At 35.3% G+C, this 70,048-nt stretch overlaps 8 protein-coding genes and 1 long non-coding RNA gene across 10 annotated transcripts; 5 read left to right on the top strand and 4 right to left on the bottom strand.

The window, feature by feature from the left end:
- The first annotated feature begins 2,304 nt into the window (after positions 1-2,304).
- LOC133669451 (uncharacterized) lies at positions 2,305-5,318 on the top strand. Of its 2 annotated transcripts, XM_062089593.1 has the most exons (5): positions 2,305-2,747; positions 3,473-3,583; positions 3,676-4,588; positions 4,674-4,904; positions 4,991-5,318. In XM_062089593.1, the coding sequence occupies exons 1-5, from the start codon at positions 2,493-2,495 to the stop codon at positions 4,996-4,998; spliced, it is 1,518 nt and encodes a 505-aa protein (XP_061945577.1). In that variant the 5' UTR covers positions 2,305-2,492; the 3' UTR covers positions 4,999-5,318. The 2 variants fall into 2 exon arrangements, with proteins under 2 accessions (XP_061945577.1, XP_061945576.1); XM_062089592.1 differs by having other exon boundaries at positions 4,674-5,318.
- Positions 5,319-7,078: 1,760 nt separating this feature from the next.
- Positions 7,079-11,901, bottom strand: LOC133669819 (light-inducible protein CPRF2). Its single transcript, XM_062090130.1, has 6 exons — positions 11,357-11,901; positions 9,978-10,074; positions 8,770-8,980; positions 8,121-8,196; positions 7,919-8,044; positions 7,079-7,685 (listed from the first exon to the last, which is right to left on the bottom strand). Exons 1-6 carry the CDS (start codon positions 11,732-11,734, stop codon positions 7,275-7,277), a joined length of 1,299 nt encoding a protein of 432 aa, XP_061946114.1. The 5' UTR covers positions 11,735-11,901; the 3' UTR covers positions 7,079-7,274.
- A 7,705-nt stretch (positions 11,902-19,606) lies between these two features.
- On the top strand, positions 19,607-20,663 carry LOC133669888 (uncharacterized). Its single transcript, XM_062090218.1, has 2 exons — positions 19,607-20,519; positions 20,584-20,663. Exons 1-2 carry the CDS (start codon positions 19,607-19,609, stop codon positions 20,661-20,663), a joined length of 993 nt encoding a protein of 330 aa, XP_061946202.1.
- Positions 20,664-40,259: 19,596 nt separating this feature from the next.
- Positions 40,260-43,496, top strand: LOC133669184 (GDP-mannose 3,5-epimerase 2). Its single transcript, XM_062089235.1, has 7 exons — positions 40,260-40,418; positions 41,474-41,881; positions 41,965-42,058; positions 42,161-42,290; positions 42,404-42,536; positions 42,703-42,910; positions 43,007-43,496. The coding sequence occupies exons 2-7, from the start codon at positions 41,475-41,477 to the stop codon at positions 43,160-43,162; spliced, it is 1,128 nt and encodes a 375-aa protein (XP_061945219.1). The 5' UTR covers positions 40,260-40,418; position 41,474; the 3' UTR covers positions 43,163-43,496.
- Positions 43,497-45,189: 1,693 nt separating this feature from the next.
- On the bottom strand, positions 45,190-49,197 carry LOC133669186 (uncharacterized). The gene is made up of 4 exons (XM_062089236.1): positions 48,787-49,197; positions 48,489-48,683; positions 46,560-46,741; positions 45,190-45,710 (listed from the first exon to the last, which is right to left on the bottom strand). Exons 1-4 carry the CDS (start codon positions 49,082-49,084, stop codon positions 45,396-45,398), a joined length of 990 nt encoding a protein of 329 aa, XP_061945220.1. The 5' UTR covers positions 49,085-49,197; the 3' UTR covers positions 45,190-45,395.
- A 594-nt stretch (positions 49,198-49,791) lies between these two features.
- Positions 49,792-51,705, bottom strand: LOC133668986 (ammonium transporter 2 member 4-like). Its single transcript, XM_062089003.1, has 3 exons — positions 51,118-51,705; positions 50,607-50,892; positions 49,792-50,500 (listed from the first exon to the last, which is right to left on the bottom strand). Exons 1-3 carry the CDS (start codon positions 51,703-51,705, stop codon positions 49,944-49,946), a joined length of 1,431 nt encoding a protein of 476 aa, XP_061944987.1. The 3' UTR covers positions 49,792-49,943.
- Positions 51,706-53,723: 2,018 nt separating this feature from the next.
- Positions 53,724-59,927, top strand: LOC133669886 (calmodulin-2/4-like). Its single transcript, XM_062090215.1, has 4 exons — positions 53,724-53,790; positions 55,103-55,260; positions 56,680-56,760; positions 59,793-59,927. Exons 1-4 carry the CDS (start codon positions 53,724-53,726, stop codon positions 59,925-59,927), a joined length of 441 nt encoding a protein of 146 aa, XP_061946199.1.
- Positions 59,928-65,024: 5,097 nt separating this feature from the next.
- Positions 65,025-69,101, top strand: LOC133669442 (calcium-transporting ATPase 12, plasma membrane-type-like). The gene is made up of 2 exons (XM_062089585.1): positions 65,025-68,246; positions 68,762-69,101. Exon 1 carries the CDS (start codon positions 65,202-65,204, stop codon positions 68,241-68,243), a length of 3,042 nt encoding a protein of 1,013 aa, XP_061945569.1. The 5' UTR covers positions 65,025-65,201; the 3' UTR covers positions 68,244-68,246; positions 68,762-69,101.
- Positions 65,479-68,768, bottom strand: LOC133669444 (uncharacterized). The gene is made up of 3 exons (XR_009833895.1): positions 68,075-68,768; positions 67,330-67,972; positions 65,479-66,538 (listed from the first exon to the last, which is right to left on the bottom strand). It is a non-coding gene; the product is annotated as an uncharacterized LOC133669444 (long non-coding RNA).
- Positions 69,102-70,048: the final 947 nt, after the last annotated feature.

Raw genomic sequence — 70,048 nt, 5'->3', positions numbered from 1 at the left:
GGTGTGACCCGGCTGACCTTGCGGGTAGACGCAGTTAAAAAATCCAGTTTTAACCCGTTGACTTTTGTTTTTTTACTGAAACAACGTCGTTTTGATTATTTTTTTAAAAATTCGATCCGGTGACCTGATCAAAACTCGGAACCCGAGCCTTTGAATGGTTCTAAAAACTATAGTTATATGTATGATACTTGGCTACCTCTATCAAAGCTTTCCTCAACAATTTTTATTTTTTATTTTTAAAATAATAGTTGATCCGATCAAAACTTGAACCGAGTATAAAACTTATGGTTACATATATGATACTTGGCTACCTCTATCAAAGCTTTCCTCAACAATTTTTATTTTTTATTTCTAAAATGATAATTAATGATGCTTAAAATATAAAAATATTCACAGTAATAATGGTCATGGGATGGTATAAATGCAATGGACATCTTAGTGGGAGTCTCCTTTTTTTCATCTATAAGCTTCTTTCTTCTTATTTCATTATAATATCTCAAAAATACTTAATTTTTTTTTATTTTAAAAAAAGGTATTTTAGAATACCTGTGTTGATCAACATAATTAATTAGTGTACATCCATGATCATCATCATCATCATCTACCAGCCTTTGAACCCTTGATGTGTGGGATGTGAATGACAGACACAAGCCACTGAGCTACGAGGGCGGCTGGTGCCTGTTCTCGCATTTCAAATTATATAAACAACATAGTAAAATTGTTGAATTGGGTTTTGATAAATCATATTTTGTTCCAGCAAAGAAATTGTTCAAAATCAAGAAGAATGAATTAATTCATATAATGTGAAAACAAATGTATACTCCCATTAAATCTTCATTTTCAAATCTTTATTTTCATTTTCTCTATATAATTTTCAGTTCATTGCTATGGAAGAAGTACTCAAGTAAATTTAACTAAATTGAAAGATCTAAAACTACCCCTAAAAATTTCCAAAACAAATTTGGGTCAGGCTCTTTCAGTCTGTATATAACACCAAACTCACTTTACATGTTTTTTTGACCCAAGCATTGCACCTAGGCTCAACACTAAGCACGCGACTTGGTGCCCATTGGGCATAGCCAAGAGGTTTGGCACCTTAGAGGTTGCATTTGTTTACTTTGAGTTTCTGCGTTTGCGGTGCAAAAAATATAGTATTTAATAACATATTAAATTGTGTTTTTCCTATTATAGAATCCATTAAAAAATTAAATTTGAAACACAGTTTTTAAAAAACATTTTTTACTTTTTACATGCTTTTATAACTGAATTTCATAAAACTCTATTTGTTTTTACATTTCAAAAGCGTTTTTAAAAAAATATTTTTTTTTACTTTAAATTAATATTTTTTTGTATTTTCATATCATTTTGATGCACTGATATCAAAAATAATTTTTTTAAAATAAAAAAAATTATTTTAATGCATTTTCAGGTAAAAAAACATTTTGAAAAGCAACCGCAACCACACAACTACCAAATATTTTATACATGATTTTTGCTGCACATAAATCCTAACCACGATTTTTACCAAACACGTGTAAATCCAACTAACCACACCTAACTATACTTTTTAAAAACTTATTTTTTTTCAAATCACAACCACAAAAACTACCTTAAAAACAAACACACTAATCTCCAAGTGTTGACCTTATAACTATTACATCTAGCCTAGAATCTAATCTGGTTTAGAATTGAGTTATCAGGATGTCTATTCAATTCATAATTCATCAAGTCAACCTGAGTTATTATTTTTGTTAAAAAATAAAAAACACCATTTCAATTTTTTTAATATCTTGATTTCAACTCGGTTAATTTTAGATTGATTTGTTTAAGTCACAGGCCAACATACCAAGTCATTCAAGTTTAGATGAATTAATGTAAAAAATGATTTGAAATAAAACCTGGTAGAGGTCAGGCTCCAAATCACTGAGAGATTTTAGTGTTTTAAAAATGCTTCTGAAAAAATTTAAAATTTTTTTATTTTATTTTTTTACTTTAAATTAATATATTTTTTATATTTTCGGATCATTTTAATGTGATAATGTTAAAAATAATTTTTTTAAAATAAAAAAATATTATTTTAATATGTTTTGGAATGAAAAACACTTTGAAAAGTAATCGTTAACACATTTCCAAACACCCAACTTGATGTGACCGGGTCACTAAAAACCCAATCAACTTAACCGGGTCACTGTTTTTCGTGAGCAATTAAAAATCCATCCTGGATGATGCCGAGTGTTTTCCGCATAACTCATCAAGTCAAGCCGGTTTAAGAACCAAGTTGGAAATTGTAATTTATAAATAAACCATTTATTGATGATGGTGTTTATTCCTCTGTTACCGTTGAGATTTGAATTTCAAAACTCTCCACACCAAACGCCATCTCAGTCTCCATCCTTAAAAAAAAAAAAAAAACATCTATTCTAAGAACCCTAATTTGACGTTGGCTTATTGAATAGCGATTTCTTTGTTTGTTTATCAGAATCAATAAAGAGATGAAGCAGTCTCATCAGGTCTCAATAGCATCAAAATCATCGGTGAGGAAGCCACTGAAAGACTTATCAAATAACAATGGAAGATTCTTGAAATCTGTGAACCCCAAGAAAATATCAATGCCAGCCAAGGAAATCGGTGATAAACAAAGTGTTGTTACGGTTCAAGAACAAGAACAACAACAACAACAACAAGACGATGACTGTCTCGATCGCCTCTTGCTTGTCCATTCTGATCTCTCGTCTCTCACTCGCCAGGTACTTACTTACTTCTCCATTTAAGACCAAATCTTCCATTTACTACATTTTGTTTATGGAGAAAGTTTTGGTTTTTAATTGTATCTGATGAAACTCAGAGAGAATTCAAATTTCTTGATTAATTGGATGATTTTGATCTGTCTAGTGTTTTCTTTATTTTGTCAAGTATATATGTAACCTCGAAAGAGGAGGATTGGAGCATGTGTTTTCTATTATCTTGTACGTTTCAGCGAGCTCCAAGCAAATCTTTACGCATCACCAAGAAGGGTTTAGTTAAATCTTATTGGTAATTTAATTAATTCGGTTACACACTGTAGTGAGATATGTTTTGGTTACACTTAGTTTGCTGATTTCAATTGCTAGCTTCTTCACTTTTGAGATGTGTCAAAGTTTATTTTCAGCAGGTATTATTGAACATGTTCAATGTGGTACTGTATCTGTATGCTGCAATGCTGAAGGAATTCGACAGGATTGTTTAGTGGCGGGTTGTTTTAGATTCTTTAGTGATTGATTGCCAATTGTTACTGACATGATGTCATCCTTCGAGAATTGAGATAGAGTTCTTATTCTCATTTTGTTTCATAATTTTAAGATTTACTCTGTGTTTGTGTGTAATTTGTTTTGCATTTTGGCTTAGGATATATAACATCCTCTTTTGTTAACTTATTTTAGTTTCATGTTTAATTTGTAGCTGTCTCATGCATTATTAATCTATCAAATTACAGATAGATGAACTTGTTGCGCAAGCATTTAAATTGAAGGCCACAAGCAAAGAGGGAAGACAAGAAATTGAATCTTTTATGCATGTCTTGTCCAATATGCTTTCTTCTTTAAAGGTTACTACTCTACCATTTTCTTTCTCCGTATTTTACATCCCTTGCATACACTGTTGTGCAAATGATATAGGTATCATGTTCAATTATTGCAGCCATGGGTCCCTAGGTTTCAGAAGGTTCTTTCCAGTCATTTTGTGGAGCCTGAAAATCAATTACCGCATAAAACTGTTTCTGAAATAAATGAAGATGGAAGCTTTGATGTTGACAGCCCAGAAAAAACCAACATGGATTCGCTTATCTCTCCTTCTCCCCTTGTATCCTGGCGAGCTGGCTGCAATGTTGAGAGAGGTAGGCAACTATTTCTGCTAACACCCCTTCCTATGCCAAAAACACTATCTTCTAGATGTCAAGACTTGCCTAAATCAGTATTTGAAAAGATTTCCTTAAATCCTGCTGTTGAACCACCATCAACTTCTACTATTTTTGGAGATGGAAATGAAGATTTGCTTGAAGACATGGCAACAAAACCGATCACAAGTAAGCCTTCTGATCCCGTTGCAACTGAAGGAAAACTTGAGTGTCTTTCTTCCCCGATGTTTTCAAAACAAAACCACTTTGTTGCTATGACCCCATGTTTAAACATGTCTCCTCCAAAATCTTGTGTGTTGCTCGAAGCCATCTCTCAGTCCTCTCATAAAGGCAATTATAGGTTGCGGAAGTCCACGCCATTTCCTGTTGGAATTCATTCACACATTTCTGAATCCTCTGGCAGTGAAGGTTCTGAGGATCTGACTTTGAAGTACCCAGAGCTCTTAGGGATACAACGAGCTTATAAATCTAGAATGGGAATTAAAGATCTAGAGTCATCTCCAAACTGGTCCTTTTCACCTCCTAAAACTTGTGTTGTTTTGGAGCCACCAGTTGAGAAATCATTGGACATCCATGTTGCTGATCACCACTTGAAAGTCCATGCTCCTGTTTTGAATCAGCAAACGAATTCTACTCTTACAAAAGAATGTGATGTTCAAGGAGGTTGTCATCAAATCAAGAAACCTTGCAATGGAGGTATCCATTCATTTTCATAATGTTCTTTGTCAACTCTGATTGTATGTTGAACACTATCATAATCAAAGTTCCTCTTTTCCAACAGGACCTGTATGTGGCGTCTCAAAGCTAATAATAGAAAGCACTCCTTTATGGAAGGAGCCTGAAAGCACAATAAGGACAAGGAAGCGTCCTGGTGAGAATACGCTGAAGAAGGAACTTTGGACAAAATTTGAAGCAGCATCTACATATGGGTTCCGTTTGGATGCTTCTGCATTCCAAGGGACTGCACAAAAAGGATTTCTTGACATGCTTGATGAAGCTTCCTGTGACGAGGGTAAGTCTAACTGCTGATAGTTTTGAGAAAACAAATATTTTATATGATGGAAAGTTTTGACGAGGGAATCTTGTTGTATGGTATAGTTGTTTAGATTGCCAAAATCTTTTGTAAACTTCCCAAAAACATCTACTTCGAAGCATTCCTTTGAGTATCTTTGCAATATGAATGGAGTTCTTCCAGTGAAGAACGTTGCAAGTGCAAGTGCTGGGTGAAGGCGATATGTGCTTTTGGAATACAAAGCCTAAGGAGTAGCTGGTTGGTTTCCTTTTACTGTACTATCTAAAATGTAGAGAATAAGCCCTTGGGAGATTATAAAACTTACTTCCATTAAACTAAAGACTTGGTCATTACTGTAATTGCTGATTCATATGAGTTTGCACTGAAAAGTCTAAACCTTTTTCTTCTCTTTTATTTTTGGCTAGTTAGTGGCTAACTGTATTATTTTTTGCATAGAATTAAAATTATATAGATGAGTCATGACAATGTCCTCACATTAGGCAGATCGGAGAGCTTTATGCGGTCCACTTGGTGGTAGTTTTAACATATGACGAGTAGGAAAATTATTTTGGTGGTAATGATTGTTTTTTAAAGTATTTTTTAAAATGTATTTAAATAAATTTTTATTTATTTTTTAAAAATTATTTTTAGTATTGGCACATCAAAATGATCTGAAAATACTAAATAAATATTAATTTGCAGTAAAGAAAAAATAAATAATTAATTAATTTTTTTCAAAAACACTTTTAAAACGCAAAAACAAATATTCTCTTAATAATATCAAATGTGTTGTTGAGTCTTATTTGAGATTGAAAGTCTATTTGTTTTTGTGTTTAAAAGTATTTGTGAAACAATTTTAAATTTTAAATTTTAAATTTTTTTGCTTTAAATTAAAAAAATTTAATGCTTTCAAATCATTTTAATGTATTGATGTTAAAAATAATTTTAAAAAAATAAAAAAATATTTTAATGTAAAATTAAGCAAAAAAACACTTTGAAAAGATTACATTTTCAAATAATCCCCCGCAGTCTCTAGTACAAGAAGTTAGGATTGTGTCTTCATCATGAAACTATAAATCTAGCTAGATTATTTTTTTTATTAAAAATATATTAAAATAATATTTTTTATTTTTTTAACATTAATATATTAAAATGATTGCAAAATAAAAAAATAAAAAAATGTTTTTAAAAACAAACAAGTTTTAACTAAATACGATAGCTTTATTTTTGCATAAAGATATTTGAAAATATTGCAACCAGTAATAATTAACATATTTCATATTTAAACAAATGTTTTTTTTAATTGAAATAAGAAGGGTAAAAAAGGTATTTTAGAATACCTCCTTTTAGTTATCAATTTCTTCTGTTTCTTCTTCCCTCTCTCTACCAGCCCTCGAACTCATGACCTGAGCAATAATCTACATACGCCACCAGGTCACAAGTGAGGCCAGTGATACTTGTTTCCTTTAAAATTATTTTAACTTAAGACGACAGCTGTTAACATTGATGAGGTGTCAGTGACATTGTGACTGCCTTTTTTATATTTTGGAAATGTTATTCGGAAAAGAGGGCGGGAAAAAAAAAAAAAAAAAACAAGAGTTCCACTTACTTTGGAATTGTATAGGTTTGTTTGGAAGTGAGTAAAAGTAGTTTTTATTTATTTATAAATAGTATTAAAATATTTTTTATTTTTAATATTAATATATTAATCTAAAACTAAAAAAACTTAAAATATGTCAAGAACACAATTGGATAACAATGAAAAGTTGTTGAGATGGATTGCTGCCTCAATCCAGATTAGACCAAACTCGTCATGTCTGACTTCCCGAACCCTAACCCTTGTTTGAAGTTACCTCAAATGTTCCGTATCGAAATTCATTTGCTTTGTCTTTGCAAAGACTAATAACTAATATGGCTTATTCATTTGGACAAAACACGTGATGAGAAAAGGATGTTTTTGTAAACGTGTCTTGCTCTCAGAATAAAATTTGACGTGGTAGAAGTGGACAGGCCGAGACGAACAAAGCTCGTTCACCTCGCCGGAGAGCATGGATGCCATTCATGGTATCCTAGCTATTGATTAATCTGTGGCAACTCTATAGCTTATGCTCCTATTCATGGAGAGGAACAAACCATTCACAGAGGTGCAAGAAAGCCTCTGACAAACAACAGCATTGTAAAAAGTCGACAACTAAATTGATAAGATTGTTCTATACAGCAAGAATTCGCATTGTAAGTTGCGGTCAAAAATAGCTGTTTGGTTCAACATGTAGTTCAGGAATAGAACCTTTACATGCAGTTAAACAAAAAATCATACTGGAATGCAAACGTCTTCTCCAAATCTGTCAATAAAATCTTCACACTCGGGGATCATTTTGCCTGCTCCCCATTGGACTGGGGCCCGCAAGGACTTGGACCCCCACGAATCCGTTTCTGCAAATGCTCCAAGCTAGCTACTCGCTGCAAGGAAGGTGTTCGCCCCATCTTGTTCCCTGATACTCCTGTTGCCGGTACAGGATTTGGCTGCACATTTTCAACTGAAGATATATCTGCCAACACATTATTGCCTCTGGGCCTGGAGTCATGAGTTGTTATAGGATTGTTTGGAGGTTTATAAAAGTGATGCTTTGGGTCATCCTTTACAGGAACAGCAGCATCTGCTGCTGTGTCAGAGGGGCTTCCATCAAATGATGACATACTCATTGTGGAAATATCAGGCATGGCATGGAACAAAGTGTTCAACCCAGTAAATCTTTTGACTGTCTCTTCAGCCATCTTCACCTGGATATACATGCAATCACCAAATGAAAAAAAAACAAAAACGAGTCAGTTTTCTGCCTCCCATTGTCGCTAGAATCACTAGATTTTGTTCTCTTGATATAGTGATTGTAGTTTCACTACACATGCACTGACATGTATTTAGCTGGGTAGTGGAGGTGAAAGCCTTGCCATTGCTATGTAGATATCTTGTTGTATAATCTTAAGTTTAAAGACAAAACAGTTAAATGAGTTACCTTCGCTCTCAGTGTTTCAACATCAGCTTTTAAAACTCTGTTGTCAACAGCTGACTCATTGTACTTCTGACTTATGTCAGTGAGGCGCTTCAGTAGAGATGAATTTTCAACCCTCAATTGAGCAACCTGAAAAGAAAAATGTTTAGGATTTCTGTAGAAGAGGAAAAACAAAAAGGCAAGCAGGCAGTTAAAAGAACCAGACCTGTGTCTCAAGCTCAGTCAAATGGGCCTGCTTTCTACTTCTTGATCGTCGAGCTGACTCTCTATTTGAAAGCATTCTGGAAAAAAAAAACCCGCATGATTCCATGGAAGGGAATGGAACCAATAGCTGAAAAATCAGAAGAATATAAACTGATCCACCAGTGTCCACAAATTAGAACAAAAAAAAAATGTGCTCAAGTTTCTGGTGCCATCATCAAATATGCTACCAGCTGTTTTCCATTAAGCAATTTGTTCTTGCACACATGCCTGTGTTTCAGTTGGCTGTCTCTTTGATGAATCTTAACCTAAATGCATGAGACAGAGTTCAAAAACTTACAGTAAACTGATGTTTTATAAACTGTTATCTGAAATTTAAATGGAAAATGCTTGTTCCGCATAAACTGACTGAACACTCTTGATCTCTCTCTGGCATACCAATCACACATTGCTGGACCAGTTTGGTAACAAAACAAAACAATTGCTATCCACTAAAAGTTGCATCTGGAACATGTGGTCTTGCGGTGAAAGTGTTTATTACATATCAGATGTTAGAAACATGAATTTCCCAATTTATGAAGAATAATTTATATTTCAATCTGCAAGCAGCAAACCTATAATACTAACAATCAGAAAAGCACAGAAGTAGTTACCTCCTCACACGCTTTGCATCAGTAGGGTGCATATTCTCAGTTAATTCAGTTTCTGCTTCATTTTCATCATCCTCTGAAAGTTCTCTGGATGATACACTAGTTGTTGGCTTCACAGTAACTGCAGATTTCCTTTGCATGGAAGGTAAGGAGGGAGTTCCAAGAGGCTCATTAGCATCTTTATCTTGGGATCTCAGTAAATCATATCCAGCTCCTGCATAGGTAATTAAAAAGGGAAGTAACTAAAAGAGCAACAGTACAAGTGCTTTATGAGAGTATGCAAAACCTTACACCAACTCGGTGGAGAGGTCCGCTGCGGGTGAAAGAGAAAAGAACATGTTTAGGATTAGGCAACATATGCTGATCATAGCATCAAAATGCAAACATATCAATTATGGCTAGATGATTCAAGTTTTGCCATATTTTTAGCCAGGGAACAATGCAAGACTATTCAGAACACCTTTTCAAATTTCCTACTTGGAGCTACTAACATTTTTGTCAAATGAACTGATAACATTAATTTTTTCATCAAAGAAGCCTTGGTTAGGGATATGGGGAAATGACCTTCTAATTTCCTTCACTTCATGATACCTCTCTTTCTCGTTCACTTTCCCATCAGCCAGATTTCTCTTATGTGTAAGTTCATCATATCACTTGGATTTCAGGTTCCTGAAGCCAGATTCCCTTATATGCTGGTAGCCTGTCACTACCTTCTTCCAAGAAGCAAAGGCTTAACACTGGTTTTTAAAGCATTCTCATCTAGTTTGAGACCAGATAAGGGAATGACAAGACAGTGGATCATCGAGCAAAAGCCCCTTCCAAGGAAATACTAGATTACAGTAACCCTTTCCTACATAAGATTCTTTAAAATTTCTTTCTGAGGTTATTTAACAACTCCTTTTTCTACGGTGCACAGGAATCCCATTTCCCTTGTTAACATGGGCTGCATCACTAGACTTCTGTGATTGATTTACATGCTAAATGAATCTGGTAGTCCAGAAAAATAAGTTGGCATGCTAAGTTTGTTTATCCATTCTGAGTTGTTTATCCCTATCAAAATGACTCGGCTCTTGTAGCTTTTAAACCCCTATGTCTAATCTCTCTGTAATAATTTCTTGTTATATTGAAAGCGGACATTTCCCAGAAAGGTATAGGTATATGTACATTTGAACAACAACATGCATAGAAATGGCAAATAAAGGAAGTTGAACCTTTAGAAGGAGCATGAGATCCCAAATGTGAAGTATTTGAAGCCTGTGATCCACTTTCAGCTGTGGCAGGAGAATCTAGAGGCTTTACAAAAGATGCCTATTGACAAGAGCAACATATTCAATTAACCATGATAAACCTTTTTAAATATTTACAGTAACCAAAAATAACTAAAGAAAAAAGAACGCAAAATTGTATGGATTTTTTGCATTTGCTTTATCCAAACATAGCGCTACTTTACAAATTAACATAAGCTAACTAGCACTTAACCCTTGTTGTTCACAAAACACCGTTTAGGTTCTGTTGCTTCAAAAATCTTTAGTTTCACCATTCCAAATTAGTTTCCAAGCTAAAGTTCTTAACTTGGGACCTCCATCATTCTGAAAAAAAAGTGGCTTTAACAATCCCTTTGCAATCAATAATTCAGGCAATGATTCTGACAATTCAATTGGTTAAAATGATCTGTGGACTTCCTGTCTTCCTCTCGCTGAAGCATAAAATAGACCTTACTACCTAGCTTCAACAATAACTTTTGTTCTAATGTTTCATACCCAGTGAATTCCTTGCTTCAGTTTTAGTCAAGCATCAAGCAGCATTTCCCTAGTACAGCTGATGCCTACTTTGGCCCTGGCCATTCTTTCATCTCTATGGACAATTTCCTTTTATGGAAAAAGTTGCTTTCCTTAACAGACTCCACAAAGGCACAAACCTTATAGCCAACTCCATGTGGAATCTCCACATCCAACTTGACAAAGTGACAAGTTAAAAGCAAATAAAGTTATTGGGCGCTTGGAACACCACCACCCACCCGATAAAAAAGAACTGATAAATCATGTTTGGTTGACACCAAAAGCCGGCAAAGTAGGGGGGGAATAGACCTAACTGCCAACCATGAGGCACCCATGTAAACCAAATTCTTCACTCAATCTGAAACCAAAACAGCTATTGAACTCCTCTAAGAAAAAAAAGAACTAAATCCAGCGAACTTTTCCATTTCCAATGAACTAAGAACAAAAGCACCCATAAATGTACTTCCTTTTAGCTTTCTTCAATTTTCTCAGAAATAAAAGGAAAAAGAAATCTATCAGCTAGTTAACTAATTAAACTAATGTTTCCATTACCAAGAAACTAAAACAACATGGTAAGAACTTTAAAACACGCCAAAAAAAATCCATACTTTACTCCCTTTCCCAATTTTTTCTCATTAATCAAACAAAACAACCAAGGAAAAAAAGAATAACTACAAGATCCAAACTTTTTTCTTTTCTTTAACTTGCTAAGCAACAAACTAAACATCCCACATGAAAAATCACACAAAAAAACATATAAATACATAAATATACACGTATATTCTCAATTTAAATTAAAAAAAAAAGTTTACCCGAGTCAAAGCAACAGCTGCGCAAGCTAAATTGAGTTTACTCTTCAAAAACGCATGATAATCGTCAGATTCCACCGGAATAATCGCCGGAGCACCATAGGAGGAAGCAGCAGTGGCACAGGTCCCATTGCTAAAGGAACACTTACTTGTAGCGTTGTTATTACTATTACCATGATCTTTGATTTGAACAACGTCAGTTTTATCAGCAGAAGAATTAGAAGAAGTGTTGTCATCAAGGGTTACAGCAGAGGCTTCTTGAAGGAATCTTTCGAAAGCCCATTCAGACTCAGACCGGTTCATTTTGGACAAGTCTTCAGGTGGTGGTGGTGACCAAAAATGCTCAGTAATGTTATCCTCCACTGAAAATACCCTCTCCATGTATGTTGAAGTTTAAACTAGCCTGTAGATGTTTATAATGCTGTCTTGAATACTGAATAGAATAAGATTAGGTGGAGGTGATGCGGGTCTGAGGTGGTAATGGATAAAATGGAGTTTTACTAATGATTTTCCCACCTTTCTTTTCGTTTGTCGCTGGCTTCATTTTTGGGGAAGGGGGTCCCTCTTATATTTTATTATTATTTGTGGCCATGTGGAGGAGCCATCCATGTCTTTCTATTAGGCAAGTGGGGAGAAATATCCACTACTTGCACGATGCAGAAAATCAATCATGTTTATGGTCCCTACTCCCTCCTACTACTAGGAGGAGGAGAAGATGTATGTATGATCAACATTTGTGCATATCCACTTTGATGAGGGTTTTTTTTTTTATATATATATATATATAATTTGGATGGTGGGGATTTTGATCTTTTGTGCTCTATTCAATTTGATCTAGTGATATATTTCTCTAGTTGATTTGTGTTTTTTGATCGAGTATGATTCTAGTGATATTCCTGGCTTTCTCCTACCAAGAACTAAAATTTCAAAGCTTGGATAATTTATTTGTTTTTATCTTTTATCAAATCTAAATTTGAAAAATCATAAATATGACAATCGCTTGATTTTAGTCATTTCCATTAAAAATAAAATTATTTTCTAAATGGGTATACTTTTAAGATATTAGCTCCAAATGGTAAGTGGATTTATTATTTGATTACAATCCAAAAAAATGTTAGAAAAAATCTTGGTAATGCACCATTTTTAGAAAAAATATATGGTGCTCAAACTATGAATACTTATCCTATAGAAAAAGGATAAACACAAAAAAAAAATCATATCTAAGTCTCCCACAAAATGATAAGAATTTTTTTCCTATTAAATTTTTTTTAATTTTATTTCTTTTTTTCTCTTTATGTGTATAAGCAGCATGAAATTTCTCCTACTTTTCATCCAACAACAATTAATACTAGGATGAGACAAAACACTTTATATTATTACCTTTGAAAAATAAACATAGAAATATTCTTGGGAAAAAATCATTGATCTTTCAACCATTGAATCTAGAAATTCTTCTTCTTCTTCTTCTTCTTCTTCTTTAAATATCTTATAAATATCTATTTTATTCCTTTGAAAACTTCTTGAATGGATATAACAAGTCCACCTTGGAAAAAGAGGAAATTATGGAAAAGATTGGAATAAAAAAACCTTCCATGGAAATCAAACAAGGATAATCAAAACCCTTTTTTGGTAACTTTTTTCTCCTATTATTTGACATTCCCACAAAAAAAAAAAATTCTCTGACGAAAATAATCATTTTTTAATATAATAAAACCTTTCATATAATAGTTGTTTATTGCAATAATCTTGGAGTGAAAAAAATATAGAAGAGCATACATACATAAAAAACTCACTCCTGATCACCGGCTAGGAGTAATTTGACTAGCAAAAGAAAAGGGCCTTGCCTACTCCTCAGACACACACTAGAATCTCCTACTTGCTAGGTCTTTGTTGAAGATGCATAGGATCATAGGAGAGACGACTTTTTCTCCCAAATTCCGGTGGCTTCCATTGGACGGCTCTTCTTGGGGGATGCGGCGGCTCCATTTCTGGATAAATACTGAATCTGAAATATGGCGGGCCATGGTATCTCTTGGGCCCGCAACCTTTTTGATTTATTTTCCTTCCAAGGCAATGCAAGGATGTGTTTGGCTACAACACCGTTGAACCTGGAATTGCTGTTGCCATCAATGTTCATGCCATTAACAAAACTTGTAGAAAGGCCAAAAATGGGCTTGGATTCGCCCCACTGAGAAGCTGCTTTTGATTACAAAAACAATAAAAAAGGAGCAATATGGAGCTCTAACTGCTAACTAAGCTTTCAGACAATATCTTTGTTTTTGTTTTTGTCTTTGCTTCTCCACGTTGGAAGCAGTTAGGATAATGATAAATTTATCGAAAGAATGATGTTAAATTAGTTTTCTGAGCTTTGTTATCCACAAGAGAAATGAACCCCAGATGCAGGATGACCCGATCATCCAACCAATGCAGTTATTTGAGAAACTCATTTGAATAAGATATTAGAATAAATTAGCATATGATTTAGGCACTAATCATAGCATAATCTAGACGTTATAAGCTTAGCGAATCACTAAAAGGGCATGAAAATAGGACTTTGGAATTACAACAAAAGCTAGGGAGGCATGAAAATGTGGATTACAATGTAATCCACTGTGTTTTATGTTTCTTTTTTTTTTCATCTTGTTTTTTTTTGTGTTTTGGTTATTGATTTTTATTTTATTTTTAATTTAATCCTTGTATTATGTGTTTATTAGGATTTAGAGTTAATAATTTATTGTAATTTATCTTTTATATGGTTATCGTGGAATCAAAAAAATATTTCGACATCACGATATGATCTATTTTTAAAAAAATTAGTTAAATAAAAAATAATTTAAAAAAACTAAGTTATTAAATTTTATAGAGTCAATGACTTAGTTTGTGAGTTTGGCAGAGTAACACTGGTTGCCCCAGTTCACAAGTTTAGCAAGGTACTTTTTTTATCTTTTATTTTTCTAATTGAACTCGATTATGTAATTATTTATTTTTCTTTTTATCATATAGTTAAAAAATAATTTTGAAAAAAAAATCTATGTTATTAAATTTTAGAAGTTCGTGGGCCTGTTCGTGAGTTTAGCTTTTTTTATTTTATCCCTTGATATTAGATTGATTGTGAATTAAGTTTCATAATTTGTTTTGTTTCGTTTTCTATGAGGTTATCATAGTTTTTTAAAAAATCTTAGTATTGGGTTAACACTCTATTTTATGATAGTTTATTTTGTTATCATATAGCTAAATAATCAATAGAAAAAAAAAACAAGCTATTAATTCCAATGAAGTCCATTACTCGGCTTGCAGATTTAATATGTTGACCCGAGTTATCCAATTCACAGGTTTACCCATCAAACCTGATGTTTCTTTTAGTTTTCGGTCATTTAATTTTTTAATTGTTTTTTCTTTTATTTCACTCTTCTTCAATATTGGATTAGTTGAGAAATAAACTTCATGGTTTATTTTTATTTGTTTTTTATAGAGTTCTCACGATTTTAAATAAACATAATTTTTAATGTTGATGCTCGATTCTACAAGCATCTATTTTTATCATAAAATCAAACAAAAATAACTTACAAAAATAACAAAGTTATTAAACTCATTAAAGTACATGACTCAGGTTACAAGGTGACTGGGGTCGATTCAATCGGTATAAACTCATTAAAGTCCATAACTTAGGTTACAAGGTGATCGAGGTCGATTCAATCAGTATCGTCGCAATATTTTTTTTAAAAATTATCATCTTAAAGTGTTTTTAAAAGTTATGCCGTATTTTTACCAGTCATCAAAATTATTTTTGGACCCATAAAATTGATTGATTCACTTTGAGTCAGTTCTCATGCGGTTTAATAGGAAAATTAAGCTAGATAAGAAACTAAGCTGACAGGTTTCAAGATCAAATCACTTGATTAAATTTAATGATTTAATGATATTATCAAAAAATTTGTTGATATTCTTTTTAAAGTTTAAGAAAAAAAAAATTTGACTCGTAGAGAAGCGCAAGTGAACTCGTATATTTTATGGTTGGAGACGATCCTTGCTAATTTTGGCATCTTTATATTATAGGGTTTCTTAGTTTATTATTATTTGAAAAAAATATTAGTCAAATAATATAGATATAAAACTTTTGATAAAATAACACAATACAGTATATGTTACAACTAGAAAAAAAAGTGATATTTTAAGATGCCGCAAATAGAAAAAAAAACATTATTTCAAAGAAATTGTTTTCAAATCATGACATATACCAAATTAAACTATTTTGCCAAAACTTTTTCAAACAGTATTATTAATTTTTTTTTTAAATCATATTTAAAGCTACAAATGAGCTTTCTAGACTAGGTTCACAACTTTATGCGAACACCTAAATCAAAGGGTATAATGTATCAAAACTGAATATAGGTTTTTCCTTTCTAGTTGATTTCTTTTATTTCTATCTGTCAAAATGATGCATCTATCTTTATTAGAAGTTTTGTATCATTTAACATTAGTGTACCTTTTTTATTTCATAAGTTTAGAAGAAACTAAATATTTGTCTCCTGCTAGGTCATATTAAGTTTTTTTTTTAAAAGTAAAAAATATATAATGGCATTGCTGACATGTTTTTTTAGAAAAAGAATTCAATTATGAACAAAAAATATAATGCATATTGTTCGACATTTTCTGTTTTTAATATTAAGACGATGACATATTGGATTGACCCGGTTATACCTAGTTACCCGCAAAACCCTTGACGTAGGTCAAGAGATTGTGATAACTCCATAGAAAAGAAAAAAAATAAACAAACTAGGAAGTCTAATTCTCAATCAACCAAATATTGAAGAATGATAATAAAAAAAATATTCAATATAAAAAAATAACTCAAGTCAACCTAAGTAAACTCACGCCCCTAAGTCATGAGTATAGGATTTGCCCTATAGAAAAAAAATCACAAAGCTCATTTCTGAACAAACTCATTATTGAATGGGAAAATTAAAAAAAAACAATGAAAAAAACAACTCGAGTAAACCCGAGTTAACTCACCAAACTCGTGCCCTAGGTCATGAGATTAGAATAACTTCATAGAAGGCAAATCAATAAAAAATAATGAAGGTCAATTCCAACAAACTACATGTTGAAGTCTGAAATTGAAAACAAAATAATTTTTTTTTTAAAAACAACCTTAGTCAAGCGGGGCTAAGCTCTTAAATCCGGGATCTAAGATATGAGATCGAGATTACCTCATAAAAAGCAAATAAAAAAATTTACAGACATCAACCTCCGCCCAATTCAATATTGAAGGATGAAATTAAAAAAAAAACTCAAAATAATTGCAAACAACAATAAAAAGAAAGAAGACCAGAATTAATATAAGAGAAAATTGACAAGCAAAGCAAGAAAATCGAGGTGATGAGAGAAAAAGATAGAGGAGGAAAATAAAAGAAGAGTGAGTCATTGGAGACACACAAACCCCTTCTACTTGATCACATGCCACTATAAATTGAAAAGCTTACTAAAATGATTCAAGAGACACCATAAAAGACCTTTTTCAGAGGGAAAAGGAGGTTACACATACCTCCACAATGCAACAACTTTCCTCACATGCTAGTGTATAAATTGCATGGGCCACATTTTCATTTTCTTGTTCAATTTTATCCATGTTCTTATTTCAGTTTCAGATTTGGTTTCTCAAGTCTTAATTATTTCAAATCAATAAAATTGAATTTTATCTTGCAAAATCAAGCATTAACTATGAGTCAAAATTTTTTCTTAACATCACGAGATCCTTATATGTAGAAACCATAACAAACCATTAAATCAAATCACATATGAACTTAATATGAAATGATAAAATTGAAAGATAAAAAGGAGGGTTGGATATTTTTTCAACCCCTCGTCAATTCAGTCCTCGGTGCTAGCAAAACAAAATTTATAAATATTTTTTTAATATTCAAATTCAATCCTCAAAGTTCTAATTGTTTCATTTAATTTTATCAACCCAAGTATTAACTGAGCAACAACATGTTTTCTCGGCAATGTGAGATCCCCATGTGCCCATATAGCTAAAACAAACCATCTAACCTAATCCCAAATAAATGTATTGTTAAAAGAAAAAATCAAGAACAATAAGTCAAGGGACCAAAAAAAGAGAGAGTTAAATGACCAAAACAAATTAAAAAAAAGAAGAAGAGAAAACACTGCGGAACACTAATATAATCCACATTGTTTTCTCTTACTGCTACAGTATTTCTCCCACAAGTGTTTTTTCTTAATCTTAATTTATTAATATTATTAGAGAATCCCATATGAATATCAGAAGACAGAACACTCAATTGAATCGCATTGAACAAACTGTTAGGAGTGTCGCGTTGCTAAGTGTCGTCGGTGCAAAATGGAACAAGGGTCTTGCAGTTTATGACCTTTCGATGGCCTATGCTGGGATTAATTTATTTGCTTGTCTCTGATCCTGTCATCTTGATGATCTTTAAATAAATAGCAGCTCGGCTATCTATGTCTATAATCTTTGCTTTGATAAGGTTGCTTGATCCAGTTTTGACTTATCATTTGAATTTAGATTCAGCTTTGGCGTGTGACATTCTGCTAGGGCGAAGATGATTTACTAAAGGGATGATAAAATGGGGTCCAGGGTGTCAAAGTATGAATTTCAATCTACCAAGAACATCTTGATTTGTGCATGCTATCTATAAATTTGAAAGCATTTAGAAATTAACCTTATGAACATTTCAAGACTATGAAATCCCAACAGCTGACAGCTTCACATCCCACTAGGTCATCAAAATCAGTATGAAGATAGATGCTACCTGGTGGACAAAATCCCTAGTCTCCCACTGATAGAAAAAAGCTTGGCAATATCCAAACAATACATCATGTTAGATGAAGCGAAGACAACAAGCAAATTCACTGATCAAATCATTTCAGCTTGGATTGACAGAAGAACTCATAGGATGGGGTGCTCATTGTTTATGCATGACTGTCAAATAATTTCTCCCCTCACTAAAACATTTTGTACACAGGAGTCATAAGTTTTCCAAAGAAAAGACAGTGTAGATCAGAAAAGGCTAGATCCCAATGATACTACAGGCGAGGGAGGGGTTCACAGAAAGTTATTGACAAAAAAACTGAACCAACGTTTAAAGGCGATTTATTCGTAGATTTCACGTTGATTAATCACAAAAAGAAAAAGCAAACAATTAAATAAGGTGGCCTTTCCCAATTATGATCCCACCAGGACAAATCAATGAATATGATAATGGATGGGGTGGCTATGTTATACTTAGAGAAACACACGTAGCTATGTTATACTTAAACACTCTGCACTTTGGAAATCTAAGCTACATGGTTAAATTTGGTGTCTTTGGTCTTCAATAGTTCATTCCAGTTTAGTTTATTTCCTAGCCAAGTAAGGATTAGTTACCCTAGTCTTTCAGGGAGTCTTAATTATCTCTATATATGAAATAGGGATGCTATTGTATGTTTTGATTTTCAGGAGATTTGAGTTGTGAAATAAGTCCAGAGTTATTCTGAAGGGTTAGTGCCTCAGCTTTCTTCTCTGTCCTCCTGTTCTTCTGTTAGACAACCTCGAGGACCCATCACCATTGCCTGACAACGTCAGTTATATTCCCGCCTCAGTGCCCGACGTAGTAATATCAAGTTGTATGAGCAACAACTTACATATTGGCTGATCAAGACCATTGCAATGTCCTCCTCCTTTGTGGCGAACTCCTTGAATGCATCTTCAATTGCTTTTACAGTTGTTTCTGAGCATAAACATGTGTTGGTAATTAAGTTGCTGAGCTGGATTTACAAATAAGCAAATGCAGAAGATTGAAGGGAAAAGTTGACAGTAAAGAAGGAGGAAAAGAAGAAGCTGAAGAAAGTTGTTATGTAATGTTTAGTTAGTTGCATTTCAGTTATTTGTAACTAACTAAGAAAAGAAAAAAGTAATTAAATGCTTTTCTGTAGGCCTAGCTGTTAAAGGCTGTAAAAGATCACACAATACGTGTGTTCTCCCCAAATCAGTTTATAAGGGGCATTTTGTCAAGCATGTTGTGTGTGGAAAATATATACAAGAATTACCTTTTTCTGCAACTCTCTCCATTCTTCAACCTTCTGTGCAAACCTTTTTTCTCCTACTACCCAAATCAACAATCAACCTACAAATCATCAAATAAACACAATCAAACACAAGATTAAAAACTTCAACATGGTATCAGAGCAGTAACTTGATCAACAAGGGACTGAAAACACAAAATTCCAGAAAAGATGGTGTCCAGTGGAGATTTACGAACACCTCAGTTCAACGGTGTGAACTATGACTTTTGGGCAGTAAAGATGGAGACAATCCTCATAGCATTTGATCTATGGGATGTAGTTGAGTTTGGCATGAAATCAGGTTCAAGTGTGAAAGAAGAAGAATATGAGAAAGAAGATAAGAAGAATGATGAAACCGAGAGCAAAGATGGTGAAACTAAGAGCAGCATAGTTGAAGAAGTTGTTTTCAGAGAAAACAAAATAAGAAATGCCAAGGCATTGAGCCTCATCCAAGGAGCCTTGACTGATGAACTTTTTCCTAGAATAAGGAATGAGAATACTGCACAAGGAGCATGGAATGTGCTGAAAAGAGAGTATAGAGGTGATAAGAAAGTGAGGTCTGTGAAATTGCAAGCTGTGAGGGCAGAGTTTGAATACATGAGAATGTCAGAAGGAGAAGGCTTAGAACACTATCTTTCTAAGTTTTTTGAAGCTATAAACAGTCTGAAATCTCTAGGAGAAGATGTACCTGAGATTAGGATTGTGCAGAAGCTCCTAATGAGTTTAAATAGGAGATACAAGTCCATTGTCTCTATCATTGAAGAGACAAGGGACCTTGATGTGCTGAAGGTGGAAGAAGTTATAGCCTCTGTCAAAGTATTTGACAAGAGGGAAGACCTGCATGATGAACAAGATAAGGTTACAAGGACTGAAAAGGCATTTAGTAGTCTCAAAATGGGCTATAATCATGCTGCAAACAAGGCTATGCAGGGGAGATCTAGTCCAAGATGGCAGGGACATGATCAAAGGCATGTGGGCTGGTCTCAAGGAAGAAATGTGAATAATCATCACAATTTCAGTCACAACACAAACTGGAATAACAGAACTGTAAGTAGCAGCAGCAGTTCACAGCACAGAGGTGGAGGTAATCAAACAAACATAAAGCCTCAATGTTCTGTATGTCAAAAATTTCATTTCGGAATATGTAGATATAAGGGGAAGCCTAAGTGTGGGAAATGCAGTCGGTTTGGACATTATTCCAAAGACTGTGACAACAACAAGCAGCTAGCTAATAGTGCAAAGGAGGAAGATGTGTGCACAAGCACTATGTTTTATGCATGTCATGCTGCCAGCATAAAGAATGAAGATGTGTGGTTCATTGATAGTGCATGTAGTAATCATATGACCTCTCAAGAGGAGAATTTAATTGATGTTGATAGAAGTGTCATCACCCAATTTTGGGTGATTCCCCAAAATTCGTTTTTTTTCCAAAAAAAAATATAAAAAAATAAAAAAATAAAAAAAAATAAATAAAATAAAGGCTGCAAAAATAGGCGAAAATCAAGCTGCAATTTTCGGAAGAATTTCAAGGCCCAATTGTACGCTGTTATGCCCAAAAATAGAAAAATGCAAATTCAAAGGTCAAATTAAATGATTATTGGACGAATTTGCATAAAAATTAAGTCCAATGACATAATTAAATTTTTAATGGGCCAATTTGATTTAATCATGGGCCAAATCGAATTTTAATTATGTTCAAGAATTAATTTGGGTCCAATTGAAGGATTTAATTAAGTGCAAGGACTTAATTATACTTTAAGCGGGTCAAAATTAATTGGAGGGCTTAATTGGTGAAAATTAAGTTTGGGAGCTTAATTTGGACTTAATTGAAAAATCAGAATTTTAAGAGACCCAATTTAATTTTTACCAAGTGAATTGATTGAAATTAGGGGCCAAACACAAAACTTGAGGGACCAATTTTGAAGCCCGAAAAAATACTCTGCCTATAAATAGCAGCCTACAACTCAGAACAAAGGGGGGGCATTTTTGAAAAAAAAAAAGAACAAACCCTAAAAACCTAACCCTACAAAACTTGTTCTTCTTCTTCTCCAAGAGCAGCCGCCGCCCCCCCTGCTCCCCTTTGTTTTTCTGCAAATTTTTCCTCTCCAGCCGGTTGCTTCCTCCTCTCCACACAGCCACTGCAGCTCTTCCACATCATCTTCTCCCTTTCCTCCACGCCATTTCACCATTTTCCTTCCTCTCTCGGCTGCTCCTACTCCATCTTCCTTCTCTTCCCCACCGAACCAGCACCCACAGCTATCATTTCCCAGCTCCTCCTCCTGCTGTCCAAACCGGCCTCCAACCGTTTCTCCCATTTCCCCAAGTTTTCCCTTCGGTTTCTTCTTCCCTCTCTACCTCTCCTGCACCCAGGAAACACTTCCTTCTCCTCCTCTCAGCGGCAGTTCGTCTCCATCAACAGCCGCCGGCCACACCTGGAGAAACCCACACCGAACGACAGCTTCTCTTCTCTTTCAGCCAGCCACTTCCCTCTCTCAGCTGCACACAGACCGGCTTCTCCATCAACGCCGGCCTCCACCAAACCACACAGCAGAACAGCCCCATCTCCTCAGACCCACGGCTTCCACTTCAACCAGCGGGTCTTTCCTTCCTCAGCCACCGAACAGCCTCCAGCGGCAGCAACCAACCCAGCAGACTCAGCTCTCGCCGGCCAGCCTTCCACTGCAGCGGAGACACTGCAACACCGCCTGCAGACCGGACAGAAACCCAAAGGCCAGCAGCCCCTCCTTGCAGCTAGCGACCTGAAGCAGAGGAGAAGAAGGCAGAAATAAAAAATCTGCAGTGAAACAGATCTGAAAGAAGGAAGTGGACCGAGAGCAGATCATTGTTTGTTGCGTTCTTGTTTTTTTCCTTGTTTGCAGGTAGCAGTGGTTATGACAGCCAGTAGAGAAGGGCAGAGAAGAAGAAGCTGAACCAGATCTGCCCGTTTCTGTTTTGCCGGCGGCGCGTGGGGTCCACGCGCCGCCAGTGGCGGTGGCGCGTTGGGACACGCGCCGCCAGCTGTTCCTGCACACCATTCCTGCATTTTTAGTGGTTCCCTTGCAATTTCTGGAGTTTTAGGGACTATTTTGTAAATTTGAAATTATTTGATGTAATTTTTATTTATTTTTGAATATTGTAATTTGTATCGCGGATGTAAAAAAAAAGGAAAAAGAAGAAAAAGAAAAAGAAAAAGAAAAAGAAAAAAAATATAATATAATAAAAAAATGTGTGTTTGTGTTTGTATTTTTTATTATGTCATTGAATTATAAAAACAAAAAAATAAAAAATGCATGTTTGTATTTATTTCAGGAATCTTTTTACAATGAGACGACAAAAGAATAAAGAAGGATTTAATATTTTGATTGGATCACGGTGTAGAGGTACAAACTTGTACGGAAGTTGTATTTCTAAAATCCGATGAAAAGATAATTTTTAAAACTTCTTTAACACATCAAGCCACGAAGCAGCTTACCTCAGGTAGGGTGCGTTAGGGGTGCTAATACCTTCCCTAACCACAATCAGTCCCTTACCCGCGAATCTCTAACAAGACCAGTCAACCCGGGTTTCCTAGTAACCCTCAATTAAATACTAGGTGGCGACTCCAAACAAAATCAATTCCAAATAACAGAGAGCAAAAAACCGCCATCGCCAGGACGGGACGACGCCGCGCGCGCGGGGTGTTTTCCGACGTGCGACAGAATGGCGACTCCACTGGGGAAAGGTATTGTTTCTGACAATATTGGACTAAGCTTTGTGTAATTGATGTGTTTAAATTTTTCCATTCTTGTCTTGTTTTATTTCATCCATGCATTTTAGAATTGTTTCATGCATCACATGTATTTATTTTTGATAGCACACACAAGCCTCTAAGTTAGGAGGGGAGTAGCGGTCTGCCTCATGACTTTCAGTCGGGGTTCAGATTTGTGAAACATCCAACTATGAGCTGAGTGTTTACTCGGTAATGGCGGTCACAGGGTGCCCCAACCATTCCTTGTAAACCCCTATACTGCCTTCACGAGAGGTGGTCACTGGGCGGTTCATAGACCCTTTTGAGACCAGGTAGAAAACCTACCCATGTTCACATAATGAATAGAACCTGTCTTTAGGTTGTATGTGCTATCATTTATCTGCATTGGGGCGAACCCTTCTTGTAGCATCTTGAATTCAAGACTTGTGGGTGACAGAATGATCGTCACTCCAAAAATTTTCATTGTAGAGTTTGAGCAAGAGTCAATATTCTTGTTTCATCATACAAAAGTGACGATCATATGTCACCCCTCGAAGGGCAAGTTCATCATATAGATTGCATGTTCATACATTTTTTCATGCATGCACCAGAATAAAAGGTGGGTCCCCTCCGAGTCTACAACACCCAATTTTGAGCAAAACATTGGAGATACAGAGTGTGCTCGCTGTAGCACCCATTTTCAAAAAAAAGTTGGAGTCTCTGAACAAAAGCTTGACTCGCCTCTGGCTTACTCGAGCAAATATTGAGAAATGACCATAGGGAAGGTCCTTCCAACTAACCTATCATCTTTGTTCAAACCCTAACAACGACTCAACCCAAAGAAACTGGGGGGCAAAAATGGTCAAAAGCCTCAACACAATCCGAAGGGGAATTGCACCGCAGAATGGCGAGCTAGTTCTTGTCCTGCTAAAAAAAAAAGAGAAAGCTACCCCTGCTTGATCATGCCTGCAAAAGTTTCTTGATTTTTTCAACCTATTCCAGTTTTTGTCGGTAATTTGGCTCAAAATTCCACAAGATTTTCCTTGTCCAATGAGTCTTTCCTGTTAATAAAATCATGTGTTTTCTTTTTTATGTGTTCATGCAAATAACATACTGGGCACACCTTTGTACTTACAAAATCACTGCACCAAGAATCCTTTGGTGTTTTTCCCTTTTTCCCAAAACCAAGCATGACCCCATGTTTTCACAAGGATTTTTGGGAAATCAAAGTTTAGTACAAAAACTGAATTCATATTGGTGTTTGTTCAAACAAACAAGTTTTGAAAATTCGAGTGATTCCTTAGAGAGGTAACCATACACCAAGAAAACCCAAAAAAAAACAACACAATGAAGTGACTCTAAAGCTTAGTTTTGGTTGCATGAATAATGAGAAATCACTTTGCATATTCGCATGAAAGCAAGGCTTACCGATCCTAAATGCATGCATTTGAGATGAAGAAAGGCCATCTTTGATAATCCTTTCACAAGGCTAAAATATATCATTTGAAGTCCCCTTTTGAGCCTAATACATTTTCCTTGAAAAATAACCTTGACTAGGATCACACCCCACACTGGGGGGCAAATGCAAAAATCCTTAATGACTAAAAGTGCCCAAATAACTCTTGGGGGGCATGAAAAACCTCAACGATTGAAAGTGCCCAAACAATACTGGGGGGCATAAAAGCAAATTCTCAATCAATTGAAGGTGCCCGTACAAAGCTGGGGGGCATAAAAAAATACAAAGGATTCAAAATTCTGAACATAAAAAAGTCAAGCCAATGCAATGATGCTCAAAATCAAATGAAAAGAGAAAGAGCTCAAGTCCAACACTGGGGGGCACCGTGGACCATTTTACAAATCAATTCCAAGGTCCAGAAATCTATGAACAAAAGAGTTTGGGATATAAGCACTTGTGATCCTTAGTCTTAAAGTCCCTTAAACACCTTTTGAGCCTATGAATATCCTTTTCTTCATAGCCAATAGCCCAAGCCTACATTACGTGCTTAATCAAGCCCTTTCTGATCAAAGGCAAGCAATCTGGATCGGTAGGCAGTGCTTTCTCATGTGAAACAAAATCATTATTCATGCAAATAAAATGAATGCTTTGAAAGACGGTTCTCAATAACCCTTAGATTGAAATTTCAACCTTTTGTGACCAACCAGATGTCACCCTGTGTTCTTCATATTTTCGTCGAAAGACGGTTCTCAATAACCCCCAAATTGAAATTTCAACCTTTTGTGACCAACCAAATGTCACTTCATATTTTTCATCAAAACAAAAACCAAAAGTTTTCATCACTTCTGAAAACCTCTCCATAGGAATCACTTGAATTTCTTCAGAATGAGTTTGCTTTGAACAAATATCAAAATGATTTCTGTATCTGGAATAGCTTTGAAATTCCAAAATTTCATCATGGAAACAACTCCTTGTCAAAAATCAAACCTTCTTTCACATAGCCTCATCCTCAAACCTGATTTGAATACTTGGGGGCATGATCAAGCTGGAGGGCAATCAAAAACATCTGATAGAGTTGGCTTCATGATCCCCTTTCTAAGAAACTATTGGGCAAAATTGGCAACCCTCGAGATAAAGGGGCGGTGGACAAAGAAGTATAATGACATCAAGTCTTTTTTAGGGGTCAAGATCACAAGATATGACTCGAGTAAGCAAGAGCGAGAGGAGCCATCAAAGCTTACTATCAGAGACTCAAACTCTTGAGATGAAGAAAGGAGGACACCATGAAGAAAAGGGGACCTACATTTCTCAGGTAAGTATACATGCATATTGATCATGATGCATAACCTTCATCTTGACAGATTAGTGTCTCACAATCACCTCTTTTTGAGTGGGCTTTCGAGCCCTCACCTCTTAGGTAGTGTGTTCTCTAACCCTACCTCCTCTTTTGAGTGGGCTTTCGAGCCCTACTTCCTTTTTCGAATGGGCTTTCGAGCCCTCACATCTTAGGTAGTGTGCCTTCTAGCCCTATCCACCTCTTTCTGAGTGGGCTTTCGAGCCCTCACCTCTTAGGTAGTGTGTTTTCCAACCATACCTCCTTTTTAGTGGGCTTTCGAGCCCTCACCTCTTAGGTAGTGTGTTTTCTAACCTTGCCTCCATTTTTAAGTGGGCCTCCGTGCCCCCACATATTAGGTAGCGTGTCCTCTAACCCTACCTCCTCTTTCGAGTGGGCTTTCGAGCCCTACTTCCTTTTGAGTGCGCCTTAGAGCCTTCAAACACCTTAGGTAGCGTGTCTTCCAACCGTACCTCCCTTTTAATGTGCCTTCGAGCCATCACACCTGAGGTAGCGTGTTTTCCAACCATACCTCCTTTTGAGTGCGCCTTAGAGCCTTCAAACACCTTAGGTAGCGTGTTTTACAAACCTGCCTCCTTTTTAGTGCGCCTTAGAGCCATTAACCACCTTAGGTAGTGTGTTTCCCAACCATACCTCCTTTTAGTGCGCCTTAGAGCCCTTACCTCTTAGGTAGTGTGTTTTCCAACCATGCCTCCTTTTTAGTGCGCCTTAAAGCCATTAACCACCTTAGGTAGTGTGTTTCCCAACCATACCTCCTTTTAGTGCGCCTTAGAGCCCTTACCTCTTAGGTAGTGTGTTTTCCAACCCTGCCTCTTCTTTAATGGGCTTTCGAGCCCTCACATCTTAGGTAGTGTGTTTCCCAACCATACCTCCTTTTAGTGCGCCTTAGAGCCCTTACCTCTTAGGTAGTGTGTTTTCCAACCATGCCTCCTTTTTAGTGCGCCTTAGAGCCATTAACCACCTTAGGTAGTGTGTTTTTCCAACCCTGCCTCCTTCTTTAGTGCGCCTTAGGGCCAACAACCATCTTAGGTAGTGTGTTTTCTAACCATACCTCCTTTTAGTGCGCCTTAGAGCCACCAACCACTTTAGGTAGTGTGTTTTCGAACCATGCCTCCCTTTTAATGTGCCTTAGAGCCATTAACCAGCTTAGGTAGTGTGTTTCCCAACCATACCTCTTTTAGTGCGCCTTAGAGCCATCAACCACCTTAGGTAGTGTGTTCTCTAACCCTGCCTCCTCTTTTTAATGTGCCTCCGAGCCATCACACCTTAGGTAGCGTGTTTCCCAACCATACCTCCTTTTAGTGCGTCTTAGAACCCTTACCTCTTAGGTAGTGTGTTTTCCAACCCTGCCTCTTCTTTAATGTGCCTTCGAGCCACCACACCTTAGGTAGCGTGTTTTCTAACCATACCTCATTTTTAGTGCGCCTTAGAGCCCTTACCTCTTAGGTAGTGTGTTTTTCTAACCCTGCCTCCTCTTTTGAATGTGCCTTCGAGCCCTCAACTCTTAGGTAGTGCGTTGTCCAACCCTGCCTCTTTTTAAGAGCTCCTTCGAGTCCTAACCTTTTAGGTAGTGTGTTTTTTCTAACCCTACCTCCCTTCGAGTGTGCTCTCTAACCCTCAAGAGGATTCATCATTCCTCAACAAGATGAGTCAACCATATCTCATCATTTTTTTCTTCTTTACAACGCTTATTATCTAAAGTCTCTTACGAGACTTTCTACCATAAGCATTGTAAAGAGGGGGGCAACTGTCATCACCCAATTTTGGGTGATTCCCCAAAATTCGTTTTTTTTCCAAAAAAAAATATAAAAAAATAAAAAAATAAAAAAAAATAAATAAAATAAAGGCTGCAAAAATAGGCGAAAATCAAGCTGCAATTTTCGGAAGAATTTCAAGGCCCAATTGTACGCTGTTATGCCCAAAAATAGAAAAATGCAAATTCAAAGGTCAAATTAAATGATTATTGGACGAATTTGCATAAAAATTAAGTCCAATGACATAATTAAATTTTTAATGGGCCAATTTGATTTAATCATGGGCCAAATCGAATTTTAATTATGTTCAAGAATTAATTTGGGTCCAATTGAAGGATTTAATTAAGTGCAAGGACTTAATTATACTTTAAGCGGGTCAAAATTAATTGGAGGGCTTAATTGGTGAAAATTAAGTTTGGGAGCTTAATTTGGACTTAATTGAAAAATCAGAATTTTAAGAGACCCAATTTAATTTTTACCAAGTGAATTGATTGAAATTAGGGGCCAAACACAAAACTTGAGGGACCAATTTTGAAGCCCGAAAAAATACTCTGCCTATAAATAGCAGCCTACAACTCAGAACAAAGGGGGGGCATTTTTGAAAAAAAAAAAGAACAAACCCTAAAAACCTAACCCTACAAAACTTGTTCTTCTTCTTCTCCAAGAGCAGCCGCCGCCCCCCCTGCTCCCCTTTGTTTTTCTGCAAATTTTTCCTCTCCAGCCGGTTGCTTCCTCCTCTCCACACAGCCACTGCAGCTCTTCCACATCATCTTCTCCCTTTCCTCCACGCCATTTCACCATTTTCCTTCCTCTCTCGGCTGCTCCTACTCCATCTTCCTTCTCTTCCCCACCGAACCAGCACCCACAGCTATCATTTCCCAGCTCCTCCTCCTGCTGTCCAAACCGGCCTCCAGCCGTTTCTCCCATTTCCCCAAGTTTTCCCTTCGGTTTCTTCTTCCCTCTCTACCTCTCCTGCACCCAGGAAACACTTCCTTCTCCTCCTCTCAGCGGCAGTTCGTCTCCATCAACAGCCGCCGACCACACCTGGAGAAACCCACACCGAACGACAGCTTCTCTTCTCTTTCAGCCAGCCACTTCCCTCTCTCAGCTGCACACAGACCGGCTTCTCCATCAACGCCGGCCTCCACCAAACCACACAGCAGAACAGCCCCATCTCCTCAGACCCACGGCTTCCACTTCAACCAGCGGGTCTTTCCTTCCTCAGCCACCGAACAGCCTCCAGCGGCAGCAACCAACCCAGCAGACTCAGCTCTCGCCGGCCAGCCTTCCACTGCAGCGGAGACACTGCAACACCGCCTGCAGACCGGACAGAAACCCAAAGGCCAGCAGCCCCTCCTTGCAGCTAGCGACCTGAAGCAGAGGAGAAGAAGGCAGAAATAAAAAATCTGCAGTGAAACAGATCTGAAAGAAGGAAGTGGACCGAGAGCAGATCATTGTTTGTTGCGTTCTTGTTTTTTTCCTTGTTTGCAGGTAGCAGTGGTTATGACAGCCAGTAGAGAAGGGCAGAGAAGAAGAAGCTGAACCAGATCTGCCCGTTTCTGTTTTGCCGGCGGCGCGTGGGGTCCACGCGCCGCCAGTGGCGGTGGCGCGTTGGGACACGCGCCGCCAGCTGTTCCTGCACACCATTCCTGCATTTTTAGTGGTTCCCTTGCAATTTCTGGAGTTTTAGGGACTATTTTGTAAATTTGAAATTATTTGATGTAATTTTTATTTATTTTTGAATATTGTAATTTGTATCGCGGATGTAAAAAAAAAGGAAAAAGAAAAAAGAAGAAAAAGAAAAAGAAAAAGAAAAAAAATATAATATAATAAAAAAATGTGTGTTTGTGTTTGTATTTTTTATTATGTCATTGAATTATAAAAACAAAAAAATAAAAAATGCATGTTTGTATTTATTTCAGGAATCTTTTTACAATGAGACGACAAAAGAATAAAGAAGGATTTAATATTTTGATTGGATCACGGTGTAGAGGTACAAACTTGTACGGAAGTTGTATTTCTAAAATCCGATGAAAAGATAATTTTTAAAACTTCTTTAACACATCAAGCCACGAAGCAGCTTACCTCAGGTAGGGTGCGTTAGGGGTGCTAATACCTTCCCTAACCACAATCAGTCCCTTACCCGCGAATCTCTAACAAGACCAGTCAACCCGGGTTTCCTAGTAACCCTCAATTAAATACTAGGTGGCGACTCCAAACAAAATCAATTCCAAATAACAGAGAGCAAAAAACCGCCATCGCCAGGACGGGACGACGCCGCGCGCGCGGGGTGTTTTCCGACGTGCGACAAGAAGTATCACTTGCAAGGTGAAAATGGGTTCAGGAGATTTGGTTCAATCCACTGGAAAAGGAACATTAGTTGTTGAAACCAAAAAGGGCAGAAGATACATAAATGAGGTGCTGCTAGTCCCAGGTTTGGATGAGAATCTACTTAGTGTAGGTCAAATGATGGAACATGGTTACTACATCTTGTTTGGGGGCAACAAGGCAGTAATATTTGATGATGAGAAACTAGAGAATGTGCTTGCAAAAGTAATAATGAAGGGGAATAGATGTTTTCCCCTTGCACTGGAATCTTTAACTCCTGCAGCTATGAAAGCATCAGTTAATGAAGATTCTTGGACATGGCATAGAAGGTTTGGCCATTTAAATTTTGCAAGTATGAAGAAGATGAAACAGGAAGAGATTGTGTATGGCTTACCTGTGATAGCAGATTCAAGGAATGTGTGTGAAGGCTGTGTAAAAGGGAAGCATCACCGAGAGAAATTTGATCAAGGGGAAGCATGGAGAGCCAAACATCCACTGGAACTTGTGCATACTGACCTCTGTGGACCAATGCAGGCAGAATCAATTGATGGGAATAGGTACTTTCTTACCTTTATTGATGACTACTCTAGAATGTGTTGGGTATATTTCCTCCGAAATAAATCTGACACATTAAGTGTTTTCAAGAAATTTAAAATACTTGTTGAGACACAAAGTGGCTACTCTCTAAAAAAATTGAGAAGTGATAGAGGAGGAGAATATACCTCCTATGAATTTCAGAATTATTGTGCAAGTCTGGGTGTGGAGAGGCAGCTCACAGTAGCCTATTCTCCTCAGCAGAATGGAGTGGCTGAGAGGAGAAATAGGACCATAGGAGAAATGGCAAGATCAATGTTGATTGAGAAAGGAATACCCACTGAATTCTGGGGAGAGGCAGTGAATACTGCTGTGTATCTTCAAAATAGGTGTGTTACATCAGCTGTGGAGGGTAAGACACCATTTGAAGCCTTCACGGGAAGGAAGCCTGGAATTAAACACTTAAGGGTGTTTGGGTGTGTATGTTACACACTCATTCCAGCAGTACTAAGACAGAAACTGGACAGTAAGGCAGAGAAGGGAGTGCTTATGGGTTATGGAAGTTGTGAGAAAGGATATCGGGTGTATATTCTGGATTCAAAGAAGATAGTGCTGTCAAGAAGTGTTGTTTTTGATGAGAGCAGGTTCTGGAATTGGACTGAAAATCACATGGAATCAGTCACACAGCAACTAAGGTTTGAATGCAACAAAGAAGAGAGTGAAGTAGAAGAAACAAATGTAGATGCTGCACAGAATTATGATGGCATTGATCAGTTAAGCTCACCTGCAAATGGTTCAGTGACAGAATCAGTTGAGAATATCAGTCAAGGATCATCACCTAGTTCAACTCCAGTGAAGTTAAGGAGCATTGAAGACATTTATAATAGATGTCACATGAGCTTCATTGAACCAGAAAATTATCAAGAAGCAGCAAAGAGTAAAGACTGGCAGGATGCAATGAGAACTGAATTAGAGATGATAGAGAAGAATCATACCTGGGAGCTGATTGACAGACCTTCTGATGCGCCTGTGATAGGTGTGAAATGGGTCTTCAAGACAAAGCTCAATCTTGATGGGTCCATACACAAGCATAAGGCTAGACTTGTAGCCAAGGGATATGCTCAAAAACCAGGGGTGGATTACAATGAGACTTTTGCTCCAGTAGCAAGGTTGGATACTATAAGGACTCTCATTGCGTTGGCAGCTCAAAAGGGTTGGAAATTATTCCAACTAGATGTTAAGTCAGCATTTCTAAATGGAATGCTTGACGAGGAGGTGTATGTGGAGCAACCCGAGGGGTTTGAAGTGAAGGGGTCCAGCCACAAGGTGTATAAACTATACAAGGCTCTATATGGACTTAAACAAGCCCCTAGAGCCTGGTATAGTGAAATCGATGCTTATCTTACAAGTTGCAAATTTGAAAGGAGTGCAAGTGAAGCAACTTTGTACACCAGAAGTGATAGTGAAGGAGGCCAGATCATTATCTCAATATATGTTGATGATATAGTGTATACTGGAAGTAGTGAAAGGATGATGACTGAGTTTAAGAGGGAGATGATGCAGAGGTATGAAATGTCAGACCTAGGGCTTCTTCATCACTTTCTAGGGATTGGTGTATTGCAGACCAATCAAGGAGTTTTTATTCACCAAAGTAAGTATGCTAAGTCTCTACTTACTAAGTTCGGACTTGAGGACTGCAATCCAGTTGCAATTCCTCTAACCGTGGGTGAAAAATTAAAGAAGCAAGATGGCAGTGAACCTGCAGATGAAGGGTTGTATAGAAGGATAGTGGGAAGCTTGCTGTATTTGACAGCAACAAGGCCAAACCTAATGTATTCAGCAAGCTTACTATCAAGATTCATGAGTTGCCCTACAAAGAAACATATGGGGATTGCTAGAAGGGTATTGAGATATGTTCAAGGTACCCTAGACTATGGGATTGAGTACACAAGAGGCAAATCAGCTACTCTAATCGGTTATTGTGATGCTGATTGGGGGGGCAGTGAGGATGATAGCAGGAGTACCTCAGGCTATGCTTTTAGCTTTGGAAGTGGTGTGTTCTCTTGGGCTTCTGTAAAACAGAGCACAGTGGCTCTGTCAACAGCAGAAGCTGAGTATGTCTCAGCTTCTGAAGCCACGGCACAAGCCATTTGGCTTAGGTTTGTGCTTGAAGATTTTGGAGAGATGCAGGCTGAGGCAACTCCATTGTATTGTGACAACATGTCAGCAATATCGATGGCCAAAAATCTTGTTTTCCATCAGAAAACAAGACACATAAACAGGAGATATCACTTTATCAGGGAATCTTTGAAAGAAGGGTTGATCAACATGCAATTCTGTAGGGGTGAGGACCAGTTGGCTGATATATTCACCAAGGCTCTACCTAAAGACAGATTCAACTATCTAAGACTGACTCTTGGGGTTAAACCAGTCAGCAACTTAGGAGAGGCTGTTGGTAATTAAGTTGCTGAGCTGGATTTACAAATAAGCAAATGCAGAAGATTGAAGGGAAAAGTTGACAGTAAAGAAGGAGGAAAAGAAGAAGCTGAAGAAAGTTGTTATGTAATATTTAGTTAGTTGCATTTCAGTTATTTGTAACTAACTAAGAAAAGAAAAAAGTAATTAAATGCTTTTCTGTAGGCCTAGCTGTTAAAGGCTGTAAAAGATCACACAATACGTGTGTTCTCCCCAAATCAGTTTATAAGGGGCATTTTGTCAAGCATGTTGTGTGTGGAAAATATATACAAGAATTACTTTTTTCTGCAACTCTCTCCATTCTTCAACCTTCTGTGCAAACCTTTTTTCTCCTACTACCCAAATCAACAATCAACCTACAAATCATCAAATAAACACAATCAAATACAAGATTAAAAACTTCAACAACATGAATATTACAAGTCAAGACGAACATCAACTTCCCTCAGAAATTATGCCATTGTCACATGTCCAAGCTCTTTTTTGTCTCCAAACAATCCTGAGCCTTTCCATTGATCAGAAATTGCACAGAATTATAGACACATCAGTAATTAAACATGTTTGAATCAACTATTAGATAGATGGTATTTCTCTGCACGTCCACTGCTGCCGACAAAAAATAGATGGGCTTTGTAACCTGTTCATCAAAAAGAAATTGACAAAACACTTATAAGAGTGATGAATGATCTTCTACGCAGTAATTAATCTCTTCAAGAACGTTACCAAAAATTAAAAGAAATCTTTTGATGTGAATTGTCTTAGATGGGATTTATTTTTTGCACATCACCCGCGCATATTCAAGCATAATACCTTCACATATCAATGAGAGAGCGAACTGTGCTGTCAGATTTCATTGATGTAAGATTTTAGCCATTCAAAGCTATAAAAAAATGTCAATCTTTTTCAATTAACAAGAGCACAGAACCTTTATTTGAAAAACTATGCATTCTAAAAAAACAGGAATTCGGACCGCAAATACAATCTAATATCTAAATGTAAAACGTTACGGTACTCTAAAAAGGAAAATCAGAGTGAAGAAAAGAAATGGATAGAAGAAACGAGAGAGAGAGAGAGAGAGAGAGCTGCCACTAGTGTTCTGTACTGTTCATCTTCTCTATTTTCTCTTTGGTATTCTTCAATGAACAATGCTGTTTTTTATTATTTATTTTAATCATTTTTGTTAATTTTATCATTTTATGTGATGTTTGTTATATTTCATGTGTTGGAGTTTTCTTCTCCTTTACATTTTCTTGACAATTCAAGGTAGGGGTGATTATTTTTAGTTCGGTTTTATTTTTATCAAAAAAAATAACCAAACCAGTTTTTTTTAAAAAAAACTGAAACCGAACCGGTTCAAACCGACCGGCTTCGGTCCGATTCGGTTATTTTAGAAAAAAACCGGTTCAAACCGGTTTAGCTTGTTTTTCTGGTTTGGCTCGGTTTTTTCAGTTTGGGTTTGGTTCGATTCGGTTCAGTTTTTCAGTTTTAGGCTTATAAAACTGAACCAGTCGATTTTTTTTTAAATTCTAATCAGTTTTTTTTCATGGTTTGTTTTTTAGTTTTTTTTTCAATTTTTTCAGTGTAATCGATTTTTTAGTTTTTTTACTCACTTTTAATTCAAGGTGTTTAAAATAATTTTAAAATTGAATTAGAGGCGAATTAATGAAATGAGATTTCAATTTATAGTATTGAAAAAATTTAAAACAAAAGGACAAAAAATAAGGAAAAAGACAACTAACGGGCCTTTTCAAATTCTCACAAAAAGTCATTTTCGCCTAGAATTTTTCTATTTGTTCATTTTTAATCACTTAAGTTTTAGAATTTTAGAATTTGATTCTTAGCTTCATTTATTTTATGTTTTAATCCCTCAATTATAAGAGAAAAGAGAGATGAGAGATGAGAGATGAGAGAGAAAATGGTTAGTTGACCACATTTCAATACAAAAAAAAAAATCAATCTTAGTGTTTAATGGATTCTTCTTGATGATAGAAATACCACTGAGGTGTTTTTGAACTTTTATCTTGCTAGAAAAAGTAGATCGTGGCTTAGCAAAATGTTTTTTATTTTATTTGATTTTGATATTTTTTTGTCTAATTTAAGGGTTTTTTGTGATTGAAAATGAGATTATTTAGATACTTAGAGTGTTTTTGAAGTATTTTCATTTGAAAATTGAATTAAAATGGATTTTTAGGATCCTAAATCTCATACATTGATTTTTAGCCACCTCTCACAGTCATAATCTTTACCGGTAGATGATATATTATTTGACACTACATATAACGTGTCATTTATTTATTTTTTAAAAAAATAAAAAGATGGAATGGTGTGTATTAAACAAAAAAAAAGTTCAAGAATGTGGACATTTTGATTAATTATTATAACTAATACTAAATAACTTTTTATTTATATTTTTTAAATTTTGGGATATTATTACCAAGTTTTATAGATGAACACATTAGACCAAACCAGATTTAATAAGTATTCTTTTAATATCAATAAAGAGACCATAGTTTTCACGAATGTAAAATTTGAATATATTTATAGTTGTACCTATACAACAGGTGATCAACATTAATTTCAATCTTCTGCGCACTTTCTTCTTCTGCACATTGCTTGTAAATAATTTTTATAGGGTTATTATTATTTTATGATCTGAATTATATATTTAATAGGTTAACACAAGTTAATTTAACATGTTATTATTTTAATATTTTTTTTAAAAATAACATTTAATATATCATCGTTTTAATATTTTTTTAAAATATTGTCCAACATGTACTATATTTTGAGTGCATAATTATTTTTTATTAAAAAATATATTAAAATGTTTGAATATTTTTTATATAAAAAATAAATTGATTCGATCCACCACGTTGTAAATGTAAATTCTATTATTATGCCATAAGCTACATCACTCATTCCAAAATGATCAAGGTGGAGACTAATACTTAATTAATCCTTCTTTTCCAACCTACACATTATTTTATCCAGCTTGACACATAATTTAAACACATTCTTTTCCCCAACTTGATTCATAATTTAATGATGAAAAAATCGCATCACTGCGTATTGGTGACAGTGGTTGGTCCATTGATTTCAATATCCAAATAACAATTTATTATTATTTTTTTTAATGAAACGAGATTGTTGTTTAGTTACCAAAGCACACAATGATTGATGTGTCAATTACTCAGCCATGACTGCTTGTTAGCTTAGAAAATTTGCAGTAGGTGGCAATAGGCTAATATCATATATATATATAGTCTGGGTGTTGATTCTATCAGGATTTTGTATGATCTGTAATGGAGATTACGGTATCTAATTAAGCTGGAATTTCACATGTTTTGCCTTTGTATATTCAAATTCAAAAGGAATAATGGGTCTTCAACTCTTTTTTTAGAGCTAAATATTAAAAATACACGTGTACTGATGCAGAAAAAAAAATATTACAAAATTAAGTATTTATATACAATATATTCAAAGTTGATCCAAAAATGATTTTACCAGTAAAACCTAGAATTAATATTATACACAGGAGTTTGGACATAATATAGAGTTCCCATAAATACATTAGCTCAATCAATTAGAAAAAAAAAAAAAGTCTCAATTGATTCATAAACTAGTTCGAAGATATGGAGCAAAAAGTGAACTGAAATCTACTATTGCTGCAGTTTCAGTACTGTCTTGCCATGAAACTGAGTATTTCATTTCATTAGAATTGCATCGGTTTAAAAACGATTATTTTTAAAATATTTTTTATTTAAAAATATATTAAAATAATATCTTTTTATTTATAATATTAATATATCAAAATAAAATAAAATACCCTGGGTAAAAGCAGAAACAGCCATGATAAAGCATTTTCCAAGTAATTTCTGATGGTCCCAGCCATACAAAGACGCTTCACCACCGCAGTAATTTCTGATGGTCCCAGCCACACAAAGACGTTTCACCACCGCAGCACTTTCCTGGAAATTTCACTCTGATAACGGGCGCATGCCACTCCTCCCAGCTGCAGCCATACTCCTAACCCAAACAAGATTCATCTCATCAGTGACAGATGAGTCCAAACTCGTAAGTTCCAGGATGTTAGGTATCCCACCGAGCATGAGTCTAACCATTTAGTAGCTGTATCTGGGAAGAGTTTGAAATCAAGAAGTTTAATTTCTTTATAATTTTAGGTTCGAGTTGTTTGATTACTAATATGATGGTCATCGGAGAGTTACATGATCGTTAGCTTAAGGGCTCGTGAGATTAATTGAGATACATACAAGTTGATTCAGATATTCACATTAATAAAAAAAAAATCACCATGTTATCCTGGGATTACTGGACATGGATGTTTAGTCATATAAAAGAAGGGAGATTATGAAAGGAGACACTATTCATGAAAGCTGCACATGATGCCTGCAATCAAGGAGAGTGCTGTGTGTTGTTTAAGTGTCATTGTTTTCTCTTATGGTCCATGTTTAATTTGAGAACTTTAAGTTTATGATATGTTAACAAAAAAATAAAAATAAAAACCTTAATCAATTAGACAAAGCATGACATATATAATGTTGAAAACTCGTAAACCTCTGCTTGGAAGTTAATGTAACGTGATGTTTGAAAATGATAATAGAATACTAACTAGAGATGTGTAGATTAACTGATTAATTTTTGTGTTTATTTTTTAAAAGTTATTAGTTCGAGTTTTACAAATCTTAAGATTATTAAAGATTTGTATGGTCGTTAACTTTAGAGCCTATGAGATTAGTCGAGATATATTTGATTAGTTTTTACCTGAATCATATTAAATTTTTATGAAATTTAACCCATATTATATTCTAGATAAACTTGTCCAACATATCAAATTTAATAATATTGTTTTAACAAGGATAGGATATTAATCACTAGGTTGATAAATTAACCCGTGGCTGTTTTAATTAGAGGTTGAAGATTAACCTCTGCATTAAACCGATTACGAAAGTGGTGGTGATGTGAGATGCAAGTGTCGCAGCTACCGACAGGGAAGGATCCCATTTTTTCAAAAGCTGGAAAAATGATCATAGCTATCATAATAAGTCTTGAAAACTTGCTGAATATTCACCTAATGATAAAGATTCGCGTTGATTTATCCCTTCCAACTAACCAATTAAAAAATATATAAAAATATTTTTTTAATCAGAAAAAAGAATATAGCGAAGAAAGGCATAGATGCTAAGAACAATAATGATAATAGAGTATAGTTTTCTTTATCATTCTTCCACATTTTACGTATTAAATAGACAATTGGTTCGATATTCATAATTTTAAGCCAATTCATGAACTCTATTGAAATAATTGGTCCTATTAAAGTACTCTTGATTAAAAGGGACCGAAATATTATTCAAAAGAATTTGTCACGTTTAGAAGTAATCATTTATTCATTATTCAAGACTAAAAAAACCTTTTTCAAAGGCCATATTTCTCTCTTATCTTGAAAAAATTAAGCTAGCCTATTAAAACAATTATGGTAAGATAATGTAGCGTGTGAAGAAGAGTGATTGTCGATCACCATTGAATGAATCTTAATACACACACATTATTGATTTATATTACCTTATCATATATAATATTTGTTTTTAATTTTGTTGAAGTCCCAAAAATAGCTTAAAATAGGATTTCAAGGTTAGATAATTGGTTAATCAATTGGTACTAATAATGTTATATATTCTCTCTAATCAAGGTAATTAATAACTTATACTTGGTGCTTGGTAGGTTAAGGTGGTTTGTAATTGATACCTGCAAAAAGTCTCTTTTGGTAAAGGTGAGGACTCTCCGATGTTTAAATAAGTATCTTTTTGGAGAGAAAAAATACAAGAATATTCTAAAGAGAAATGCTCTGAAAATATATATGCAATAGAGAATGGAGACTATGAACCTTTGTTTTGAGGGTTTCATTATGTATTTATAACTCATGAATCTTGTTCTTTTGTGAAGAAGAGAGTTTGAAGTGTAATCTTAACTTGATAACATTTAATAAGGGATAAATATCCCTTACATCTATATGAATGTTTGATGGGAATATGATGGGTTTTTGAAGGACTTTTATACACCTTAAAGGTGTGAGGAGATTAGAATCTAAGATGTCAAATGTAGCTAAATTCATGGAGGCTGAGTTCTTGCCCAATGTTAAATCCAAAGGAGGATGATCATTCTCTTGTGGTGCCTAAGGAAGGATGGTCATTACCTTAGATTTGGCTATTTCCCAGGTCCAAGTGCCTTGGATTTTGTATGATTGTGAGACTCACGTTGTCTTAGACTTGTTTGACTACTAAGTCCAAGTGTCTTGGGCCTAACATGTTTTCCAGACCCGCATTACCTTATTCTCTTGGGCCTGCCAAGGGAAGATGACAATTCTCTTAGATGTTCTAAAGGATGATGGTCAGTACCTTAGACTTGATTAACTGCCAAGTCCAAATATTTTGGATCTAACATGGTTGTTAGACTCACATTACCTTAGACTTGACTGACTGTCAAATCCAAGTACTTTGGGTTTGACATGTTTGCTAGACCTACGTTACTTTAAACTTAGTTAAATGTCAAGCTCAAGTATCTTGGGTTTGACATGTTCACCAGACTTACATTATCATAGACATGGCGAGTGGCCAGGTCTAAGTACTTTAACATGCCAGACCTATGTTATTGTGGAGCTGATTGACTACCAAGTCCACAAGCAATAGACTTGATGGAATGCCAAGTGCAATTGTCTTGAATCTAACATATTTGCTAAGCCTACGTTACCTCATTCATTTAAGCGTGTCAATGAAAAATGGTTATTTCCTTGGGCGTTCTAAGGAAGGATGCGTATTATCATGGGCGTGCCTGGAGCTTCGCATACTATCGAGCTTAGTATACCCGGGATTTGACACACTGTCAAGTCCATTAGCGTTTAGGTATGACTGACACTAAACCCATCACAACCGGAGCTAGATCTAATATTATTAAAACTTGGGACATTGTGAAACCCAATAGCAACTGAGACTCTGTTTGGGAAAGCGGTTGAAACCGCATTCCTTCAAATTTTAAATTTTTTACTAAAAAATTATTTTATATATATTTTTAAATTATTTTAATATATTAATCTTAAAAGTAATTTTTTTAAAAAAAATTAATTTTTTTCAAGTGAATAACCATTTCCTGAATCCCAAGCACGCCCCGAGTATTGGTGTCTGGTTTCTCTTTCCTATGCGGGCTCTATAAATAGTGTAAGAGTTATGGCCTTCTCAATCTACTCTCGCTCTCTTTCGCTCTCTCGCAATCATTCCCTTTACTTTCTCTGCATATTATCTTCATTAGCGAAGCTACAAAACCCCAGATTTCCAATTACTCAGGTAAAAAAAATAAAATCCAAACTTGTCTTTGTTGCTCACTTTTCTAGCTCAAAATACATCTTTTTGTGACCAAGATACTTGCATTTTTAGTTTCTTGTTTCTTTTTAGGTGTTAGGGTTAGAATTTGAAACGGGCTTGTTTTACCATAACTGAAGCCTCTGGTTCAGACCCTGTTATGAATTATATGTTATTGGGCTGTTGGTATGCTAAATTTCAAATCTTTGTTCAATTCAGTGACATGGGTAATTACCTTGTCCTTTGTTTCTTAGCTAATTCTGAAAAAAGCTGCTTGTTCTTGTCTTCTCATGAATTATGTTCATGTAATTTTCAGTGGAACTTTTAATTTACCCTAGTTTGTTTTCACTAGCTGTGTTGTACTATTTCTTTCCAACGATATGAGGTCACTGGTCAGTTTATTGTTTCTCATGTGCTCTTTCTTTTCTATTTTCTACCATAAGTAATATTCCCGGATGCTCTGATGTTGTTAAGTCAAGTAAAATAGTATTTTTTTTTTCCTCTTCAAGGAATATTTTTGTGTAGCTTTCTAAATCTTTTATTTGTCCTGTAATTTCTACCTCTCTCTCTTGAGTAGGTGCTTTTTATTTGGTTAATTCTGATGTATAATCCCTGACTATGTTTCCTTGTTGGTGGGATTAGGATTTGGCTGGCAATTCCTTTTTGTCTTTTAGGGAGTCGGTTTTGCCATTATCTCTCTTATTTTTCTTTCCTCTTCACTTGTTTAATTCTACAAACTTTGACGATATTAATGAGATTCGGGCTTAATTAAATGTTAAATATGAAATTTTGTAAGCTTGGTGTAACGAATTACGTATGCAAATGTGTCAGTTAGCACTACCAACTTGTACTTTTTTCTTTTTAGGAATGGCTATGTCATGATTAAGTTATCATTTTGTGTTTACATGTAATTTTTCTTTAGGTTTTCCAGTTATGAAGCATTTAATTTAGAATCTTTGGTTCTGTGTTAAATGAAAAGTAATTCTAGTAATCATTGTTTAACTTTTACTTTGTCCTCTTGTTGATTTTATCAAATACAGAATGGGAAGTGCTGATGGAAGCTATGGCGCATACACCTATGAGGCCCTCGAGAGGGAGCCTTACTGGCCATCTGAAAATCTCAAAATTTCCATTACTGGAGCAGGTGGTTTTATTGCCTCCCACATTGCTCGCCGTTTGAAGTCTGAAGGTCATTATATTATTGCTTCTGACTGGAAGAAGAATGAGCACATGACAGAAGACATGTTCTGTCATGAATTCCATCTTGTTGATCTTAGGGTCATGGATAATTGCCTGAAGGTTACAAAAGGAGTTGACCATGTTTTCAACCTGGCTGCTGATATGGGCGGGATGGGCTTCATTCAGTCCAACCACTCTGTCATTATGTATAACAACACAATGATCAGCTTCAACATGCTTGAAGCTTCCAGGATCAATGGAGTTAAGAGGTTAGTTGTTGTGGATAGGATAAGGAGCAGTCCTGTTTAATTTGACATGTGCTCAGAAAGTGTTGATATTTTTCTTCCTGCAGGTTATTCTATGCCTCTAGTGCTTGTATTTACCCTGAATTTAAGCAGCTGGAGACTAATGTGAGCCTCAAGGAATCTGATGCCTGGCCTGCAGAGGTTGGTTGCTCTTTCTGGTTAAGAGGAATGCAAATCACTTATATTTTTACTTGTAAATGATTGGAGTGCTTGATGAATATAATTTCCCAACTTGTGTTTTAGCCTCAAGATGCTTATGGCTTGGAGAAGCTTGCAACGGAAGAGTTGTGCAAGCATTACACCAAAGACTTTGGAATTGAATGCCGCATTGGAAGGTTCCATAACATTTATGGTCCTTTTGGAACATGGAAAGGCTAGTGCTTAACAACTGCAATCACTTGCTATATGGAGGGATTTCTTGCTTTGTATTAATTTTTCCTGCTTCCTTGGATTATTCTAATTTGTTATTTCATATGTCCACCATAGGTGGCAGGGAGAAGGCACCCGCTGCTTTCTGCAGAAAGGCTATCACTTCTATTGATAAATTTGAGATGTGGGGAGATGGACTTCAAACCCGATCCTTCACGTTCATTGATGAATGTGTGGAAGGTGTGCTTAGGTGAGTGCTTTGTGTTTTTTCTATCATGTATAATTGAAGCACTCACTTGTCTTATCGGGATACTTAGGTTTGTACTGATATTGATCACCATTCTTGTCATATCCCATGGGTTCTACCAGTAATATTCCTCAATTAATCATCCTTGAATACATTTTCTCTGTTTCAGATTGACAAAGTCAGACTTCCGCGAGCCAGTGAACATTGGAAGTGATGAGATGGTTAGCATGAATGAGATGGCTGAGATTGTTCTCAGCTTCGAGAACAAGAATCTCCCTATTCATCACATTCCTGGCCCGGAAGGTGTGCGTGGACGTAACTCTGACAACACGCTGATCAAAGAGAAGCTTGGTTGGGCTCCTACAATGAAGCTGAAGGTACCTGTCTTTCAAGATATGATTTTGGGTTATGCATCCTCTGTTTAGCTGCCTTTACCACTATGGACTCTGAACATGCTAATTATTATGTTGCAGGATGGACTGAGAATTACATACTTTTGGATCAAGGAACAGATTGAGAAAGAGAAGTCACAAGGAATGGACTTGTCTATTTATGGTTCATCTAAAGTGGTGGGAACCCAAGCACCCGTTCAATTGGGCTCACTTCGTGCTGCTGATGGTAAAGAATGAAATGTTGAAGCTATAGATGTCTTGCAGTTATACTTCAGAAAGCCAGGTTTTCTTATTATGATGTGTCAATGATATTGTGGTGGGAAATCAGCCATGGTTCTGGAGTCACAGGGCTGCAATCCACATTGCTCTAGTTTCGGGTGTGCACCATGTTGGTTTTTCCGAGGGAAGCTTTTATGCCCTCATTCCTATCAATCTGGTTTTTTCTAGCAACCTGCTACTGTAATATTATGTTGCAGGCGTAATAGCCTTGGAACCTCATTTTGTTCCTGCAATAACCATTTACCATTGGTGGTCTGTGATGAATAATATTTCTTTTCACCATTGTTGTTTAGATTCCAATGCAACAGATTCCGTTGTTCCTTGCCATAACATTTCCTTTTTTATGATGTCAGAGTAGATGACAGTTAGCTTACATGGTAAATTGTAATGGAGTAGTTTACCTGCCTCTGGTTATTTTGGCCAAGTTTATACTGGATGATGCTGTAGCCTTCCGTTGTCGTCCTCCAATAAATATTTAGCGAAAACACGAGAATAAAATCCGGTGCCCCCAATTTAATGTGACAAATTCTAGACAGTGAAAGGCACCGACCAAGGTCACGGGCTTGGATGTGGTGGTTCAAAATTTGGGGTAGCTGATTCAGAGGGGCTATGGACCATGGTTCACGAGAAACACAAGGAACCTATCGTGTAACGTGGAAGAACAAGGCTCCAAAAAGTACACGCTTGATGTCCAAACTCTTGTGTTTTGTCAATATCCATGTTATAATGTCTGAGAACAACTGTCTGCAATTTGCTTGAATCAATCCACTACATGGGGGGTAGATTTGCACGTGGTGCCTTCTTCCTGCAAGTCCTAAAAAAAAAAAAAAAAACGTGCTACCACCGTCACCCTTTTCTCCTCATCGAAATTCGGCCACCCAAATCCAACAAACCAAAATAGCGTACACATCAGACCTAAGGGTGAGAGAGGTCAGTTCCAGGTTCATGTCTCCTATTACCTCCTCCTCCTCCTTCCTCACATGCATGATGCCCCTACGCCTAATATCATCAACACAGAGTGAAAAGCCTCTGTTGAGATCGAGAACCATAGTTGGTCACCCAGAGTGAGGGAGCCGAAGGACTATTTAGGGGCACTCTCTTGGACACCTCTTGCAAATCAAAAGACAGTAACATCATCAACACAGAGTGGAAAGCCGCTGTTGGGATCAAGAATTCATCGTTGGTCACCCATAATAAGAGGAAGAACATATGCTTGACACACAAAAAAAGAGAAATACTAGCAGATTGGCTTCATTAAGGCATTAAACATTACAAAACGACATTCCAGGCAATGTCTGCCCAATCAAGGTCTCAACAAATATAAGAAGCTGGGCCATGCAATTTTCTTTTTCAAAACGTCATTTTGATCAAGCTATCACTGTAATTGATGGGCAACCCTGACATAACTCTTTTCTAATTGTCGCTAGAGTTTTCTTCAATCCAAAGGCTAACCACCACACCCATGAACTGGTTCTTAACCGTACAAATGGCTGGATTTAAGACCAAGGAGGAGAGAAAATTCAAGTAACTAGCACAAAGCTTTGGGCCGTTTGCTTCCCTTTGCCCATAAAATTTCTACTAGATCTGACCTTCAATTGGAGATGAGAAACCAATTTGGAGCTTTGTTAGGGTTCTCTTAAGAGAGAGAGAAGGGTCTGGAGTAAGGTTCGTGGTGTTTGTTTTATATTATATACGAGGATAAATCATTTTTTTAATTACAAGGAAGAGGAGGTCACAACGATTTCAACAAAATCAAAATTACATCAATCAGAGCTTGAATGGATGCTAATATTTGCCCAAAGGATGGAGGCCTTCCTCATGCCCTGGCGTGTGTGCGCTTCACAAGGTACTTTTCCCTTTTTCTTTCAATCCAGTCCCATATCTATTTTAATTATTTTTGTTTTCAATTTTATCATTTTAGATTGATTTGTGATTTACCTGCATAAGGTTTAGATCAATTCAGCTCTGAGAAGAACGTAACGGTATGTGTGAATGGTGATCACATAAAAGCATTACATGGATATACAACCACCGAGATAGATACAGGACTGGTGTAACAATGTGTATATGATGATATTCATGTCTGTAAAATCCAATCGACATACATGGATAGTAGAATTATATGTGATACTGCACAAACAACCGGTGCTACCTGCCAGACAATTTGAAATAAGATACCAGATTGCCTCGCTCAACCGTCCAGATCACAGTAGATAGGATTGGCCTCAAGCTGCTCTGCAAATTTCTCAAGAATTTCCCTCACAAGTTTCCTAAATTCATCTTCCTCTTCAGAAGCACCCTTTCCACTGTCTATGTCAGCAAATACAGCATCATAAAGTAGAATCACTGCTTCATTGGCTTGTGCTGGTGGCAAGCCCAGTTCTTTTCCATTTTTCTCCAGGAAATCCTTGATTATCTCTGTGCTCTTATGGCCACTCTTTCCATTGTCCTTTTCCTGCTTTATCTTTGCTATTACATCATTCAATTTCTTCTCGTTAGCCAAAACCTGCAAATGTTTACGAGAGATCATGGCAATTTCCATAATAGGAAAATCTAAATTTTAACCATCCAGTTATTTCTACCTAATGTTTGTGCTCGTTGTCAATAAATCCTAGCTCAGTCCATAGTGAGCCAACAAAGCCACTGTCATTGAATTTCTATAATTAAAAATACATGCTTGACGTTTCACTAAAAAAAAAGCTGCGTTTCTATGTATCTCTTTAACTTGAGTTGTGATTTCCATACCTATGTGCCATGGTAATTTTGTGATTGGTTCTATAACAGCACTCACGACCACCTGAGTAGACTGCTGATTGTCAGAAACAGTAAATTGAGGCATGCTTTTCCAATTTTACTTATCTTGGTCAACCTAAGCCAGCAATCTAGTCAAGGATCTAAATGACTGAACCAAATTGGGGTTTGAAAACAGTGTCACTGTGTGGTCAAGTGACTGAAACCAAATCTATCAGTTTCTTTAGTGACCTAAAAAATATGGAGACATCCCGAGCACTTCAAAATCATACATTACTAGCAAACTTATAAAACCTATCACATAAAATAAGGTTTACAGAATATCTACATGCTTCCCATTTCCTCCCATCCAGATAACATATTTCTACATCTTAATTTGTCAGCACAGGATGGAGTTAAGCCATGTGGGAAAGCAGAATTAGAAAATTCATATGGGATCAAACAACTTAAAGATTTAAAGAGTAAAATGTTCCTCAATTTCCCTTTGAAAACTTCAATAAACAGACATGCAGAGATACCACCAATTGGTTCAATAAACAGACATGCAGAGATACCACCAATTGGGGATAATTAACTTAATGATAAGATGCTGATATCGACCTACCTTTTTTAGCTCAGAACCATTAACTATCTTGATGTTATGGATGACTGCAAAATGCTTTTTAGCCAAAGCATCTGCAACTTCTTGTAGAATAGGCTGAAGTAACTCGGCAAATTGTGATTGGCCCAATTCTCCTTCCTCCTCTGCTCCATGCTTCTTTAAAATGTCATTTATCAAAGGAAATTCTGTTCAACCAGAACATGTATTCATCAACTTTCATGCAATAGAGAACAATTGAGTAAGAAGGAAAAAGTCATCAATAAAATTAAATTACTTTTGAATGATGAAGGGAAAGAACTAATACTAATCTCCAGGAACCAGAGCATACTTTGGCAGCTCTAAATCTCGGAAAAACAAAGAAAACGAGAAAGCAATTATGATCAACATGATTCCAGAGGTCAATTTCACAAACAACAGCCGGATTAGGATCCTCTCATGTTCTTTTAGGAACATGACCAATCATATTCCAAATCTCACAATTGATTTTGAATTCAATGATTTAGATTAGATGAGAGAAATAAAATAATGAACTAAGTTTTTTTCATTTTTATCATACACTAAATCATGACCATTCAACTTGAATTCAATGATTTAGATTTAATGAACAATGTGGTCATATTCTTACAGGATCCAAATCCATACCAGTTAAGGCTTAATGAAGAAATTTGGTGAATTTACATATCAAACACCATCAAAAGAATGAAACTAGTCCACCAAAGAAACTTACCATATTTAAGTTATTTTTCCAAAATAAAAAATATTTTCCTCATTACTTCCCGTAACAAGCTGAGTGAGCTTACAAATTGTTCCAATTACACAAACTATTCAAAATTAGATGGCCATACTAATCCTGTTATCCTAAAATCAAGTAGGTTTTTTGAAAAGATTAGAATCTACTACAATACCAATCAAAAAGTCCTAACGTAGGTAACATTCATTCTCCATATCATCACTCATCAGCATCAGCTCAAAATGATTATGCACAATATGCAGCAACAAGTACTCTTTTTTTTCCCTTTTATATATATATATATATATATATATATATATATATAAGAAGGAGAGCTATAATGCTATATGCTCTAGATGGAACCAATTACATTCTACACGTTCTTGGAGTAGCCACTCATATATCCTCTAACAAAAGCTTGAGGCAAACTATGGGGGCATCAGGGAGGTACAAAACCCCAATATCCAAAGATCAAGCGTATGAAACCAACCAGTACTTCTTTTATTGAACAAGAAAAATCAAGGGTGCAATGATCAAACAAGAAAATTTAAAAATTCCATGGTAGGTCAACAATTCATGAATTTGATAACTAGCATTTTCCATGAAACAAAATGTCGCACCTTGACAGGAGGTAGCAGGCCTGCAGGTTTTGAAGTTGCCAGTTAAACGGACGGCAACTGGTGACCTAAACTAAAACAGGGAAGAAACACCTTCCTAAATCCTAAGAGGAAAACAACAATTCTCAGGGAGTTCTGAAAGAGAACGACTAGACGCTACTATCTTGTCAGTAGAGCATGACAATACCAGAACTGATAAAAGCAGAAAGCAACCAAATATTAAGGTGTCCTCAGATATTTGCAAAAATTACCAAATTCATATTTACGCTGCTGTTGACAAAAAGTAATGAAAAAACTAACAGATCAGCGGTTACATCACAGGGTTCTATGGCATAAGACAGTACAGTTCATTCTAAGTAAAGGTTATATCCATATTAATGTAAGTCCACAACACCATCGACCTGTAAGCGTTGCAATTTGTGAATCAAGGAAGCACATGCAGCCAAATTATTTGATAATTCAGCTTAATAACACTCCTTATATTCTTGATACACCTTAATAATACCAATCAAATAGCTACAGTTGATAAATTATACAGATGCATGCACAAATGACTTAAGAAATAAGAGGGAAAAGGAAGAAAACCTTCAAGAGGAGGGACACCCATTTCGACTCCCATATTAACAACTGCATTTCTTATCTCCCTCTTGCTAATCATCCCTTTATCCTCTGTATCCAAATCAGTAAATAAATTCTCTGCTATCATAGCAAAATCATCTTCATCCTCCAAAAACATCCGCAACGCACTCCCATCCAAAATCGACGCCACTAATGGATTATCTAATCCAACAAAACACAACAAGGATTTAAGAAAAGTATTATCCTCACAATAAATAAATACATAAAAACACATTTGTACAGGATTGGCAACCAAGATCAATACCTTTGAGTTCATCAGCGATGGCGGAGAGATACTCATTGAGCTTCCTTGAAGCCTCTTCTGGACTGAGTTCTTTACGTCGGAAATCGACGTCATCGTCAACGCCGTCGATGTTCATGCGACGGAGAGCGGAGGACTTGAGGTGTTGAGGCAATGAGAGGCCAAGGAGAGAGCGGGAGGCTTCAGATTCTGCCAAATCGAGGACCTGAGCTCCGGTAAAAGAGACGGTGTCCTCCCGTAAGGACACATGGAGCGATCTTAGAGTGTCTCCGTCTAGTACCGTTATGCCTACGTCGCACATTTTGTAGAGAGGAGAGGGATTTGAGAGGATCGTCGTCCGAGGTTTGAAAAAGGAACAAGGAACTGAATAGTCTGAATGAACTGGTCTTGGTTAAAAATTCTAGGAATGTCGTAGGTAGTAAGGAACTGCTAAAGACTTTCTAAGGTCTTCTTTTGCACTTTGATTTTCCTACAATTCCGAAAGTGCCACTGCTCTTGCGATAATTAATTAACTAGTTCCTTGATGATTTTTTTTCTTTTGAAATACACAAGTAGAAAATTTTTGTTTCAAAGATAATTTTACCTGCAGAAAAAGGACGACTTTTTAGGATCTCACAATATATTTTCTATATTTTTTAAAAATTAATTTTGTTACAATCTATTTACCATTGTTGTTTAAAATTAATTTTATTATGACCTATTTGACAAGAAAAATACGATTTAATTATCATAAACCATTGTTTTTTTCCAACAATTTTATTGATATGATGATTTGGTAATTCAGTAGGGAAGCAAGGGCAAAGGTGTAAAAGGTTACAAACGCGGGACGGAGGATTTGTAGGGCCAGTGGTTGTGTTTGGTGGGGACACCTCATGAGATTTTTCCTGTGACAACGCGCTTGGGCCTTCATATACATTGGATTTGGGTGGTTTCCTTTATTTGTTAAAACAATTTATTTTCTGAATTTCGGCCGAAAAATGTTCCCATGTCATCAACGAGAAAAAAAAGAGCAAAAAACTGTAATTAATTTCATAGATCAAACTATTATAATGTTGTCTATTAAAGAAAAATAACAAGCCATCCATGAGAGAATATTTATATATAAAGAAGAGGGTACAAACATGGATCCAAAGCCCCGCCGCTGGGCTTGAAAAAATCCATCATACCATTTGAACATCACCGAAAGACCTTGATTTCATATAGGATGAATCTTCGGCTTCAAAAGCTGAGTTAGTCTTGGTATTCTGGAATGTCTCCTCATCATTCCACAGTGCAAAAGCTTCCTCTCCATGTATGGCATCATCACCGATTTGCAGTTCATCATCAGACAATCTTAGTGGAACAAATAGCCCAACAAACCAACAAATCATGCTAGTAGTCGAAATGTTTATAAATATAACAAAAAGAATGCCTCCTAGTTGAATTCCCATTTGTCGGAGTCCGGCAGAAGTTTGACCATTTTGGAGTCCATATCCTAAGCCGATGTATTTTTCCCAATCGGGCACCATGTAGAAAAGGCGACATAATTTAGGCACGGCGAAGAAGCCGGTGAGGATGCCTCCTAGACCTCCGGCAATGGCATGCGTGTGGAATATGGCTATGGGATCGTCAACTAGTCTTAAGAACTTCACCTTCTTGTGTAGAACCATCATTGTGTACCATGGAACACTTCCTGATACAATTCCCATCAGAATCGCTGCCCAGCATTGCACAACTCCTGTTCAGAAAAATATGATTTTGTCATGGAAAATTCTCAAAGGACTATGTTGTGTTCTTCTCTGAAAATAAAGGTGCATATATGACTGGCAATAAAGTAAAATGACCTGCAGCAGGAGTGATGCAAACAAGACCAGTGATCATGCCTTGTACAGCACCAATCACAGAGGGCTTTCCAAAGAAGCAAGTGTCGAGAAGTAGCCATGTAAGCAAGCTAGTGGCTGTGCAAACATGGGTGTTAAGTACTGCTAGAGATGAAATTGTACTGACAGCAAAGGGACCTCCACCGTTGAATCCGCTCCACCCCATCCAAAGCAAGCCTGCTCCTGCAAGCATCAGAATTATATTGTTTGGTGGGAACATCTCTCTGTCCTTGTCTATTCTTGGACCCACCTGGAGCAGTTCAGACAAGATTTGCAGATTGTTAGTTTTTTAGTCTTGAAATTGAAAGCTATTGGTTTCTTGATTTCTAATGTTTCTTGTGGGAGTAACTGATCATGGAAGCTAGTAACCAAACACTCAACCACTACAACTCTGTGATCTTAACAGTATTGCTAGCTTATGTTAGCATTTCAATAAATCAAGCGAAATCTGTGCTTATTTTGCATTTAGGCTTACCCAGTATGCTGCGGTGAAGCCGGCAACACCGGCGGAGAGATGAATAACATACCCTCCTGAAAAATCAATTACCCCAAGTTTGGCCAACCATCCGTCGGGGCACCATATACTAAATGCAGTGATGGTGTAAGAAAATGTTAGCCACAAGGGCACAAACATGATCCAAGCGCGGAAATTCATCCTTCCTAACAGACAACCAGCGATCAAAATCAACGTGATGCACGCGAACACGCCTTGAAAAAACACCATTGTAGCTGTTGGAAAGTAGCCTAAAAATGCTTGCCCTAGCAAGAACTTCTCATCCAAGGCAACCGCAGGTTTTCCTAGGAAAAACACAAGTTTTTCACCAAATGACATGCGGAAACCCCACCCTACCCAACAAACAAGTACCATTGCAAAAGCATAAAAGACCATGAATGCTGAGTTTATGGCCCATTTCCTTTTTACTATGCTGCCGTATAGAATCACAAGGCCTGGTATGCTTTGAAGGCCCACTAGTGTAGCTGCTGTGAGCTGCCATGCATTGTCTCCCTTGTTCATCCATACCGGGCTAGCCTCATCGGGCAACAAGTTAGAGGGCAGCTCCATGCGATTTCTTGAGCAGTGTCAGGTTTTGCGACGTTTTCGAATCGAAATGGAGATTGAAATGCAAGAATGGCAAAAGGAAATGAGAAGTGATAGTTTCTGTACATGAATGAAGAGGAGAGAAAAAGGATATTGATTGTTTGTTGTTTATGCCTGGAGTGTTGTTTTTCGTGTATGGCATTGGGTTAAGGCCGGCCCGGGAAGGCAATTTGTCTGTAGGTTTGAACTTTCTCCACCAGAGAACAGAAGAGGAATATCTGACTCGGCAATAATGTATATTTTGAGAAGATACCAGCAATTGCTGATAGGTCATCTAGCTAGCAAGCAGCCAATGACAAGAAAAATTGTGTTACATGGCATGCTAAATTTATCATTACTAACGTAATCAAGCATGGATATTTACCAACATTAGTACAACTAATAAAGGGGAATTAAAAAACCTAAAGGGTGTAATTCAACTGGTCGGGTCATAGATTTGCTCCTTAGAGGTTACCAGTTCGAGTCTCACAAATCTCAGGGTCACTAAGATTAGTCGAGGTGCATGCAAACTGATCTGAACACCTATGTTAATAAAAAAAAATAAAAGACACCAAAATGCTAGCCAAGAGTAGGTCCAATCGACGAGAGAGGTGATATGAAGTTAAAGATTGTCAGGGATAATATAAATTATATCTTAATACTTCACTTCACCTAACAATTTAAGTTATTGGACTGATATAATTCTTTATGAGTTTAAATTTCATTATCATTATTTTTTCATTTAATTAATAGCACAAAATAGTGTGAACGTGCGCAAGTTTTAAATCAAAATATAACACTTGAAAAAATATATTAAAAAATAATATAAATTATATATTAAAATTTTACATAACAATTTAACCTATTGAATTCATAATCATGTTGCATTAAAGAATAGTTTATTCACATAAACAGAGCAAATCTTCATGAGGTCACAACCTCAGTCTTTTCTCTCGTCTACGAGTGTAGGAACTAGTAAATGGTGATAATATCAGAGACCAAATGTAGATAATTATGTTAATTAATTTTCTTAGGAAACTAAGGTGGTTTGGTGCTATCATTCCTGTTTTGTGTTCATATGATCAAAAATTAATTTGAAAGAAAAAAAACATAAGACTGATATGTTTTTATTTTCTGTTTTCAAAATCATAAACCAACAAAGGATAGCTAAATCTCTTGGGATCAAATAAAAATTGGATTTAAACTTCTAATTGTTTGATAAAAAAACTGTGATATCATATACAAATAATTTTAAATAAAAAGTTTATTAAATAAAGATAAAAATGATTTTATTCTCAATGATCGTATTAACGTTTTTATTTTTTGGAATGCTTAATTAAAACTATAGGGTAAAGCTAGCACAACGTAAGTCAAGGTCTAAAAAGCCAAGAGAAATTGTATTAACTGGTCCATAGCTTCGGCCACTCTTTCTTACTTTCCAATTTCATAGATTGTCAAATCCTAACCATATATAAAGCATGGAGTATTAATTAATTACACCAGCTAATTATTTATGTTAATTTTTTTTCAATTATTATATATATAATAATAATAATAATAATAATTGAAAAAAAATTAACATAAATAACCCATCCTTCCCCTTTCTAAATATACTGTGGATTTGACTCAATGATGGATTCGTCGTGCCCTCATTAATTTATGGTTCGGAGTAAAAGTATCAACAAAGCAAAAACTAAAGAACATATAAATCTCTCTCAAAACAAGCTTAAGATTCAGAGTAAAATCAGTAAAAAACAAGAAAGAAAGGAGGAAAAAAACAATCAATCCAATATTTGATATTAGAATTGGCTTGGAGTTTAAACATGGAAGGTGGTTTTTTTTCTTTTTTTGGCGGCTTACTTTGTTTGTAGGGGTGAGCCTATATTTAATTTCTCGAGTCCTTTATTCTTTTGTTATGGTTATGCTTTGCCGGAGGAATTTTTTTGGTGGGTGAGGAGGCTTAGAAAGGGATTTTTCAGGTGGCGACTTCAGGTGGGCCGCCGATGGTGGAAATGATTGGATTTGGTGTTGTGGGTTTGGGCATAAACAATCGGGGGTTGTGGGTTTTGCGTTCTGTTTATTTCAAAGGAAAGAGGGGAGAGGTTTTGGCCTTTCAATAACTAAATAAATAAATAAATTGAAAGTATGTGTCATTCATAGATGTTAAACCTTGGATTATCGGTGGATTGACTAGAAAAATTTAAAATTCAAATTATAATTCCAATTAAATTTTTAGTTGAACAGAAAAAAATATTTACATGAATTTGACTCATTCAAGCCTTTAATGGTTTGATTAATTTAATAAATAATTAATCCAACCGAGTTAATAATAATAATAATAATAAATACTATTATTTTAATAAAAATTATAAAACTAGATTAACTTGACCTGTAAATTTAACTAATAATATAGTAATACAAATATTTTTTGTCCCTTAGCAATTTCCTTCAATCTTTTATGTGAGAAAACTCAAAAAACAAACATGACATACTCTGGTTGCTGCCATCAATAACCCCTCCCTCCCAGTATCCAAGAGAGATTCACTTTCATTTAATATTAAGATCGCTTAATACTAATCATCTAGTAGGTGATTTAGTGATAATAACTTGGAATCAAGGAGTTTACTTCCACTATGGTTTCTAGTTTAAGCTATGTGGTTGCTAATATGATGGTCACTGGAGGCTTACATGATTGTTAACTTCAGAGGCCATGGGATTAGTTAAAATACGCGCAAGTTAGCTCAGACACCCACATTAATTAAAAAAAAAAAAAGAAAATCGCTTAAGACTTAGTTTACTTGAGATTTGTATTATAATGTCTTCGCTGGCTGTATTTTTTTTTCTTTCAAATAAGCAAAATAATATTATTCTTTCTAATTAACACTTGCACAAAGCTCTCCAAAGTACAGTTCTTGAGGTATTAAACCAATAATCATCCAATATGTGTACAAAGATAATGTTAAATACAGTATTTCGACAGGAAATTCTTCACATATAAGATTTGCTCTAAAGATATGTACTAGTGGTTTACGAAATCACTCGATATAATCAACGGTCAACAAAATGTTTATGCACTATTCACGATTGTTTTCTGCACCGTAGACTTTTGACTTTTGAGCTTTGATTTTGATCAAAACTTTGAACCAAGTTGCAGAAGATTCGTGTGCGCGAGGGTAGAAATTCTGCCCACTATTGTGAGTGACGAATACTAATATCTTTTCTATACTGTTCTGCTATGCCCTCCATCTCCTTTTCTTTTTCTTTGGATTTGTTACATATACTCCGATTATATATATATATATATATATATATATATATATATCTATATAGACACACACACACATACACACAAACTGACGTCTTGATGATTAATATTTGTTAGGGCGCATTACCTTTGAGGAACTGGCCACTGTAATCAAATCTCTTGACCATGGCACCACAGAAGAAGAGTTACGTCATATGATCAGAGAGGTTGATGTCGATGGTAATGGAACCATAGAATTTGGGGAGTTCTGGAATCTAATGGCAAGGAAAATTAAGGTAAATGATGATTAAATATTTTTATTTTTTATAAAAATATATATATTCAAGTTTTTTCAATATATTTTTGTAATTCAAAAAATATAATAAATCAAAAATTTTATGTATACATGTAATTAAATAAACTAAGAATTATATGCGTTAATAAATAAATAAATAAATAAATAATCATTAATGATACCTAAAAAAAACTGGAAAAACAGAGAGACAGATATAGATTAAGATATTTAATCTTGAAAAATAAAACATTAAATTGATTGAATAAAAAAAAAACATGTAAGGCTACACATATTAAAAAATATCATTCGAAAATAATTATTTTTTCCAAAAACATAGTTTATTTATATAAAAGATAAAAACAAAGTCATAGATGAACAGAAAAATCTCTCTAGAAATTAAATGCATGACAAAAAAAATCAATATTATTTAAAGACACCCTCTGAACAAAATAAAGAAGAAGAAGTTTTGTCTATTTTTTTGTTTTTAGTTTTTTAACCAGTCACGTTACTTTATCTCTTTTCAATTGTATTTTTTAAAATTATAATTTCACGGTAACCATGGCAGACCCAGGCAAATGGGTCTGGCATGGTTGTCAAATCCAGGCGCCTGGGTCTGGTAAAAATGCTAGCAACAAAAGATGCGTCGCCTATTGAGGCATACAACGTGTCGCGTGTTTTGCCCAAATTTCGGCCACTATGGTTGCTAGAAAATCAAAACCTGTGTTTTTTTGACCCAAAAACCTCTTTTGCAACTTGTTTTTGACCCAAAACACCTTAGAAATCATGACAAACCCATTCATGGCCTCAAAAAACCGCTTCAAAAATCAAACTCAGCCCAAAACCAAACATCAGCACGAGCTCAGATATGTTTTTTCACAAACTTTAAAGGTATAAAAACACCTAATATGTACTCCCTGCATCCAATGGAACAATTTGACACAAAAACACTGCTAGAATCCGGCGACCCTCCCTCTCTCCTCTCTCAACCAAGGATAAAAAAATAACCAAAAAAAAAAACTTCTGTACCAAAATGGAATTGAAAAATTTTTAAGGAACCACAATTGTATAATTTGTGTGATTGTTTAAATTGGAGGACCAAAATGATTGTTTTTGAAACTTATGGTACATCACCTATGTTTTCTATGTTTTTCATTTTGGTCCTCCACCTTCCAATCTCACCTTTTCATAAGAATTTGAAATCAATTACTCCTTAAATAAGACTTGATCGTCAAAAAATAAAGTTTGAGGATTAAACTGAAAAAAAAAACAAAACAAAATTGTGCACAATGATAAATGTATAGTGAAAATCCAACACATTTTAGTATATAAGTTATATGTAATGGTTAATTTGTCAAACCTTGTCATGTCGATGGAAAGCACTTCACATGTTTTGATAATTAAAAATGTTATATGTTTGTAGGAAAATGATGCTGATGATGAACTGAAAGAGGCTTTCAAAGTATTCGACAAGGATCAAGATGGTTACATTTCACCTAATGAGGTTTGATCTTCTTATATCTTTCAGTGGAAATAAAAAAATAAAAAATAATAAGTAGATGTTAGACTACGTGATCAGTTTATTATTCCATTTCCTAATCAAAATCACACACATTAAAAGTGAATTCCTCCATGAGATAGTATTGCTTCAAAAGTATTTTAATCCCAATCTAACTAATTATACATTAAGCTATTTAGGAGAGAGACAAGAGGGTAAAAGATCAGGTATTTTTTTTATATAATAATGAAGAAAAACCATAATACTATTAAGACTATGTTATAATGAAAGTTGAAGATGAGAATATGAAGGGAAGTTACATAGGAGATGACAACGAATAAGCTCTCACAAATAAGAACGCATCACTTATTAGACCATGCCAAAATACCATTAGGGCCTCTAATCAAATCATTCCTTGGATATAAAAAATTATTGTTCCAGCTCTTTAATCAAAGTGCAAGATGATGAAAAATAAGTTGAAACAATGTATTCCAATCAGGCTTATTATCCTCGAAGATCAGTTTGTTTCTAGCAATCCAAAGACCCTATAAAATTACATATGATAGCATCGTGAAAGTGCTTTGCTGGAACTTACCTTTGACCATATCACTTCTTTGCCAGATCACTTGTTCTATTATATTCAGCATACACCTAAAGGTATCAGACCAACTTAGAAAGCGTTGTTATAATCTCTAAATGTGGTAGTAATGAAGGAAAATATGATTAACATGCTCTGTTTTTTTGTTTATAAAAGGATAGACTACCTGGTTGAGAGGTATTAAATGTCGGCGTGCTAAAAAGGCCATTATACATACTCTACCTTGGAGCAATATCCATATGAATATTTCTATCCTTGGTGAGGCAAATCATTTTCACAAAAGTGGAGTGAATGAGAAACTTCCTGATAATAGAATCTTGTCGATTAAATTGCTACCAAACTTGACAGTATAAACCTTTTTATGTCACCTTCCTATATTTTTTTATCAGTTCTGATGGATTGCATTATAACCCCTGCTAACAATTGATTAAGATTATATAATTACTCCCCTTCTGATGTCAATAATCATCTTTTCCAGTTAAGCCTCTAATGCCACTAATCTATAGCATAATCCTTCATATCCATCAAGCAGGAATATGGTGCCATTGACAAGGAAAACAGTTATCTTAACATCCCACTTACGAACCACTTGTCTGTCCAGAAATGAATGTTGCTACCATTTCCAACCTGAAACTAGCATATATTCTTCAAAGCCTCTATAATTTAAGAGTCTAAGTTGATAATAGAGTATATGGAGTGCCATGTTTTTGAAAGGGTACTTTAAGGATTAAGAGTCCATTGACAAAAGCAGCCTGATATTTTTTGCTGATAAGTTATTGCTAACCTTTATGATTGTTGTCTTTTAGATGTTAAAGCCATTTAAATAGTAGTGCTTTATTTTTACCTTCTAGTAAACCAATACTCAGACCCCTTTATTTTTTCCCCTTACAATCACCTGAAGCAACCTTATATTTATTTTACACCAGGATCCCTAGACCATAAGAACCTCCTCTTGATCGAATTAATAACTCTAACAACTTTATTTATCATAAGAAAGATTGACATGTAATACAAAAATATAGAGTACAACATAGTTTTAATAAGACAAACTCTTCTTGTCATGCTTAGTAATCTTCCTTTCCATAGTCATGCTCCTGCCCAGAAACTGTTTATTACAGGTTTTCAAGTGGAGAGTATTTTCGGGTTAACCCCCAAAAAAGTCCTAAGTATTGAATAGGAAATGTATCCCATTTGTAATATATCGTATTTGTCACTCATGTTATAAACTCATCGTCTCATCTAGGTTGATGCCAACTAGGAAACTTTTATAAAAATGTACCTTCAGACCTGAAACCAATTCAAACCACCTCAAAACCCTTTTAGCATGAGTTATCAAAATGAAGTTAATAGGAATAAACACTAAGATATCATCAATATATTGCAAAAACTCAGATACATGTTATTTCCATAACTTATTCCTTTTAAAAAATCTTGGAGTGCAAACTTTCTTGAATAGAATTGATAACCCTTCCACAACTATGTAAAAAAAAAAAGATGACAGTGGATCGCCTTAATGTAATCCATGTTCTACTCCAAACTTCATTCTTGGTGAACCATTAATAAGTATTTTTGATTTAGATCTACCTCTTTCTAAAACTCATACATGACTTCATTTCCTCTAGATACTCCCAGACAACCACATTAAAAACCTTATGAAAGTCCACTTTCATAACAAAACCATGTTGCCCATTTTTCTTAACATTGTGTACAACTTCATTAGCTATTATAAAACCATCTAAGATCTGCCTACCAGAAATATAAGCTATTTAATTAGTACTAATATTTTGGATGCAGTTCACTAACAATTTTGTGTATGCCATGCACTAAACTAACTGACCTGTACGCTGAAAGTCTAATAAGTTGCTTTGATTTTAGAATTAAAGTCACATGAGAGAGTTAATGTCCTTTGGTAATTTCCTGATTTGAAAAAAATTCAAGCACCATATAAAAAATGTCAGCCCCTATCAGATGCCATGTTTTCTTATAGAAAGTGGAAGTGAAATCGTCAAGAATTGGGGCTTTTGTTCCATCAATATTGGTACCCGTGTCAACAGCACCCATGCTTTTCAAACTGTCAGATATGGACTCTGTATCATCAACTTCTCCATTCAGCATAAGATTAAAGGCCTTCTTGTTTGTACAGTTGTACTCAATGGCTTCAAACACTGGACAATACAGAGGATCAGACTCCTTAACATTAATATGATAATCAATTCCCCTCAAATTTAGAGTTGTCAATTCCTTAATGAATCTGTCGTGCCTTGTGCCAATTAAGAAATTAATATGTCCAAGATTGATATAACGATAACTGATATTGTCAAAACCAATAACCCTACTGTATGATGACATAACTTTGGTGATAATAATGATAATGATCAACATCTAATAATCTCTTCCGGTGTGTCTTAAGATTTTCTATGTTTCCATTTTTTTCATGTAGTTGAGGCATGTAATGATTAATTTAGGGGAGCAGCTGACAGATAAAGAGTTAGAGCTGATGATTCAAGTAGCTAACTTGGATGGAGATGGTCAGGTTAATTATGAGGAATTTATGAGAATGATGCTAGCAATTTGAACAAACATTATCTCCAACCTACATATTAGTGCTTAATTAATGATACAATTCCACATACAAAATGATATGGTTCTCAAATGGATTAGACGGATGCATGATCTGCATAATTATATACATGTAAAAATTGGAATTTTAAGAAATGATATTATAATTCATAAGATGTGATTAGTGACTTTAAACAAGATTTTGTTTCATATTGCAAAATATTATTTAAACGTTCATTAATTGATTGATTCGATCTATAGAAGTCATATCAAGTCTCATACTATATAATAAAGATCATCATTCTTCAAATTTTAGAATATATTTGTTCTATTTTTCTAAATCTAAAACTTGTAGAAATATTAAATTTTAACGCATGGATCTTCCCTTTTGAACAAAATATCTAATTCCTAATTTGGAGTCGGATATATAATTAAAATATTTTAACTTCTATAATGGCAATCATCTTTTTTTCTTTTTCTTTTTTTGTTTTTTATTCTATTCAAGTTAATAACATTTTTTTGCTTATGAAGAGGGGAAGTTTTATTGTGAGACCTTCAACACATTTATTTAGTGTGGAAATACCACATCTATAATATTAAGGGATATTTTTTTTATATTTGATCAACAACTAAAAAAATTAATTCATCTCAATATATCATGTTGATATTGTAAATGCATGCTAAAAATTATTCGTAAATAAACCTAGTCAAATAATTTGTAATAAATAATCAATTTTTTTTTTATCTAAAAAGGAAACTTTGAAAGGAAAAAAAAAACATTTACTTGTATGATCAATATTGTTCGTAGTACTATTTAATTATTTATACTATAAAAATTAATTTATTGTTTTCAATAAATTACATGGCCTAAGTTATAACTAACTCAAATATTTTCAAGTTAAGATTGTTTTATTACTCAAATATGAAAATTGAATTTTTGAAAATAAAAGGTTCTAAACCAATAAAATTAAATGAATATCCAAAATGTACCAACCTAGAAATTGAAATCAGGTTTCTAAAAAAGGAAGGAACATAAAAAAAGTTTACAAGATTTAAAAAATTTCATTTACCAAAATAAGTTTAAATGTACCTACAGCTTTAACATGCGAACACATCTCATTTTTTAAATAGATGTCTTCTTCACTTCCTATAGGTCTCGGGCTTAAAAAGTCATGCATAATATCAACAACATGAATTGTAGTATTCGAATCAATTTACAAAGTATTTTGTTGAGAGTGTATAAAGGTATATTCATAACACATAAGGAAAGTTATATTAGATTTATTTGTAAGTCAACTCTTGTATTTCTAGTAATCTTTCTTCATGTGTCTTATTTTTTTACAAAAAAATACATGTAATTGTGTTGCTATGTCTCACATGTTTAGGTCCCTTTTATGACACTTTTCTTTTCTTCTTCCATTGCACATTGTCACCACCTTTATCCTTCTTATCTTGCCTCTTTTTGATTTTATGAGTGACAAAGTTAGCAATGTCTTAATTTTCATGCTTCAACCTCTCCTCTTCTTGCAAACACATAGTTAAAAGTTTATTAAATGACCATTATTCTATATGTGTGTTATAAGATATCTTAAATACTTCATATTATTTTTATGGAAAGTTGAGTATTAAATGGATAAGAAAGGAATCTAAAATATAAATTTCTAGAAACGTGAGTTAAGATGCAATGTCCTTTATTTTCATTATGTGTTCATACACGCTCCTTAAGTTGTGAGGTTTCATCACAAATAACTTGTTCATCGGGATACTAGCTAATTCCTTGTCAAAACTAACAAATTTCTCTTCAATAGCTTTTATATAGTCTTTTACCTTGTCACACTTTAGAATCAAGCTCCTAATGCTCTTACCAATGTGTGACTTTATGAGTATTAAACTTAAACAGTTGGATCGCTCCCCTTATTCATAGGCTATTTTATCCATAGTGGAACTTGCATATGTGACTCATTTACATGAAATGCAAGGTCCACACCTATATGTCAAGAGGATTTTGTCTTTCCAATCTAAAAAATTTTCACCATTCAAAATAGGAATACGAGAATCATTACTTATAAAAGTATTGATAATATGCATATACAATAACCAATGATATAATTATTATTTTGAATCAATACTCTAATATGAATTAACCAATGTCATATTTAATAGCAAAATCTAAAACTTTTATGTTAATATACTTTATCTTTTATATCACTTGGTTTATTCAGTAACTCAATCAAAACCCGGATCACCGTAATACGGGTCTTCAATTGAATTGACCACCGAGCCGGATTTAAAAACTCTTCTCTACGTGTGACATTCCTACGAGATATTCCATGTCAATTAATGTGACTCTCGTGAGTCCTTCGAAGCAACTTTTGTTGCTTGTTCAACAAGATTCCACAAGTATGGTAACGAAGGAGAATGCATGTGTGAATGGAGAAACAACGAAATATATGAAGCATGATTTCCAAGTAACATCCTTGAAAGGGTTATTCCTACGTTTTTTCTTTTCTTTTCTTTTTTTTGGAATATTGAACGAGTTATCACCACAGAAAGTTTCTGGCTACTTTATCGTAGTCGCTTTAGAATTGACGAGTATTCGTTTAAGTCTTGTCTTTTTGAAAACAAAGGCTCAATGATTAGTGGAATTCACGTTATGCAAAAGTAAAAGTAACTTGAATCCAAAAAACTAGCTATTTTCCAGTTCATGTTTTATTTAGTAACTTGTTGCCGTGGCTGTGGGTTAACGCGTAAAGACTTTTTTGAGTTTAGAAAATAAACAAACTACTGATCATAAAAAGGTTGAATTAAAATAGCTTTGAAAAATCCTTTACTTGCCTTCGAGGTTACTCCGCAGTATATTCCATCTAGTAAATTTGTTAGGAAACTGGGAATCACTTTCTACTTTTTAAGGTTCTTTCTGATCTCTCTGTCTCTCTAAGGGATCGATTCTACTTATTACTTATACTAACAATCTTAATCACACTTGAATTTATCCTTTCCTCTCTCCCTTAGGCTATGCTTTTATTACATGAAAAACACGAGTACAGATTCGATGTCTAGCCTTTCAAGAACACTGGGGAATCTCATGGTTTTGAAAAACATGGACTATTTTTTATTTTGTTTCTTTCAAGACTGAGAGTCAGGAGCTTGAAGCTCAATCATGGTTGGTGGTTTTAAAAGTTTGCAATGCTCTAATCAATATGTCACAATCTTATTGTAACTTGCAAGAACATTATTGCTCTTCCATGCCATACAGCAGTCTAAGATTAGGGTGCTGATAGGAGTCAAGATTAGATCATCGATATTGAATTGTAAATACTGTCGTAAATGGAAAAACAGTAGCACAGCAGTAAAATGGAAAGTTTCTCTTGCGTGGTCAACAGCCAGACAAATAATTCTATCCACATTTGAACTCGAAACTCTTAAAATAAAAGAGGAAAACATCAATGCAAAGTTATAATTTATTAGCGTTAATCATCCAAGTCTTTGGAAAACATTTCATGGCAGAAGAGTTGCCGAAAGAATATTGCTAGCAAACAATCAATCAATATAATGCAATGTTACAGAGATATGAAATCCAACCCTTTCTAATCAAGCTTGAAATGTAATGAATTCTGGGTCTTTATTAGCCATACTCGTCACTGTCCTGCTAAATAATTCGTTTGCCAAGAGTACGTACTGTCATGTTGAGTCAGAAAAAACACTTTTCTTGTAGATGTTTGGTAGTTCCATGATTATTTTTATTAAACTCAGATAGCAAGGAAAGCACCATGAAAGAAAACGTAAAAGGGCGCGAACCTTACTATTTGGGATGCTGCCAACCAAGAAAAAGTGTTCTTGATTATATATTTTCCTCACCCTACACCACTTGACTTAATGGAGGAGTTACTTAATATACAAGAAATTGCATTTCTTCCTCTTTCATGGAAGCACAAGACTTATCATAAGATATACAAACTAAGAACTGTTTTTATATTTTAAAAGTGTTTTTAAAAAAATTTGATTTTTTTTACTTTAAATTAATATTTTTTTGGTATTTTCATATCTCAAAAATAATTTTAAAAAAATTAAAAAATTATTTTAATATATTTTTAAATAAAAAAATACTTTAAAAAACAACCGCTACCTAAAATTAACTTTATAAAAACATGCTCGGATAGCATAAAAATGACATTATTTGTTGCCAAAGGTAAATTAACTAGGAGGATGAAAATATATAATAGAAACAGATAGGACAAGTTCCGAGTTTTTCTTGTTTAGAAATAATATAGATTTATTTTAAATTTGTTATAAAAATAAATTAATTTTATATCTATATCTTTATCTATCTAATCAAAAAACACATTTCTATTTATTCCATGTTGGTTGGGCAATTCAAAGTTATGCGAGGAAGGAGCAATAGAAAAGAAAATCAATAAAATTCATTAAAATAAATTAACTAAAAATATATTTGATTTATACTTTATTAAATACCATTCAATTTTAACTTTGTTTTCAAATAAGATTATAATTTTTTTTATAATATTAGCAATTGCTTTTATACCATCTTTCAACATTTTTTTAAAATTTTATTTGATAACTTTCTACACATGTCTATTTTTTATTATTAAATAATTAAATAAAAAATAAATTAAAAAACAAAATTATTAAACTATCATGAATTTGATAAACTACCCTATACCAATTCAAAATATTTTTGTCTCAGTGTAAAAAAAGAATTAAAAACTAACATTGAGGCTTGTTAGTAAAGACAAAGAAGTTTTGATATTTTCTTTATTGTTTTTAATTTTTATTAAATAAAGAACATAGAATGAAAAAGGTTATTTTTTTAGAAAAATTATAATAGTGAATTATTTTGTTTCAAGAGGATTTAAATTAATGTCATTCTTACAAAAATAAATATATATATCAAACGTTCGACGCATAATTCTTAATTTATTTTATTAAAAATATATATCAAATCTTCAATTTATAATTAAAAAAATAATACTAAAAAACTCGATGACAGTCAACGCATTTGATATATATATATATATATATATATATATATATATATATATATATATATATATTCTCTGACGTGGGTTCTAAGGAAATCACTGTGTAACTGTCTGACAGAAGGGACGTATTTTTGCTTTCTATATAGCAAAGCCCTTCAGTTTCATCTTTCTAAAACTTGACGTCTGTTCCTTCAGAAACAAAAAACCCTGAAGACTGTTTGGAAACACACTTGACTCTTTTTAAACCTGTTGTTTTTACTTTAATCAAACTTTCCTAATTAGTCATCACCATGACTATGAGGTCTCGAAAAACTAGCGACAAAATCACTCTTGATCAAGAAGATCTGATACCAGAGCCAAAACGCAATCAGAGAAGGTGGAGGATTGCTTACACGGCCATATATTTCACAAGGCTTCTTGTTTCTTTATCCAAGAAAGCTCTTGTAAGCCAGACCAAGATCCTGCGCTCCCTATCCTATGTTGCTGTTGATGTTCATGATGATACGTTCCAGCATGAGAATAAACTTGTTTCTTTGGTTAATGTCGATCAGAGAACCCTCAATGATATTATAAAAGAAAAGAACCTTGAATCTTTGAACCAACAGGGAGGAGTTATACAAGTTGCCACAATTCTAGAAACTGATGTGAAGGATGGTACAAGGGAGGCTGATGCTGCGTTTAGAAGGGATGTTTTTGGTGCAAACAGGTTTAATAAGCCTCCTTCAAAAAGCTTTCTAAGCTTTGTTCTCGAAGCATGCAAGGACCCGACCATTATCATTCTTTTGGTCTGCGCTATTATGTCCTTGGTATTCGGTATCAAACAGGATGGCCTGAAAAATGGGTGGTATGATGGAGGAAGCATTATTGTCGCAGTTGTTCTAGTTATTGCGGTCTCTGCTATCAGCAACTTCAAGCAATCCAAACAATTTGAGAAGTTATCTGATGTGAGCCGCGACATAACTGTGCAAGTAGTGAGAGATGGGAGGCACAATCATATATCTATTTTTGATGTGGTGGCGGGTGATGTGGTGTCTTTGAAGATTGGAGACCAAATACCTGCTGATGGGTTATTCTTGCATGGGTATTCTTTGAAGGTGGACGAATCTAGCATGACCGGAGAAAGCGACCACGTTGAGGTGAATGGAAGCGAAAACCCTTTCTTGCTCTCTGGTACAAAGGTGACTGATGGCTTTGGCTTCATGCTTGTCACATCTGTTGGCATGAATACAGCATGGGGAGAGATGATGAGTTCGATAAGTCGTGATTTGGATGAGCAAACTCCATTGCAAGCTCGCCTCAACAAGCTCACTTCTTATATTGGGAAGGTTGGATTGACAGTCGCCATTCTTGTGCTTGCCGTTATGATGATAAGGTACTTCACAGGAAATACTAGAGATGATAATGGTCGGAAAGAATACTATGGGAGCAAGACAAAGGTCAGTGATGTACTGGATTCAGTTGTGAGCATTATTGCTGCAGCAGTGACCATTGTCGTGGTGGCAATTCCAGAAGGTCTCCCTCTAGCTGTAACCCTAACTCTGGCTTACTCTATGAAAAAAATGATGAAAGATAACGCCATGGTCCGTAAGCTCTCTGCTTGTGAAACAATGGGTTCAGCCACAATAATCTGCACAGACAAAACAGGCACTCTTACCTTGAACCAAATGAAGGTTACAGAGTTTTGTCTTGGGAAAGAAACAATTGAGGATAATACTGAAATAGAATCAGAGGTCTATCAGTTACTACAAGAAGGGGTTGCTTTAAATACAACAGGTACTGTCAACAAAGCTCATGCTAACTTAGTTCCTGAAATTATTGGCAGTCCGACTGAAAAAGCAATACTTTCTTGGGCTGTAATGGATTTGGGCATGGATATCAATGAAACAACGGGAAAATGTGAAATAATACATGTAGAAACCTTTAATTCCGAGAAAAAGAGAAGTGGAGTGTTGATGAGGAAAAACAGTGAAAAGGCAATTCACACACACTGGAAGGGAGCTGCCGAGATGATACTAGCCATGTGTTCAAATTATTATGTCAAAAATGGAGAGCTAAGAGACTTGAATGAGGAAGAAAAAGTGCAATTTGGGGCCATAATTCAGAGTATGGCAGCCAAAAGCCTAAGATGCATTGCTTTTGCCCACAAAAAGGCTGTAGAAGAGAATAGCCAGGCGTCTGCGAAGCTTGAAGAAAATGGAATGACCTTTATGGGGCTTGTGGGTTTGAAGGACCCATGCCGAATAGGAGTCAAAACAGCAGTGGAATCATGTAAGAATGCAGGAGTGAATGTTAAAATGATTACTGGTGACAATATGCATACAGCAAGAGCTATAGCTATTGAATGCGGGATTCTCAATCCTGAACAAGAAATGAAGAATGGTGCTGTAGTAGAAGGTGTGCAATTCAGAAACTACTCACCTGAAGAGAGGATGGACAAGATTGATAATATCCAGGTTATGGCAAGATCATCCCCATTCGACAAGCTTCTCATGGTACAGTGTTTAAAGAAGAAAGGTCACGTGGTAGCAGTCACTGGTGATGGCACAAATGATGCCCCCGCTCTAAAGGAAGCAGATATTGGGCTCTCCATGGGAATTCAAGGGACTGAGGTGGCAAAGGAAAGCTCAGACATTGTCATATTGGATGATAACTTCACTTCTGTGGTGACTGTGTTGAGGTGGGGAAGGTGTGTCTACAACAATATTCAGAAGTTCATTCAATTTCAGCTCACTGTCAATGTTGCTGCCCTTGTCATCAACTTCGTTGCAGCTGTTTCTTCTGGAAAAATCCCTCTGACTGCAGTCCAGCTGCTGTGGGTTAATCTCATAATGGACACCTTGGGAGCACTAGCCTTGGCCACTGAACAACCCACGAATGATCTCATGACAAGGCCACCTGTGGGTCGATCAGATCCACTTATCACCAAAATCATGTGGAGGAACCTCCTTGCTCAGGCCCTGTATCAGGTCACCATCTTACTGACTCTACAGTTCAAGGGAAAAGCGATATTTGGTGTGGATGAGGAAGTTAAGAATACCCTCATCTTCAACACCTTTGTCCTCTGCCAAGTGTTTAATGAGTTCAATGCACGGAAGATGGAGAAGATGAACATATTCAAGGGGATACATAAGAACAAGTTATTCTTAGCAATCATAGGAATTACCATAACTCTTCAAGTGCTGATGGTGGAGCTTCTGAAGAAGTTTGCCAGCACTGAGAGGTTGAATTGGCAGCAGTGGGGTGCCTGCATTGCCATTGCAGTTCTTTCTTGGCCAATTGGTTGTCTAGTGAAGTGCATTCCAGTTTCTTGCAAGCGGACACAAAGCCACTAATCAGTTATCCTTCTACTTATTCATTTTGCTTTTCCTGCATATGGTAGATCTAACAAGGAATGTTTAGATAATTATAATTTTGAGAGCTTTCAATTGTTAGCTGTTTCTTTTGGAGTATATATGGAATTAAGTGAATCTAATTACTGCAGTGGGGTGCTTGCATTGCCATTGCAGTTCTGTCTTGGCCAATTGGCTGTCTTGTGAAATGCATTTCAGTTTCTACCAAGCAGCCTATGGATCATAAGAACACATAGCCACTAATCAGTTATCATTGTTTCTTCTTCTTTTTCTCCTGTTCAGGGTAGATCTGACAAGGAAGTTTTAGATAATTTTAGATTTCAAAGCTTGTTGTTTGCAGTTTCTTTTAGAAAATATATGAAATCAAATTTGTGCAAGTATCTAATCTAGTAACTGCATTTTATATCTTTATGTTCTGAATGAAATCCCCAATTGATGAGAAAGTTCTTGTTCTTATTTCGCTATTGTATCTTATTGCTTCTATTTGCAATTAAATGTAGGCACCAATAGAAGATCAGATAAGAAGAACTAAGAGGAATTTCCATCATTGAGGTTGCAGCATAAGGTCAACCACGGACCTTGCACCCAAGGCTATGTTTGTGACAAACAACTATTCAGTCATTTAAACCAAGCTACTTTCGAAATGGGAACTCACAGATTTACTTGCAGAGACCAAAAAGATTCTAAGATATAGATTGCGATAATTCTATGTAAAAAGCAATTACTCTCAATTTCAAAGGTTTAAGACCTTAGTAGTCATTGCTTGTATAACAGAGAATAACTAATGTAGTATAATTGTACTGAAGCACAAGTTATTCACATAGAAGGTTACTGAACAAATATCATGAGTACAGTGTAGCTAACATGATAATTGAGCATATGACAAAGTGTAAGATAGTTCCCTTACGTGCATGCATGCACTAAAACACACAGACACAACTTAAGTGTGTGCTCTCGCATGCACTCAAACACACAGACACAACTTAAGAGTGTGCCTGCGCACGCACAGGTGTGTGCACTTATGTAATGGTTCCCGGATTCGAGTGTGGGGGAGGCCAAAACTCAGCAGAAAATAATTTTTTAAAATAAACATGTCCTAATGCTCCAAATAATCTTAGCACTTCACTTAAACACGCCGAGCACAATAACAGACACAAACCATTTTGTTAAACGGGATGACGGAAACATAAATATACCTGATGCTCTATATTCACAAACCATAAGATCATTTGACGGGTCACAAAAGAAAAGTTTCAAGTTAGGGACACTAGAAAAGAAAAGCAAAGAAGCTCACATGGCTTGAACATTTCCTCTTACAGTTAAACCCCAAGCTAAAATATGACTGAAGTTTTTTCATTCAACTTTGGGGCAGGCAGGAAGAAACCTAATGAAGAGTTGGGGTTGAACATCAAGGATCAGAATTCTCAACAAAATAATTAAAATATAGAACGGAGGTGAGAGTCAGAAGACCAGAGAAACTGAACATATGAAAAGTTGCATCAAATGGTAAACTACAACGTGAAGTTTTAGAGAGATGGCAAACAGGGTCCGGTGGAATTAAAAATTATTTTTTGATATTGAAGATATTCAATTCAAACCAACGACCTTTGCTCTAAAAGTTTCAGCTATCATAATTCTAATTTCATTGTTCGTCTGGTATGTATGGCCGTGCGCGCGCGCGCACATGAGCATACATGAGTGTGTGTAAGAATATGAATGATATGTAACCAAAATAGAAGGATATGCTTGGCACTTCAGTTCTTCAACTTAGTCCTCACGCAAGTCCC

This window comes from Populus nigra, chromosome 12, assembly GCF_951802175.1.
Source record: "Populus nigra chromosome 12, ddPopNigr1.1, whole genome shotgun sequence".
In the NCBI taxonomy this organism is placed as follows: Eukaryota; Viridiplantae; Streptophyta; class Magnoliopsida; order Malpighiales; family Salicaceae; genus Populus; species Populus nigra.
The sequence above is the reverse complement of the archived record's forward strand: the minus strand, read 5'-3'. Positions and strand labels throughout refer to the sequence as shown.

Excerpts from the sequence above, each read along its gene's own strand:
- LOC133669451 (XM_062089592.1), top strand. The coding sequence starts at position 2,493 with ATGAAGCAGTCTCATCAGGTCTCAATAGCATCAAAATCATCGGTGAGG. Across the intron at positions 2,748-3,472 it reads TCTCGTCTCTCACTCGCCAG|ATAGATGAACTTGTTGCGCA; the intron begins GTACTTACTTAC and ends ATCAAATTACAG. Across the intron at positions 3,584-3,675 it reads ATATGCTTTCTTCTTTAAAG|CCATGGGTCCCTAGGTTTCA; the intron begins GTTACTACTCTA and ends CAATTATTGCAG.
- LOC133669819 (XM_062090130.1), bottom strand. The coding sequence starts at position 11,734 with ATGGAGAGGGTATTTTCAGTGGAGGATAACATTACTGAGCATTTTTGG. Across the intron at positions 10,075-11,356 it reads CAGCTGTTGCTTTGACTCGG|GCATCTTTTGTAAAGCCTCT; the intron begins GTAAACTTTTTT and ends TCTTGTCAATAG. Across the intron at positions 8,981-9,977 it reads ATCTCATGCTCCTTCTAAAG|GAGCTGGATATGATTTACTG; the intron begins GTTCAACTTCCT and ends TTACCTATGCAG.
- LOC133669888 (XM_062090218.1), top strand. The coding sequence starts at position 19,607 with ATGGTGTCCAGTGGAGATTTACGAACACCTCAGTTCAACGGTGTGAAC. Across the intron at positions 20,520-20,583 it reads TTCACAGCACAGAGGTGGAG|ATATAAGGGGAAGCCTAAGT; the intron begins GTAATCAAACAA and ends CGGAATATGTAG.
- LOC133669184 (XM_062089235.1), top strand. The coding sequence starts at position 41,475 with ATGGGAAGTGCTGATGGAAGCTATGGCGCATACACCTATGAGGCCCTC. Across the intron at positions 41,882-41,964 it reads AGGATCAATGGAGTTAAGAG|GTTATTCTATGCCTCTAGTG; the intron begins GTTAGTTGTTGT and ends TTCTTCCTGCAG. Across the intron at positions 42,059-42,160 it reads CTGATGCCTGGCCTGCAGAG|CCTCAAGATGCTTATGGCTT; the intron begins GTTGGTTGCTCT and ends CTTGTGTTTTAG.
- LOC133669186 (XM_062089236.1), bottom strand. The coding sequence starts at position 49,084 with ATGTGCGACGTAGGCATAACGGTACTAGACGGAGACACTCTAAGATCG. Across the intron at positions 48,684-48,786 it reads CATCGCTGATGAACTCAAAG|ATAATCCATTAGTGGCGTCG; the intron begins GTATTGATCTTG and ends TTGTTGGATTAG. Across the intron at positions 46,742-48,488 it reads GGGTGTCCCTCCTCTTGAAG|AATTTCCTTTGATAAATGAC; the intron begins GTTTTCTTCCTT and ends CTGGTTGAACAG.
- LOC133668986 (XM_062089003.1), bottom strand. The coding sequence starts at position 51,705 with ATGGAGCTGCCCTCTAACTTGTTGCCCGATGAGGCTAGCCCGGTATGG. Across the intron at positions 50,893-51,117 it reads GCTTCACCGCAGCATACTGG|GTGGGTCCAAGAATAGACAA; the intron begins GTAAGCCTAAAT and ends GAACTGCTCCAG. Across the intron at positions 50,501-50,606 it reads TTGCATCACTCCTGCTGCAG|GAGTTGTGCAATGCTGGGCA; the intron begins GTCATTTTACTT and ends TTTTCTGAACAG.
- LOC133669886 (XM_062090215.1), top strand. The coding sequence starts at position 53,724 with ATGGTGGAAATGATTGGATTTGGTGTTGTGGGTTTGGGCATAAACAAT. Across the intron at positions 53,791-55,102 it reads TCGGGGGTTGTGGGTTTTGC|GGCGCATTACCTTTGAGGAA; the intron begins GTTCTGTTTATT and ends AATATTTGTTAG. Across the intron at positions 55,261-56,679 it reads TAATGGCAAGGAAAATTAAG|GAAAATGATGCTGATGATGA; the intron begins GTAAATGATGAT and ends ATATGTTTGTAG.
- LOC133669442 (XM_062089585.1), top strand. The coding sequence starts at position 65,202 with ATGACTATGAGGTCTCGAAAAACTAGCGACAAAATCACTCTTGATCAA.